This window comes from Homarus americanus, unplaced genomic scaffold (assembly GCF_018991925.1).
Source record: "Homarus americanus isolate GMGI-L3 unplaced genomic scaffold, GMGI_Hamer_2.0 scaffold36361, whole genome shotgun sequence".
In the NCBI taxonomy this organism is placed as follows: Eukaryota; Metazoa; Arthropoda; class Malacostraca; order Decapoda; family Nephropidae; genus Homarus; species Homarus americanus.
Window position 1 is genome coordinate 1 of NW_024726182.1, and position 58,547 is coordinate 58,547.

The 58,547-nt window shown below is 40.3% G+C and overlaps 1 protein-coding gene across 1 annotated transcript; it reads left to right on the forward strand.

The window, feature by feature from the left end:
• The first annotated feature begins 5,283 nt into the window (after window positions 1-5,283).
• Window positions 5,284-52,229, forward strand: LOC121865366 (26S proteasome regulatory subunit 7). Its single transcript, XM_042364702.1, has 6 exons — window positions 5,284-5,450; window positions 24,298-24,466; window positions 32,823-32,987; window positions 33,433-33,624; window positions 45,880-46,075; window positions 51,993-52,229. The coding sequence occupies exons 1-6, from the start codon at window positions 5,440-5,442 to the stop codon at window positions 52,148-52,150; spliced, it is 891 nt and encodes a 296-aa protein (XP_042220636.1). The 5' UTR covers window positions 5,284-5,439; the 3' UTR covers window positions 52,151-52,229.
• Window positions 52,230-58,547: the final 6,318 nt, after the last annotated feature.

Genomic DNA, 58,547 nt, shown 5'->3' on the forward strand with positions numbered 1-58,547 from the left:
AGTAATGAATTAAAATGGGGTTTTAAGAATGACAATGATAGTGCAGACACAAGAATCTATCACAAATTCACACACAACTCAAAAATTAGGCATAGCTAGCATATTGCCTCCTTTTTATTCTCTTTCTTAAATGCTTCCACTTATTTTCTCTAACTCTGACCTTGAAAGGCATTAAGAGCACAAATCAAGAGACTGAACAACATATGTTAATCTACCAGGTATTACTGCAGTGTCTGTGTTATGTTTTCAAAGCATTTTTTTCACTGGCTCAGTCAAGTGAGACAAGAACATATCCACACTGAAAACTACGCCCCTTCCTCCCAGTCCACCTGGCCTCTTACTCCAAATGTGTTCTAACCACAGCCTAACTCCTTCTTCGTCCATCCAACCATTCTCATGCGTGCACATACCCCCCGCTGGGAACTTAACACTGGCATTGTTTTCGGCAAAAGATAATCATGGGTTTCAACTTTGTTCCATCCTGCCATACAACTCAACCACTATGACGTGCTTTTCATGTCAGTCGCCTTCACAAAATAGTTTTCGAGCGTTTGCTTCCACGTTCGATTGCGATCCTATCAAAGTTCATAGGAGTTTCAGTCATATTCGATACAGGTTAGAAATTGTGGATTTGCCGTCAATTTGAATAATGTACCGTTGAAAACATGTGATTTTGCTCTCCAGGTCAGGGGTGGCTTCTGTACGATTTTAGTTTTCTGTCTTAATAATCCTTTTCCAATTCAATAAACGACTACACGGCCTCTTTTTTGCCTTGAAGTCTACTAATTATCTGGTTGGACTTGCCAGCTTCATTCGTAAACATATGGTTCGGTGATCACATCATCCACTCTCTCGGTTCATTGACCCACTGAATAATTTCTCCTCAGTTCTGGCCACTGTTATTTACCTCTTCTCAGGGCACATTTTGTTCTGGGGATGTCTATTAACTATTCTTCAGCCTTCTTTCACTCTGAACCTGCTTCTCGTTAGCTTGAATTCTCTTGCAGCTGCAAGGTTGTTTGATTCCTTTACAGTCTTACAACTTTTAACGAACGATGCGTTGTATTTCATTCGTTTTAGGGTGGGGCCATTTTACCATACTATAACAAGGGTTTAAAGACAACCACCTCATAGATATGAAAAACTGAAGTGCCAGAGAATGTGGTAAACAGATAAGAGGTCAATTATGAAAAAGTGAGTCGGTCCAGTATCGAATGTCAAACCTCGTAACGGTAATGCTAATAATGAGACAAGAGGTCGACTATGAGAGGTGATTCAGTACAGTATTGAATGTCAAACCGCTCGTAACGGTAATGCTAATAATGAGACAAAGGTAGACTCTGAGGAGGTGATTCAGTACAGTATTGAATGTCAAACCTTCAGTAACGGTAATGCTAATAATGAGACAAGAGTTAGACTATGAAGGTGATTCAGTACAGTATTGAATATCAAAACCGCCGAACGGTAATGCTTAAGAGAAGCACTGAAGGATCAGTACGACAAACCGTAACGCATAATGAGTCGTTTGGGGTCGGCTTATACACATCTAGAACTGATATTTCTGCAAAATATTCAGCTACTTATACCCCAGTATCGTATTACTGATGATGATACTACTTATAAATAAATCATTGAAAACTATTTTTGCATTATTCATAAAAGTGCCGGCGACAGTTTGTCGCCAGCTGTCTTTAGGTTCTGTGTTTGGTAGAGCAAGTAATGCCTAAAATAATAATAATTCCACAAATAAATACATTTATTGCTAAATCATAGCATTATTTTCAGCACACAACAACTTGAAGGTTTTGATACAACATCAAAACAACGAACAAACAAAAATTGTAACAGGCAATTACATTCAGGAAGCTTCGTGTCGAGGTGCTTGATGGTGCAAAATAGTTACACTGGAACCTGAGAAACCCGCCAGTAGGCAAACAGTGGCGGTAAATGGCACCATTCTGAACATCACCCAAATTTGTAACCAAACCATTAAGTCAATACACAGTGTAAGCAGATAAATATAACTTGACTACCAACACAGCTATAACACCTTATATACGTACTGTTGTCATGTAACTTCAAGTTTTAATTCAGAGTTGAAACAGTAATACCAAAGTAATTAATATAAAACAAAGTGAAACTCAGCACAGAGTAAGTGAACAATTATCTCCCGGATAGGCCCCTTAGTTATGGAAACTGAGCACTCAAGGAGGCAAAAGTCTTAAGTTACTTTACTAACTTTCCTTTTATTTTAATCTCAAAATTTAAATTATTTCTTTGCCAGTCTTGGGGCTTTTTGGTTGAAATGATTTAGTTATAGGTTGACAATCTCTTTTCCGAAATTCAAACCAAAACCTCTGAAACAAAGTTTTCAATGTTGTGCAAAAGTAGTTCCATATACCCCGTTTTTATTTTATATTTTTTTTTTATACAGGAATTAGCCCACCCGGGCACAGGTCACTGACCTACATCAGGGTGTGGGGGTAAAAATGTATAATATTAATAATAATAATTCATAGTAAATATAAAAATAAAATAATAATGATAAAATAATACAACACACATTAATGATACAGGTTGATACTCTTATCTGAAACCTCAAATAGAGTTCGATTGAATTTTTCGGTTTTCAGAATTTTTTATTTATTTATTTATTTATTTATTTTTTTTTTATAGTCCACCTGGGCACAAGTCACTGACCCACATTGGGGCCTGGGGGGACGAAAATATAATAATAATAATAATAATAATAATAATAATAATAATAATAATAATAATACATAATTATAATAATAATAATAATAATAATAATTCATAGGTCTAGGTCGTGTTTCTCACTTTTTATCTTTTTTTCATTCTTGTATTTCTTTATTATTATTATTTTATTAATACAGTATTATTGTTATTATTATTATTATTATTAATTTTGTTATTATATTTTATTATTTTTATTATTATTGTTATTATTTTATTTTGGTGTATTTTTTATTAAAATTTTTATTTACTATGAATAATAATTATTATTATTATAATTATTATTACTATTACTATTACTATTACTATTACTATTACATTTTCGCCCCCCAGGCTCCGATGTGGGTCAGTGATCTATGCCTGGGTGGGCTAATCCCTGTTAAAAAAAAAACAAAAAAAAACATTATCTGAAATCCGAATTACATCTGGCCCCAAGGATTTTGGATAAGGGATTGTTAATCTGTAATACCTTGTAAAATGTAACAAGTGACCATCTGTTTGTATTGTAAACTTTGCTAGTTACGTTTTACTGTAGGTTTAGTTATTACAGCATTACTTGGCTTAATTGAATAGGTGATTCCACACTCATGGTTGACATGGCAGTACCCAACACAGTACTGTATGAGTAATAGGATGTGAAAAATATGCAAGTGATTTTTAAATACTATACTTAACCTAAATAAACACAAAAACATATATACAAGGGTGAAAAATAATGTACTCGGCTGTACTAATACATGTTACAACTAGATGGCCAGTAGATTCCTTGTGTCCAGGTTAGTGCCGGAACAGTGGATCATTCCACAACAGAGTAACAGGGCCGGTCAAGAGCCGATGGTGGTGAGAGCTGAACTGCTAGGGTCTGGGTGCTCAGAAGAGTCATCACCTGCCCCTCAAAAGCCAGCAAGGTTTTCCACCAATCAGGAACCAACTCCTGTCTCTGTTTTTCTTGTTAGCCTGTTGGTAACTAGTGGCTTGGTGGTCGTGGTGTATATGTAGGGAAGTGCGACCCTTCTATGTTACAGTGTGTATGGGTGTCTACACACACACACACACACACACACACACACACACACACACATGTTGTGGAAAGCCGATCAGCTGTTTGCCCGTTTACTCTTTGTAAACAAATTACACCCGCCTCTCATTTTACACGGGGGTTACGTTCTTGAAAATCACCGCTTAATTAAAAAACGCGTAAATTAAACATAATTTTCTCACAAGAATATATGTAAATGGTACAGGTTAGGGGAACCATCATATACCATACAGGGTATGAACAGTGCTCTCACTTAAACCAAGCACGCGGCCAACCTCCGACACACGCTCTCCTCTCTGAAGGCGGGTGATCACATTTAATTTCACGTCCATTGTGATTGTTTTTCGTGCCTTTTTAGCTTTAGGTTCCCCAGAGCAGGCGATGGACGTTTTCCAGACATGGTCAATGGGGAAAACAGTGTTTAACGCTAAAAAGGTACGTGATAAACACACAATGCAAATGAGAGCACAGAGAAAAAGTAGTGCTGGTGTGAACTGAGAAAGAGATACTCGGGAAGCTTGCTGGACGTCTTCACAGTTGTTGTACAGAATACTTCATTATCATCATTATCTTCATCATTAGTAATAATAATCTTTATTAAAACATTATTATAATTATTATTATTATTATTAATAATATTAAAATCGTTCATGTTGATATGACTGAGACTTTATAGTAATAACTTACAAGCACTTCACCAGGCATCACATGCGACTCCACTGCCAGGCGACCAGGCAAATACGTGTGGCAAATTTAAACTGTGTTGACCGCGTTATTTCAAAAATAGGTGCACGTAAATTAGCTTTTGGCATTAATTGAACAATCGTGTTATTCCCAAAACGTTTAAATCAAACGCTCGTAAAGTGCGAGTTACCTATACTCATGATGTTCAGTGTGGGATTCTTTATTCAGGAAAGTTGATTCTATTAGGATAATATTTTATCAACCTGGCACCAAATGATCCTAAATTATATGAGAATTATGGTGAAAATGCATAAAGAAGTGTTAAAGGAATCTTGTGGGAGTGAGCCACCCACCCGCCCTCTCCTCCATCCCCTCCCCTCCGCTCTGACAGCTGCTCCCAGGTCATCTCACAGGCAACCTCATCCCTATTTTTGGTCCTTTCCCGTGAGTCAAGCTATTGCTAAACCAAATATTTGCTTAACGTTATGTCAAAAAGGGAGTCAAATTTAATTTATTGCTAAAATAATTTAATGGTAAACAAAGGATACCTATATACTGTACTGACAACTGATGTTTAAATACCAATTGACTTACAGTGTATGGCAGTGCCACTTCAGAAATTTTGGCTCAAATTCGGCTAGGTTCAAATCAGGAAGATAACTTTCGAACTTGGACAAGTGGTTTGAAATTGAGATTACCTGTACCTGTTCATACTTGAAATTAGCTTGAATTAAGCGAAGTACTTAATAGCCAAGTTTGAAATAGCGAGATTCTACTCTAATTGAATGTATTTATTTTTAAATCTTTATTTAGGAATTTATTTGTCATTTCAGGTTGCAAGGTGTACCAAGATCATTAATGCTGATTCTGATGATCCCAAGTATATCATAAATGTCAAACAGTTTGCAAAATTTGTCGTAGATCTGGCCGATTCAGTTGCACCTACAGATATTGAGGAAGGCATGCGTGTTGGGTAAGTTATATTGCTATTTCTATTTTGTTGCAGCAAGTGTTTCTGGAAGTTCTTAAAAATTTATTTTAATGTTTAATTATATGTAATATTTTGAACTGTAACAGTATTTCAACGTTTGATTTTTCCACTACTCGGAAAGTGGAAAGCTGGAAAGTGGTAACATAGATACAGTAAACCCTCGATAGCTTGGCACATATGGGACTCTGGCTTTGCCGAGTTATCCCAAACTCCGACTTATCGATGCACTTCCCCTTCCTCCAAAAATACGACAATAAAATTTTATCGCCCCATATATGTGTGCATGTACAGTAATTACTAAATGTAAAAAAGAAACACTTACCAGCACTGCAGGTGAATAATGAAGCATCATAGTAGGTGACACAGATGAATGGTAGGTGACACAGGCATGGTAGGTGACACAGAGGCATGGTAGGTGACACAAAGGCATGGTAGGTGACACAGAGGCATGGTAGGTGACACAGAGGCATGGTAGGTGACACTGAGGCATGGTAGGTGGGTGGCACCTGGGCATGGTGACACGGGCATGGTGGGTGACACAAAGGCATGGTGGGTGACGCAGGCATGGTGGGTGGGACAGGTGTGGTGGGTGACACCAGGGCATGGTGGGTGGGACAGGGCATGGTGGGTGGCCTGGGCATGGTGGGTGAGCACAGGGCATGGTGGGTGACCTGGGGCATGGTGGGTGACACAAAGGCATGTTGGGTGACACAAAGGCATGGTGGGTGACACAGAGGCATGGTGGGTGGGACAGGGCATGGTGGGTGAGACAGGGCATGGTGGGTGACACAGAGGCCATGGTGGGTGGGACAGAGGCATGGTGGGTGACACAGGCATGGTGGGTGACCTGGGCATGTGCAGGTGACCTCAAAGACGTGGTGAGGCACAAAGGCATGGTGGGTGACACGCAGGCATGGTGGGTGACACAGGCATGGGTGGTGAGCACGGGCATGGTGGGTGAGCCTGGGAGGCATGGTGGGTGAGCACGGGCATGGTGGGTGAGCCTGGGGCATGGTGGGTGGGACAGGAGCATGGTGGGTGGGACAGGGCATGGTGGGTGAGGTCAGGGCATGGTGGGTGACACAAGGCATGGTGGGTGACACAGGCAGTGGGTGACCTACAAGGGCATGGTGGGTGAGACAGAGGGCATGGTGGGTGGCCTGGGCATGGTGGGTGAGCACAGGGCATGAGTGGGTGACCTGGGGCATGGTGGATTGACACAGGGGCGTGGTAGGTGACACAGGGGCATGAGTGGGTGAGCACAGGCATGGTGGGTGAGCACAAAGGCATGGTGGGTGGGACAGGGCATGGTGGGTGGGACAGAGGCATGGTGAGTCACTGGGGCATGGTGGAGTGTGAGACAGAGGCATGGTGGGTGAGACAGGGGGCATGGTGGGTGAGCCTGTGAGGCATGGTGGGTGACACAGGCATGGTGGGTCACCTGGGGGCATGGTGGGTGAGGACAGAGGCATGGTGCTGGGTGGAGACAGAGGCATGGTGCAGGTCACACAGAGCATGGTGGGTGAGACAGGCATGGTGGGTGACACAGAGGCATGTTGGGTGGCCTTGGGGCATGTTGAAAAAAGATTGAGCACAGGGCATGGTGGGTGAGCACAGGCATGGTGGGGTGACACAGGCATGGTGGGTCACCTGGGGGCATGGTGGAGTGAGCCTGGGGAGGGCATGGTGGGTCAGGACAGGAGGCATGGTGGGTGAGGCGTGGGTGAGCACAGGCATGGTGGGTGAGCACGGGCATGGTGGGTGACACAGGGCATGGTGGGTGACACAGAGGCATGGTGGAGCACACAGGCGTGGTACTTGGGTGGGCACACTGGGCATGGTGGGTGGAGACGGGCATGGTGGGTGGGACAGGGCATGGTGGGTGGGACAGGGCATGGTGGGTGGGACAGGGCATGGTGGGTGACCTGGGAAGGCATGGTGGGGTGGGGACAGGGCATGGTGGGTGACCTGGGCATGGTGGGTGACCTGCAAAAGGCATGGTGGGTGTGCGACACAAGGCATGGTGGGTGACACAAGGCATGGTGGGTGACACAGGCATGGTGGGTGACACCAAAGGCATGGTGGGTGGGCGACTTTGGGGCAGTGAGCCTGGGGCATGGTGGGTGAGCACAGGCATGGTGGGTGACTCAAGGCATGTGGGTGACACAGGCATGGTGGGTGACCTGGGGCATGGTGGGTGAGCCTGGGAGGCATGGTGGGTGAGCCTGGGGCATGGTGGGTGACCTGGGGCATGGTGGGTGGCCTGGGGGGCATGGTGGGTGAGACAGGGCATGGTGGGTGGGACAGGGGCATGGTGGGTGGCACAGGCATGGTGGGTGACACAGGGCATGTGGGTCCACTGGAGGGGCATGGTGGGTGAGCCTGGAGGCATGGTGGGTGACACAGGCATGGTGCAGGTGGGGACAGGGGGCATGGTGGGTGGGCACAAAGGCATGGTGGGTGGGGACAGGAGGGCATGAGGTGGGTGACACGGGCATGGTGGGTGGGCCTAGGGCATGGTGGGTGGGCCTGCAAAGGCATGGTGGGTGACCTGAGACATGGTGGGTGAGCCTGGGCATGGTGGGTGACACAAAGGCATGTGTGGGTGAGCCTGGGGCATGGTGGGTGACCTGGGGCATGGTGGGTGACCTGGGGCATGGTGGGTGACCTGGGGGCATGGTGGGTGACACAGAGGCATGGTGGGTGGGACAGGGCATGGTGGGTGACACAGGGGGCATGGTGGGTGAGACAGGGCATGGTGCAGGTGAGACAGGGCATGGTAGATTGAGGACAGGGCATGAGGAGGTAGGTGACGCACAGGCATGGTGGGTGAGACAGAGGGCATGTGGGTGACACAGGGCATGGTGGGTGACCTGGAGGCATGGTGGGTGAGACAGAGTCATGGTGGGTGGGACAGGCATGTTAAGATTGAAGTTCAGGGCATGGTGGGTGAGACAGGAGGCATGGTGGGTGACCTGGGGCATGGTGGGTCACACAGGGGCATGGTTGGTGACACAGGGGGCATGGTGGGTGACCTGGGGCATGGTGGGTGACACAGGGGCATGGTGGGTCCACACAGGCATGGTGGGTGTTACCAGAGGGCATGGTACTTGGGTCAGACAGAGGCATGGTGGGTCACACCTGGAGGCATGTTAGGTGAGACAGGGCATGTTGGGTGAGCACAGGCATGAGGTGGGTGACTTACAGGGCATGGTAAGGTGACCTGCAGAGGGCATGGTGGTGGGTGAGACAGGAGGGCATGGTGGAATTGAGACAGAGGCATGGGTGGGACAGAACCTGGTGGGTGAGACCTTGGGGGCATGGTGGGTGAGACAGGGCATGGTGGGTGAGACAGAGGCATGGTGGGTGACACAGGGCATGAAGTGGGTCACACAGGGCATGGTGGGTGGCACAGGCATGGTGGGTGAGCACAGGCATGGTGGGTGACTGGGGGCATGGTGGGTGACACCCAGAGGGCATGGTAGGTGAGACAGAGGCATGGTGGGTGGGACAGAGGCATGGTGGGTGAGACAGGGCATGGTGGGTGAGACAGGGCATGGTGGGTGAGACAGGGCATGGTGGGTGAGCACGCAGGCATGGTGGGTCACCTGGGGCATGGTGGGTGAGCCTGGGGCATGGTGGGTGGCCTGGGGCATGGTGGGTGACCTGGGGGGCATGGTGGGTGAGCACAGGCATGGTGGGTGAGCCTGGAGGCATGTGGGTGACCTGGGGCATGTGTGTGGGTGAGCCTGGGGGCATGGGTGACACAGGGGCATGGTGGGTGGGCCTGGGGCATGGTGGGTGACTGGGGGCATGGTGGGTGGGACAGAGGGCATGGTGGGTGGGACAGAATGGTGGGTGGGGACAGGGCATGGTGGGTGACTCAGGGCATGGTAGGTGACTCAGGCATAATTAGCAGGTGACTCAGGGCATGTTAGGTGACACAGGGCATGGTGGGTGACTGGGAGGCATGGTGGGTGAGACAGAGGCATGGTGGGTGAGACAGGGCATGGTGGGTGGACAGGGGGGCATGGTGGGTGGGACAGGAGGCATGGTGGGTGAGACAGGGCATGGTGGGTGACACAGGGGGCATGGTAGGTCACACAGGCATGGTAGGTGACACAGGCATGGTAGGTGACACAGGCATGGTAGGTGACACAGGCATGGTAGGTGACACAGAGGCATGGTAGGTGACACAGAGGCATGGTAGGTGACACACAGGCATGGTAGGTGATGCAGGTGGCCAGATATGCTCAGATTTTCCCAGATAATTTTATATATCTCGGCATTTCCCGAGTTATACTAATACATTCCGAGACCATATCCCTGCCAAGTCGTATGAAATTCCGAGTTATCAAATGCAGAGTTATTGAGTGCTTACTGTACTGTATTATGTTAGGCCATAGTTGTTAGCATAACTCTATTCTTTTTCTGTGTTTGCTAATGTAAGATTAGTGTTTATTTAATTAGAGAAAAAAATCTGAATTTATCATTTGTTGGGTTCTTCTTAATGCAGATTTAGCCAATACAGGTACTCCCCGACTTACGAACTAATCGACTTACGTCCACCTGCACTTACGACCTGCCTCAATCGTACTAAAATTTGGTCAAATTATGTATTTTCGAGTCCCAAAGTCAGTACACAGACAAAATTTTCATCTGTAATTCACTTTAAAATGGCTGGCAAGCTTAAAAGTGAGTGTTTTATGGTGCTGAGAAGAAAAAGAGACCCCCATTTTCGATTTTCTGTGTTATTTAAGCATTTTTGACTTACGACCATTTCGACTTAACGACCTGGATTTGGGAGTACCTGTAATATGTTGTACTGTACTAGAGTGGTGATAACTGTAGAAGTGTGATACTAACTTTACCCAAAATACAGTACTTTATAGTACAATAGTCATCTAGTGATGTACAGGTACACCTCCGATTATCAGGGAACTGATGGTCCGGCACCTCCTTTAGTCCAGACAAAATTATGAGGGGGCACTTAACCTCCTTCCCTCCCATCCTGGGTGAAGCTAGTTTTAGGCTTGAAGTTTTTATCTTATAAATTGTAGCTGACTAGACTTAGTAGAATATAACTTGCATTTCTGGAATCCTTGTAAGATAGTGATTAATTTTAGTATAAACATCACATAGTTTGCACAAGAGATAACAATTTTATTCTAGTGTAGTACAGTACATTGAGTACAAAGTGTGTACAGTAATGTTGCCCAAAATTAGGTTTTTTCACATTTAATTTATTTTTAATATTTGTTTAATTTAAGTTTCCAGCAGTCCATGGTGCTTTAGAGACATGTGAGGTGGATCATTAGTGGGTCAACGTGTTAGCACCATCCTTGTTGATATGTTATTATCAAGTTGTCGTTGTTATTATCATTACTTGTTTTACTAACATGTCCATATTATGGTAAGCACTGCAAAAAACACGAAGTGGTAACTAAATACTATTCTGTTGCACGCTGATAGATGGCATTATGTGCTAGTGAGACTATGAACTGTGATGGCGGTCGGTGGTATTCACCATTATGATAGTTTAAAGTTTTTAAAAAAAACTTAGGGATACTGTACAGTATTTCCAAATAAAAATAATAAGATAAATGTGACAGGTATGACATTAATAGATAGTAATGCTTGTAAGAGTTCAGAAATGGTGACTGATTAGCCCTGAAGAATTGGGTGCTGTACAGACAGTAATCATCCTGGGTTATCCAGCTTTAATATTTACAATAATTCCCTTTTTTTTATTAATTAAAAGTAATAATGATATAATAATAATAATATGTTTAAGTAAACAATAACATTTTTACTCTGAGTTGGACAATATAAATTGAGCCTACTGGAGACAGCATCAGGGGGAGTCATAGCCTGTGGGATACCCTCAACTTTACATATTGGATGCAGGGTGATTTTTGTTAGCCTTTTTTATGGAAAAGTGAATGTTATATGTCCTCAAATTTGTTCGATAGTAATGTCTTTAATTGCTATTTTCAATACAGTACTAACGACGATCTGCTGTAAATTGTTGCAAATCATTACTAATTGGTTTCTTAAGATATATATATACACAGGGGATCCCTGGGTTCATAAGTCGGAACACATGGTACGTGCATACCGTACTTACAAAACAATGTTTATAATCCCACTATATCATGGCCTAAGTCCTTATATACTGTCATGCGCCGGTTAACGTCCTAGGTATGTTCTTGGAAACATGACGTTAACCGAAATGGACGTTGTATTTATACTTACGTGTATGTGGAATACTATATACGTACAGTGAACCCTCGCTTTACGAGGTTTCACTTTATGCGTTTCTACATTTACGCGGTACCCTGCCAGAACCGGAATTCCCACTTTACGCGGTGCATCTACTCATATACGCGGGTGAAGTATAATTTTTTTATTTAGCTCATAAAATTCATACAAATTATCCGGCCAGAATATAATTTACATTGCTGGAATTCTTACAATTTGATGATCATTTTGAATATAAGCATCATAGATTTTGCATTAGACATACAAATTTTAGATCTAATGCAAGTATTTTGTTTACTCAGAGCAAATATGTTATCTTTTGTGCAAAATATATGAAATGTATATTCAAAATATTCCTGGCCTTGCAAGGAATCCAGCAATGTCAATTATATTATCCTAACTTTAGTCTGAGGTATTATTTATTACTAAAAATGTAAATATACTGTTATAATCCAAACATTTTTCTGGTAGGGAGGGAAGGTGGGGGTGAGGGGCAGGGAGGGAGGGAGGGACCCAGGGAGCAGGTGGGAAGAGGGGGGGAGGTGGGGTATTTTGATTGACAGATAGTATTTTGGTAAGTATATTTTGTTTATTTATTGAAAATATTTGTTTTAGCTCATAAAATTCATACAAATTACCGGGCCAGAATATAATTTACATTGCTGGAATTCTTACAATTTGATGATCATTTTGAATATAAACATCATAGATTTTGCATTAGACATACAAATTTTAGATCTACTTTAAGTATTTTGATTACTCTGAGTAAATATGTTATCTTTTGTGCAAAATATATGACATTTATATTCAAAATATTCCTGGTCTTACAAGGAATCCAGCAATGTCAATTATATTATCCTAACTTTAGTCTGAGGTATTATTTATTACTAAAAAGGTAAATATTCTGGTTTCTCCCACACATTTCTCTGGTAGGGAGGGTTGGTGGGGGGGAGGGAGGGACCTACCAACCGACCATCTGGCGAGGTTGGAAGAGGGGGGGAGGCAAGGTGGGGTACTTTAATTGACAGATAGTGTCTTGGAGAATATTTTTTTTTTATTAACTGAAGATATTTGTTTTAGCTCATAAAATTCATACAAATTACCCGGCCAGAATATAATTTACATTGCTGGAATTCTTACAATTTGATGATCATTTTGAATATAAACATCATAGATTTTGCATTAGACATACAAATTTTAGATCTACTTTAAGTATTTTGTTCACTCTTAGTAAATTTGTTATCTTTTGTGCAAAATATATGACATTTATATTCAAAATATTCCTGGTCTTACAAGGAATCCAGCAATGTCGATTATATTATCCCAACTTTAGTTTGAGGTATTATTTATTACTATACCTTAAAATCTAGTGGCTTTCCCCCAAACATTTCTCAGTGAGGGAAGAGCCAGCAGTGTAGTGTGAGAAGAGGGGGAGGGAGTTGTGTCCATTATTTGAATGGACATTAACTTGGCGACTGTATTTCTCTATTTCTCTTAAGTATTAATTGTGTGCATGTACCATCATAAAAGTAAGATGTTATTTTTACTAGATCATAGGTATTGTGTCGGAAAAAGTGGAGTTTGGGGGTCAGCCGGTCTCTTTTTCAATTAATCCCATATGTTATGTTGTTCACTTTACGCGTTTCTCACTTTCTGCGGTACCCTGTGGGTTGAATTAACCTCGTAAAGTGAGGGTTGACTGTATTCTTATCAATTTTCAAAATCGCACTTCTACATAACGTTTCGCTAAATTACGTTGAAATTCATATGATATATAGGTACAGTAAAAGTCCAAAAATCCGGATGCCAGGAATCCGGACCACCCGAGAATCCGGACTTTTCGAAAACTCAAACTTTTTAAATTTAGCGGGGGCTTTTGTGGGTTATGTGAATGAATGGAGTTGCTTTAAAAAATTAATTTACATAATTCTAATAATAAAAGTAATTGTAAATTATAGGTAGCTAATTTTGTTAGTTTTGTAATTAGCTTGAACTGAAATGTAAAATTTGAGGCACTATAAATCTTTTGTGTGTATGTGTACATGCGTGAATGCCACAGCTGCACAGCGACAACAAACGACCACACGATCGACACTTTAAAACAAGCAATCAAACTGTGACAACGTATGTAATTTTGAGTCCTACTCTTTCCATTTACAGAGTACTGTACAAGCCCATAATAATGGCTCCTAAAGTAGATAAACTTCGTTGTGTGAAGAGAAAGAAGAACACATTGAAATTGAGTGACAAACTTGAAATAATTAAGAAACTAGAATGTAATGTGAGCAATGCTGTTCTAATGGAAACATACAACATTGGAAAGTCTACAATTTATGATATAAAAAAGGCAAAGAATAAAATTCTAGAATTCACAGCTTCTTCTGAGCTTTACATTAAAATTGCTGAAAGAAAAAGTTTACATTGGTCCAAATTAGAAAATCTTGATAAAGTGTTGCACGAATGGTTTTTGTTAAAACGATCAGAAGGTATGGCAATTTCTGGGCCGATACTTATTGCCAAAGCAAAGTCTTTTAAGGAGCAAATGAACATTGAATCAGAGTGCGCATTTAGTGATGGATGGCTTAGGAATTTCAAGACTCGTCATGGTATTAGACAGTTTGTTTACATTTTTGTAAAGTGTTGACTTAATATTTCTTTAAAACTGCTCGTTTTGATAAATGAAGCATGCTTTATTTGCGAATGAATAAACTATCAAAATGTACCAGTTCATCTCTTCTTTATTCCTCCTTAAATTTTAATTTTAAAAGTACTGCCTGAGAATCCGGAAAATCCGAAAATCCGGACCGACCCAATCCCCAAGCAGTCCGGATTTTTGGACTTCTACTGTAATTTACTTTTCTTAAACGTAACATATAGATATTTCTGATTATCGCTTTTGTGTTGGGTGCATTAATTTTTTTCCTAACTTCCCATTTTTTCCTCCATATATTTATAAAGGTAAATCAGCAAATAATAAACCAAGCCAAATATGAAGAAAATTTATATGTTACACCATGCACAATATGTTATTCTCACACTTTTAGACCACTCGGATCCAGATTTCGGTTGGTTTGGACCGACATCTCGATGTGGCATATTCCTATCTGGTCTCTTTCTCTCAGTCCGTATGCTGTGTTTATTCCCCCGCTGCTAAAATGGACTCAGTCCTCGTCCTTTGCTGGGCCAACCTGTGATGGTTGTTTTTCAACTCATATTTTTGGGTCAATACACATACAGTGGGGTATGCTATAACGAATCTAATTGGTTCTAGAACCTTGTTCGTTATAGCATTCGTTCGTTATAGGATTAATCCGTTCCAGGCCCCCAAATACAACCACTTAACACTGAAAAATATAATATACAATTGTAAAAATTGTAAAAAGTGCATAAATATGCATCTAAACCCCTGAAATAAAGAATATCATTAATACTTGTAATAAAAAAAAACAATAAATTAGTAAAAAAAAAAATTTTTTTTTTTAAATAATGTTCGTTGTAGGAGTTGCGTTCGTTATAGCATTCTCAATTTTATAGGCGTTCGTTATAGCATTCTCAATTTTATAGGTAAAACCGTTCGTTATAGGAATATTCGTAGTAGGATCCGTTCGTTATAGCATACCCCCACTGTAACTGTCTTCATTTATTTTTACTCGGTTATATGTACTCAATATCCTACATACAGTCAGCCAAAGATGCACTGACCCCACCCTGGGTCTCATACTCACAATTTTACCTGGCAATACTTGGTAAAGTAAGGCTGTATGTAAAGGTGATTGTGATTGGTGGATCTATTTTCAGCTGTGACACTGTCAGGATAAATATTAAACAAACCAAAGGTAACATTTTTATAATACAGGTACACCTCTGATGGTCCGGCACCTCCTTTAGTCCAGACAAAATTATGAGGGGGCACTTAACCTCCTTCCATCCCATCCTGGGTGAAGCTAGTTTTAGGCTTAAAGTTATCTTATAAAATCTAGCTGACTAGACTTAGCAGAATATAACTTGCATTTCTGGAATTCCTGTAAGATAGTGATTAATTTGAGTAAAAACATTATATAGTTTGCAGAAGAGATAAAATTTTTATTCTAGTGTAGTACAGTACATTGAGTATAAAGTGTGTACAGTAATGTTGCTAAAAATTATGTTTTTTCACATTTAATTTACATTAAATATTTGTTTAATTTAAGTTTCCAGCAGTCCAAGGTGCTTTAGAGACACGTGAGGTGTATCATTAGTGGGTCAGGGGTGTATTGTTTATTTATTATACCTGACCTCGGTTGGTCCGTCAAACCGGATAATCCGGCAAGGCTTTGGAACCAAGGGTGCCAGAAAATCGGTGGTGGACCTGTACTGATCTATTCTTTGGGGCCTGAATCCCACTCAGGATTTTTAGAATTATTGCATGATTTCAAGTAATGCTCTACAGTAAAACCTCAATAAATCAGACTTCAGTATATCGGAATTCTCTTTTTTTGGACTCTCTGAGGTGCTCTGGTCACACACACACACAAAAAAAAAAAAAAATAAATAAATTAAAAAGGGGGAACATTAAAGAAAGATTAAATGAATAACACTTTTGAATACTGTGCAGTGGTCTAATTAGATTTGCCATAGGCTTGCCGAGAACTAAGACACTGAGTACAGTATATAAGCAGTTTGGGGCTGATCAGGCGTTGCCACATTCGTCAGGTTTATTTATTTATTGATTCAGTATTATATTCTCATATGATTGGCCTGTTATAGTTTATGGTTCATCAGTAATAGAGAAAAAATACAATACTCTATGTATGTGTAATTTGTAATATGACTTGAAAATAAAAGGATAGGCTATATCAGGTTATTTACTCATTATGCATTCTGTGAGAGCTTTCAGCAGACCAGCTTACAACAGGGTCACTATAACACACTGTATAGTATTATATATGAAGATACCTTCCTAACAGCATTATTTATTACCCCTGAGTGATACATGATGGCTCTATTTGGCTACTTGTAGACTTAGACAAATTATTAATGAATGAACCAGGGTATATGCAGATACATAATACTGTACTCTACAATGCACTACAATAGTACAGTAGGCCCTCCAAATTCGTGGGGGTTAGGTCCTTAAATTGGCCGCAAATCACCAAATCCGTGAATAACATTTGCTGACCAAGAAGTACATTTTACTTGTGTACAAGAAATGTACACATTGCCTTTATGTTGCATTTTTGCCTTTAGGACAATTATTTCTTTTACACTGTATTGTATATATATATATATATACAGTGGTACCCCACTTAACCAGTCAATTGAACCCAGAGGGTCCCGCGTTAAGTGAAAACCGTGTTAAGTGAATAACAGAACATATGGGATTAATTCCAATAGAACCCAGCCCGACCCCCAAACTCCACTTTTTGACGACAAATAACTATGTTGTAGTAAAAATAACATCTTAATTTTATGATGGTACATGCACACAATTAATACTTAAGAGAAATACAGTCGCCAAGTTAATGTCCATTCAAATAATGGACTCAACTCCCTCCCCCTCTCACACTACAGTACACAGCCAGCTAACAGATGGTCGGTCGGTCCCTCCCCCCCCCACCAACCGTCCCAAGGAATGTTGGGATAACCACTAAATTTTAATAAATAATACCTCAAACTAAAGTTAGGATAATATAATTGACATTGCTGGATTCCTGTAAGACCAGGAATATTTTGAATATAAATGTCATATATTTTGGACAAAAGATAACATACTTACTCAGATTAAACATTTTATCTAAAATTGTATGTTTAATAAAAATATGTGTTTATATTCAAAATGATCACCAAATTATAAGAATTCCAGCAATGTAAACTATATTCTGGCTGGGTAATTTGTATGAATTTATGAGCTAAAACAGGCAGTCAGGCAGGGTGGCGGGTGGTGCGAATCTAAAAATAGCCGAGCGGACCTCCTGCGTTGCTGTGGAAAAATCCGCGTTAAGTGAAAGTTCAGCTTTGGCAAGGCACGGCGTATATGCAGCGTTAGAAGTGAAAGCGCGTTAAGCTGAGAGTAATACTGTGTATATATATATATATATATATATATATATATATATATATATATATATATATATATATATATATATATATATATATATATATATATATATTTCATGTAAATCCACAATGAAAACGTGGATAAGATAAATCTTGATAAAATCACACGGGAAAATGGAAACAACGGAGCACCTTAGCTTTCGTCTTTATTCAAGACATCTTCAGAGGCAACTGGATTACATGGACAGAGAGAGGCTTAAATATACAGGGTGACCTTAAAAACATGAGGTCAGGTCATAATGATGTCATCCACTAATCCCCACATCAACACACACGTAGAGGAGCTTAAGAGAAGGGGGGTGACGTGACTAGTCAGGTCAGGTCAAAAATAAGGGACCCACAAAATAACTATCATACACCTAGATCTAAGGTTTTCAAAGCATTTTAACCTTGGACCACTGACAAATAAATTTATGTAACATATTATCAGTTTTGAACTGACCATCACTAAGGTTTATTAATTTTAATTCCTTAATCAAACTAGCTTCAACCAGAAGTCTTTCTGTGACACAAGATGATTTAAATATTTCTAAGCTTTTTTCCCAAGCAATGGGGTGATTATTATTCCTAACATGAACGAACAAGGCACTGCTTTCAGATGCTGTTCTGATATTATACTTATGTTGTTTGATTTTGAGCTGCAGTGTTTTTCCTGTCTGTCCTACATAATTACAATTACATTTGCTACATGGAATACAATAAACACTTCCATTTACATTCAAACTTGGGCTATTCCTTATTAACATATTGGTAATGGTTGAGTCATACTTGAAAACAACATTAATATTTAGAAGCTTGAGGAACCGAACTAACGGGACAAATTCATTACGATAGGGCAGTCAAAATATTCTTAAGTGTAGGAACTTGTCTGGTTTGAGAGGAATGAAAGGATTTTTTAGCCCTTTTAAAACAACGATCAACAAACACAGAAGGGTACCCGAGTTTCTGTGCAATATATATATATATATATATATATATATATATATATATATATATATATATATATATATATATATATATATATATATATATATATATATATATATATATATATATATATATATATATATATATATATATATATATATATATATATATATATATACAGTTGTGCCCACTTAGCGTCAATTGAACCCAGAGGGTCCGCGTTAAGTGAAATCATGATTAAGTGAACAACAGAACATATGGGATTAATTCCAATAGAAACGGCCCGACCCCAAACTCCACTTTTGAAGGCACATACCTATGTTGTAGTAAAATAACATCTTAATTTTATGATGGTACATGCACACAATTAATACTTAAGAGAAATGAGAAATACAGTGCGCCAAGTTAATGTCCATTCAAATAATGGACTCAACTCTCCCTCCTCTCACACTACACTGCGCTGGCTCTTCCTCTCAGAGAAATTTTGGGAAAACCACTAAATTTTTAATAAATAATACCTCAAACTAAAGTTAGGATAATACAATTGACATTGCTGGATTCCTTGTAAGACCAGGAATATTTTGAATATAAATGTCATATATTTTGCACAAAAGATAACATAGTTACCTAGAGAAAATTTTTTATCTAAAATTTGTATGTCTAATGCAAAAATATGATGTTTATATTCAAAATGATCTAAATTATAAATTCAGCAATGTAAATTATATTCTGGCTGAGTAATTTGTATGAATTTTATGAGCTAAAACAGGCAGTCAGGCAGGGTTGGCGGGTGGGGCAAATCTAAAAATAGCGTCTCAGGCAGGACACTCACAGCGTATAGTGGAAAAAATCCGTGTTAAGTGAAAGTTCAGATCTGCGAGCACGTATATGATAAGCGTTAAGTGAAACGCGTTAGGCGGGGAGTATACTGTGTATATATATATGTATATATATATATATATATATATATATATATATATATATATGTGTGTGTGTGTGTGTGTGTGTGTGTGTGTGTGTGTGTGTGTGTGTGTGTGTGTGTGTGTGTGTGTGTGTGTGTGTGTGTGTGTGTGTGTGTGTGTGTGTGTGTGTGTGTGTGTGTGTGTGTGTGTGTGTGTGTGTGTGTGTGTGTGTGTGTGTGTGTGTGTGTGTGTGTGTGTGTGTGTGTGTGTGTGTGTGTGTGTGTGTGTGTGTGTGTGTGTGTGTGTGTGTGTGTGTGTGTGTGTGTGTGTGTGTGTGTGTGTGTGTGTGTGTGTGTGTGTGTGTGTGTGTGTGTGTGTGTGTGTGTGTGTGTGTGTGTGTGTGTGTGTGTGTGTGTGTGTGTGTGTGTGTGTGTGTGTGTGTGTGTGTGTGTGTGTGTGTGTGTGTGTGTGTGTGTGTGTGTGTGTGTGTGTGTGTGTGTGTGTGTGTGTGTGTGTGTGTGTGTGTGTGTGTGTGTGTGTGTGTGTGTGTGTGTGTGTGTGTGTGTGTGTGTGTGTGTGTGTGTGTGTGTGTGTGTGTGTGTGTGTGTGTGTGTGTGTGTGTGTGTGTGTGTGTGTGTGTGTGTGTGTGTGTGTGTGTGTGTGTGTGTGTGTGTGTGTGTGTGTGTGTGTGTGTGTGTGTGTGTGTGTGTGTGTGTGTGTGTGTGTGTGTGTGTGTGTGTGTGTGTGTGTGTGTGTGTGTGTGTGTGTGTGTGTGTGTGTGTGTGTGTGTGTGTGTGTGTGTGTGTGTGTGTGTGTGTGTGTGTGTGTGTGTGTGTGTGTGTGTGTGTGTGTGTGTGTGTGTGTGTGTGTGTGTGTGTGTGTGTGTGTGTGTGTGTGTGTGTGTGTGTGTGTGTGTGTGTGTGTGTGTGTGTGTGTGTGTGTGTGTGTGTGTGTGTGTGTGTGTGTGTGTGTGTGTGTGTGTGTGTGTGTGTGTGTGTGTGTGTGTGTGTGTGTGTGTGTGTGTGTGTGTGTGTGTGTGTGTGTGTGTGTGTGTGTGTGTGTGTGTGTGTGTGTGTGTGTGTGTGTGTGTGTGTGTGTGTGTGTGTGTGTGTGTGTGTGTGTGTGTGTGTGTGTGTGTGTGTGTGTGTGTGTGTGTGTGTGTGTGTGTGTGTGTGTGTGTGTGTGTGTGTGTGTGTGTGTGTGTGTGTGTGTGTGTGTGTGTGTGTGTGTGTGTGTGTGTGTGTGTGTGTGTGTGTGTGTGTGTGTGTGTGTGTGTGTGTGTGTGTGTGTGTGTGTGTGTGTGTGTGTGTGTGTGTGTGTGTGTGTGTGTGTGTGTGTGTGTGTGTGTGTGTGTGTGTGTGTGTGTGTGTGTGTGTGTGTGTGTGTGTGTGTGTGTGTGTGTGTGTGTGTGTGTGTGTGTGTGTGTGTGTGTGTGTGTGTGTGTGTGTGTGTGTGTGTGTGTGTGTGTGTGTTTAGAGAACACTGAAATAAAATCCGCAATTTTTTTTGGGTATTTATTAAGTGGTGATAAATACTCAACTGTACTGTTCTAATTTATTAAGTGTTGTAGACAGACGTTGGGGTAAGCATGAGTGGTGAAGGAGCTAAGCCTATCATGGTGTTGAGTGTGGGATTCCTTTTTCAGGAAAGTTGATTCTTTTAGGATACTATTTTATCATCCTGGCACCAAATGAACCAAAATGATATGAGAATTATGGTGAAATTGCATAAAGACATGTTAAAGGGATCCTGGGGGAGAGAGAGGGAGGGCACCACCCACAGCCTCCCCACCCCTCCCTCCCTCAGCCTGCTGCTCCCAGATATACACTGTTCGCCGACTCTTAATTTACTTTATTATCAGGTTCGTAACAAACAAAAAAGGTGAAGTAAATGAAAAGGGAATAAAAATAAATAAAGTAAACCTTTGAGAATTTAATTAAATTAAATACTAACACAATAAAAGAGCACAGATGAGCTATCACAACAAATTGATTCACTATCAGAAACTTTTAAGACACAAATGATACTAAACATCGAAACATCAAAGGAACTTCTTAAACATATAGAATAAAAATAATGCTGGATTCACGTTAACACTGCATAAACATACAAAATAACTAACACTGAAATTAACTATCGTGAAAACAACACTGAATTACTTAAATGTAACTAAGCAAGCACTGATGGACACATAAGAGACATGAATAGGTACTCACATAGATAAACCACATTGGTGGCGACAGGAACAACACAGAAATAAAATAAAGTATAAGGGAACAGGTGTGGTGTCACTCAAAAACGTGAACTGTGAATGACAGAGGACTGGACTGAACTCTGCTGCTGGTGGGGACTATATATGGAGTGGCTCCGCCAGTCGACACGCCCGGTGAAACATGGATTGTTTAACGATGCAGATGGTTAGTTTAGAGAAACAAAGAATGCTTGTTACAATACTAAATGAAGAAAATAAGATGGAGCGAACAAATAATAACAGTTAAAACCAACAGCACAGGGTAAGGTGACTAGAATATATAATAGTAAATATAACACATCATTACAGGAATAATATGGAACAACATGGCAGCATGTTATATAAAAATAATAGAAAAATACGACAAATTCGTAACAACACTCGTCTTCCACCTACAATATACTCCTACACTTATTTGTTCTTATTTTTATCTTTATAGTACAGTAAAGCCTCAAATAATGACGGTAATGTGTCCTCCAATATTGCAGTGTAAGGTGAATCATCATATCATGAATCATTAATTACTATTAAAATAAAGCAATAATAATGAGATGTATTCCCAAGTGTGACCTTTTCATATATTTTGTGTGGCTTTTTACCCTCTTTTCCCCCCAAAACAATACAATTAATGTAAATTGCAAACTATATTCTCTAAATAATGTTTCTGAATGCACCTTATACAATATAAATGAATAATTATATGGTCACACAAGAGGAGATGGGATGCCATTGTTTTGTTTGTGTTTACAGCTGTCTGGGATGATAGTTCTACACTAGAAAATGAAGAAAATAAGACCCTGGTTTTAGCTGTAGTGAAATTAATGTAAAAAAATGAATATATATGTTTTAAGTAATGTTAATAAATGGAACAATAGAAGTTGCTAACCACTAATGGTAAAGAAAAAAAGTGAGATGGATTGTACAGTCTCCTTCGACTTACGACATATTCGACTTACGACAACCCGGACATCTGAAGGCCATGGTCGTATAAAATATTTTTCACATTAGTTATTTTCGAGTTCCGACGTTAGTGATCGCTGTGTACTGAAAATTTTTTGGGTTTGTAATTCCCTTTAAATAGTTGTAAGCATAAAAATGAAGTTCTCATGGTGCTGAGAAGAAAAAGAGACTCATTTTAGAATTTCTATGTATTATTTTTGCCTTTTTGACACGACCAATTAGACTTAGGACCTGGTCGCGGAAGGAACCTCGTAGTAAGTCGAGGTGAGACTGTAGTATATCTTTTAATAATAAATAAAATAATATATTTATATCCAGTAAGTTCTTTCTTAATGAACTGTACTATAATGCATATACAGTCAGTTCTGCTGTAACGCGATAGTTGTGTTCTTGTAAAACATCGTGTTATAGAAATTCGCGTAATAGAAATAACAGGGCTTATGGAGAAAATAGGGTTAGGTGCAGATTACTACTCGAAATCGAAAAAAAAATTAGTAGTTAGCCTAACACAAAGGTTAGCACAGTCTAAATAAATGTTACATTCATATCTAATAATGAAATCATACAGTAAATGTAACACTTTACCTTGAAAAAATATGAATATAACTTGATGGGGGAGAAGGGTGATTTTGAGGTTGATAACATCGAGCTTCTCTTCAAGGGTTATAGCCTTTCTTTTACGATCATCACAGGGAATGCGATCACCAGAGCGCTTCTTGGAGATATTCTTCTTTACCATATTCACAGTTAATGCCACAAAATTGGAGAAATGGTAAGCAAAAATCGCATTACAGCAAACAAGCGTTCACGTTATACAAATATTGTTCCTCTATTCATAAATCGCGTTAAGAGCCAATTCGCATTGTCAAAACACGCGTTATAGCAGAACTCACTTTAAAGGAAAAATGTAAAACGATATACACACGACATTATTGCACATTGGAACTAACGAGTGGTTGCTTAGTTGAAGCAAAACACTCACTTGGTAAAAGCCTGGGCAATTGGCAAGTCCGGACTCCCTTTTCCCCAAATAGTCTGGAATTTTGAGGGTTTACTGTATAATGCTTTAAAAACTTTTTTTGCAATATTTTTCTTGTATGTTTATTATATCATAGAAAACATGAATTTAAATTACTGAAATGTGTAGAATGTCATGAGACAGATCATAAATTGTTTTATATCACATTTCTATGTTACTAATGATTACATTCTTTTTCAGGGATTTTTAGTAACACTTCTGGTAAAAATAAATGATTTTAGGGATTAAGTAAATTTTAGCTTTTAATTCTTTGGGACTCATGATTTTAACCCCATTTTCACCATAAGCCCAATCAATTTACATTCTACTGAATTCGTAGAAACATAACCTTGAAAATTGTGAGAGATTTATTGTAGGGTTATAATTGTTTTTATTTTTTTATTTATTTTACAGCGTGGATCGCAACAAGTATCAAATACATATTCCTCTCCCACCAAAAATTGATCCCTCAGTAACAATGATGCAGGTGGAAGAGAAACCCGATGTTACATACTCTGACGTGGGAGGCTGCAAGGAACAAATTGAAAAACTCCGTGAAGTGGTTGAGACGCCTCTCTTACATGTGAGTTGTAGCATACAGTACAATACTAATGATGTAGTTCACCCAATAAAATAGGTAAGACGAGCTTTCAAGATACAAGGGGCCCCCAAATTCAAGGAATTTATATTTCGCAGTCCTCTATTATGCGCGGATGACACTGGATGTACCCAAGAATGTCTGTGGGTAGTTTTAAAGTTGCTGCCATTTTTGTGTATGGGACAGGGAGCCATTCATTCTAGGCACAGTAATTTCCTTTACCTGTGTATGTATATATATATACGCAGAATGTTAGATCGTGTGCTGGAAAAATATGCATATTTACGGTAATGTTATATAAATAAAGTCAAGTAACACTTACCACTTCAATTAATACTTTGCAGTGTTCCCTCTGTGCTTCAGGCAGTCCTTTAGCCTTTGGGGAACACGTCAGCAAGGTTTTGCAAGAGGTCAGGTGGCAAGTTAGCCTAGGGATCCTTGATGGCTGCCTCTAGCTTCGGGATTGATGATAATAATAATAATAATTAACGGTTTATTGAAAGAGCTTGGCAGCCAGAAGGCTGAAAATATACAGTTACATATTTGGGGAATGGGTTACGAATTACAAATAATATACAAGTAACATAAGTGACACAAATAAGACATGTAATAACTAGATGGGGAAAAGCTCAAACTACAGTTCATTTCAACATAGTGACAGTGCAAGGAGTAGTGTTTACTGGGAGTGAATACACTGGTTTATTACAAGTTATTGATAATTTTTACAATGGTTGGGACTGGGCTGTTCTTATAGCGATCAGTTCGTGCACGTATGGGCTGGATGCGGTTGTGGTGTCGAACAGCAATTCTCGGACCAGGGATCTCAGGTGGTAGTACAGTGAGTTCTGCTATAACGCGTGTTTTGATAACGCGAATTTGCTCTAACGCGATTTATGAATTCGGAACAATATTTGTATAACGCGATCGCTTGTTTGCTATAACGCGATTTTTGCTTACTATTTCTCCAATTTTGTGGTATTAACTGTGAATATGGTAAAGAAGAATATCTCCAAAAAGCATTCTGATGATAGAATTCCCGGTGATTATCGTAAAAGAAAGGATATAACACTTGAAGAGAAGCTTGATGTTATCAACCTCAAAATCACCCTTCTCCCCCATCAAGTTACATTCATATTTTTTCAAGGTAAAGTGTTAAATTTACTGTATGATTTCATTATTAGATATGAATGTAACATTTATTTAGACTGTGCTATCCTTTGTGTTAGGCTAACTACTAAATTTTTTCGATTTCGAGTAATCTGCACCTAACCCTATTTTCTCCATAAGCCCTGTTATTTCTATTACGCGATTTTCTATAACACGATATTTTACAAGAACACAATTGGTTATAGCAGAACTACCTGTAGGAGCCGTGTCGAGGATGGTGTAGAAGCTTCTTACCAAATTTGCAGATGAGGTCGTGGTGATGGTCAGTGAGAGTCGAAAGGGTCAGTGTGTTGAGCGCTTCTTGATATGTGGAGTAGGAAGGGGAGAGAATAATCTTGCATGCCCTCTTTTGCACTTTTTCTAGGTGTTTACGTTGTGTGGCATTTAGGGAGGAAGACCAGGTAGGGGAGGCATAGGTGAGCTTGGGAAGTATGAATGTTGTGTAAACACTGAGGAGCTCGGGTGCAGGAACTCCGAGGGACTTGAGTCGGCGGAGGAGGTGGAGATGGAAACTGGAGGATTTGACAACTTCACTGACGTGTGGTTTCCAATTTAGTTTGTTGTCTATGGTGACGCCGAGGAGCTTCGTGGAATCTACAACCTGGAGTGTGTTCGGACCTAAAGTAATGGAAGGAGGTGGGACAATGTCGGAGGAGAGGTTGATGTGCATAACCATGGTCTTGGTATGGTTGATGGTGACATGGTTGTTGGTGGCCCAGTTTTGGAGACTGTTCAATAAATCCTGAAGGGCGGTATAGTTGGGAGCAGAATTGTTGACGCTGATTCCAATGGTGGAGTCGTCGACATATTTCCAGCGAGCAGGGGTTTCTCTTAGGGCATCATTGATGAGCATAAGGAAGCAGAGTGGTCCCATCTTGGTGCCTTGGGGGACGCCACAGGTGAGTGACTGAAAGGTGGAGACAGCCCCTCGGAAGCGTACAGCTTGGCGTCGGTCACTGAGGAAGTCTGTAAGCCATGGTATAAGACTTCTCCGAAGCCCGAGGTCAATAGCTTTGTTGATGATTATATTGTGGTCGACTAGGTCGAATGCTTTAGTGAAATCAATGAAGGCGACAGCTACAGACGTTTTTCGTTTCTCGAGATGGCGGTATATGTAATCGAGAAAGCCGACAAGACAGTGAGTGGTGGAGGAAGTTTTCATGTTGCCAAATTGCTGAGGGTCTACGACTCCTGCAATATCAGCATAAGCCCAGTCGAACACAAAACTTTCACAGATTAGGCTGGGTATTGGGGTGATTGCAATAGGTTGTAGCTGATTTAAGGATTGTGGGCTGGTTGACTTGGGCACTGGTGATGTGTCAATGTCGCGCAGACGACGCTTAACAGTGGACCACAAATTTTCTATTGGGTTGAGATCTGGGCTACTGCCAGGCCATTCATTAAAGAAAGGTACCTCACAGTCTTTGAGCCACTGTATGACACTTTTAGCAGTGTGGCATGGGGCACCGTCCTGCATGAAAAGGCTTGCCTTAGCTTTATCAAATGATTCAGTTAAGAAATCACTAAGCAGTTCAAGATAGTTGTACTGATTCATCATCTGGTTCTTAGGGAGGATTACTAGTTCACCAACACCATAATACGTAAAGGAAGCCCAAACCATAATAATAAAAATAATAATTAACGGTTTATTGAAAGAGCATAGCAGCCAGAAGGCTGAAAATATACAGTTACATAATTGGGGAATGGGTTTCGATTTACAAATAATATACAAATAACATAAGTGATACAAATAAGATATATAATAACTAGATGGGGAAAAGCTCAAACTACAGGGCATTTCAACATAGTGACAGTGCATAAGCGAGGCAGGGTGCTTAACAGTCTTTACAGTGTACTGTGGGAGATGTGCATCCGAGTGAGGCAGGCGGTACACCCTCCTCGACTACTGCCAGTCACAGAAAACGTAGCCTCGTCGGACCACAATACACTCCTCCATGACTCTTAATCCCACACTTCATATTTCTTGCAAAATTTCACTCTATTTTCCTTCTGTCTCTTCGTCAACAGAGGTTTACGACGGGCACGGAAGCTCTTAAATCCAAGGTCATCGTGGAGGGCTTGTTGAACACAACGTAAGGAGACGTGGCAGAGAAGACGGGGTTTTTTCTCTTTAACTTCACGTGCTGTGAGGGCGGGATTGGACCTAACTTGGCGTGAAATAACCTTAAGTGTCCATGGAGACCATAATTTAGGCCTACCAGATTTGGGTAGGGGAGCTGGCAACACGTCCTCTCCAAGCTCACGGAAACGCTTCACAAGTTTTTGGACAACACGCAACCTCACACCAGTCTGAGCAGAAATATCTCTCAGTACATAGTTTGCTTTGTACAATGCAATCACTGCTGCAATGTTGTCCTTTGTAGTAACCCTCCTGGACATCTCTGATGGTATTTGGTTCCAGCTCACAGAAAAGTAAATACAAAGTAAAAAAAAAAATGCAGTAAAGTACACTTACTTTGAGGTGTGTATGTAGAAGGTTCCTGGTTGATGATGCTGATGGGAATTAGAAGTGGGGGGTGGGAGGAGGAGAAGGGAGAAGAGAAGGAAGAGGGGATGGAGGAGAAGCATTTTACTGGTTTTTGGAAGGCGAGTCACCTTCCATTATAATGTGAGGAACCTCTGGACTGACAGATTCTCTAACAGGAAAATCCTCTCTCCTTTTTGAAGCGGAAGGCTGAGGGGTAGCACCTTTCTCCTGCTGCCTTTTAGAGAAGAAACTGTCAATTTTTGGTTGTGGGGTATTTCTCCTCCTGATCATTAACTGGTTCTTGAAGATGGAGACCACTTTGTCCTCAACAGTACACAAAATAGGTTCTGTTGTTTCCACATCAGGGTGCCTTGAAGGCAGTTTCATGAACATCTCCCAGTAGTGAACAACATCTTTTAAATCGAAAGAATACGTATGGTCATCACTTTCCCTTTCCTCCTCACCACTGTCTGTTTCTAACATCTCACCCAGTTGCTTCAAGTCTTCAGGAGTAAGTTCCTGCTCATGAGACATCACAAGCTCTTCAACATCATCCTCCTCCACTTCAAGGCCCATTGACTGACTAATGGACACACTCTCCTTGTCCAACTCTGTTTCTTCCTCAAATCCCTCAAAATCATGGACTGCTGTTGGCCACAGTGCTTCCCATGCAGAATTCAGGGATCGAATGGAGACTTCTTGCTATGATGACAATCAATTTTACAGCCTCCAGGATGTTGTACTGTGTCTTCCAGAACTGTGACAGTGTTAGATCAGGATCAGTGGAAGTTGCCTGATGACACCTTCTGAACATTTTCTTCGTGTACAGCTTCTTGAAGTTGCTGATTACATTTTGGTCCATTGGCTGTATAATTGATGTAGTGTTGGGAGGCAAAAACAACACTGACAAAGTCAAATCGAGCCTCCAAAGTGCTGGCAAGTTCAGGGTCATGACCAGAGGCATTATGCAGAAGGAGAAGAGCCTTTAAAGGAAGTTTATTGGTGGTTAGGTAACTTCACAGAAGGGCAAAACACCTCAACAGCCCATTCATTAAAGAGCTGTCTTGTTACCTATGCCGTACGGTTGGATTTACAATAAACTCCAAGTTGTCCTCTTACCATCTTTTGTTGCTTGAACACCCTGGGGTTCTCAGAGTGGTAGCCAAGCATAGGCTTCAGTCGGAAATCCCCTGAAGCATTGGCACCAAGCAATGGGTTTATGTCCCGGTAAAGAAGCTTCATCTCTGGTGATGAATGTCCTTTTGAGCATTTTCTTCCAGAACAGCCTGGTTTCATCCACATTGCACACTTGCTGTGGAAGATAATTCTCTTCATCCATCAGTTCCTTGAACTCCACTACAAGTTTTGCTGCTCCTTCCCTATCTGCACTGGCAGCTTCACCATGCCTAGCAACACTAAAAATGTCACTTCTTTTCTTAAATTTATCGTACCAGCCCTTGCTGGCCCTAAACTATTCAAAGTCAGTTTCAGAAGAACTAGGTTGCTCTTCCTTCAAATGTTCGGATATTTCCCTGGCTCTTTCACAAATAAATTCAGTAGAAATTGAATCTCCTTTCATTTATTTTTCCTTACTCCAAATAAGAAGTAACCTTTCTGTTTCTGCAATTAATGATCTACCTTTAAACACTCTGGTAGATTTATCTCTCACTTTCACTTCTTTAAATTTGTCTTTCTGCGCAAGAATTGTCGACACAGTTGATGCCGACATGCCATATTCTCTACTTAGCACATTTGTTCTAATGCCTTCTTCATGTTTCTTAATGATTTCCTGTTTCACTTGAATTGAAATTGCCTTTCTAGATTTCTTTGGACCCATGCTGGATTCAATACAGTAATTTCACCACTGAAATTTTAAGTTCACTAGCTGTAATTAAAGATTATTTTATTTAAATCAACACTGCACTGCGCTATATATTATCAATATGTTAATTAAATTTCAGAATGACCAAAAATTGTACTAATGTAAAAACGTAAAAATACTCTGTGTTCAAGAGACCCACAAGCAAGATGTTTCCTCCACTGTACAGAGAGTTAAACAGACGCCTTGGTGGGTGAGTGAAGTGGCTGATGGGCGCACCAAAAAATAGTTCCCTGTACTGCATATATTATCAATTATATTAAATAAGTGTTAAAATGACTAATAATTTTAATATAAAACTTGCAAAAATATTAAAGAGCACAGCCTTCTTGACATTTACTCCAATGGAAACGAATGTAAGCCTAGAACCAATTACTGTATTGGCGGACTAGCCTACCAGCCGATGAGCAAGCCAAAACATGTTGACATGTCTTCGTAAGGATTTCGTTAATCAAATTTTTGTTCATTAACCGGATTGAAGATTCTTATGGAAGGTAATTCGTTAACCGAAATTTCATTAACCGAACCATTCGTTAAGCAAGGGACCACTGTATATGTTTTAAGTAACGTTATTTAATGTTAAGAAATGGAATAAATGGAACAATTGAAATAGTTAATCACTAATGGCAAAGAAAAAAAAATAGAGATGGATTGGGAACGCCAACATACACTGTACGTGTGCATTTAAGGATACCGCTTCATTTATCTTAAGAATATGTACAAAAGACTCATTAATGTTTATTACTAAATATGTATTTGATTGAATTAATCTTTATATATGCGAAATGAACAATACAATTCATTAATACGTAGAATATTAAAACACACAAGAGGATAAAAGACTACATTGTTGTCAATGTTTACACCCAATGTATACGTGCACACTCAAGGAAACAGTCATTTATCTTAAGAATATGTACAAAAGATTCATTATTGTTATTATTGAATATGTATTTGATTGAATTTAAGTTTATATATTTGAAATGAACAATGCAATTCATTAATAGTACGTAGAATTTTAAAACACACAAGAGGAGACGATGTTTTAAATAATGCTATTTAAAGTTAATAAAGAAATAAGGCGAGACGATCGGGAACGCCAATGTATGAACAGTAAGTGCGTACATGTGAAAACATATCGTCATTTCTCTACATTTGAATATGAAAGCAACACGTATTTACTGTTCATATATGTTTTAAATAATATTTACGAATGTAAAACTAAAATTTTATTCACCAATGGTGGTAAAGTCTAAAACATAAGGACAGCCAATGAATATTGTGCGAGTGTTTACTCAGATGACGAAGTCATCAGGCTCAACTCTAGCTGAAGCTGTTGGTTCAACTCTGGCTGAAGCTGTAGCTTTCCATAAAGCTGTTGCTGAAACTGTTCCTGAACCTGAAGTTGATGTTGAAGTTGCTTATGATGCTGAATTTGATTGTATAGCTGAAGTTGATGGTTTAGGCCTGTCGAAAGAACCCTGCACAGCTGCTTTGTTTTCTCATTATACATCTTTATGTAGAGGTCATTTGCATTTATTTAAATTTTAATGCTTTGTTCTGTTAATGGATCCACTTCAGAAAATATGTTCATTGCTTGCTCCATATAATATCCACACACCTCTTACCTTTTTCATATCGTTTAACACATCTTGTTTCTTGGCTAAGCTTAGACACTTTCTATTAGCTTTTGAAACAACACCACCATCACTTGCTCTCTTGCTCATGTTGAATAGGAATGCAAAAATGCTGTAAGAAACCTGAGAAACTTTTTCTCCAGTTCCTGTTCCAGATGCGTGAAAACAAAAGGCCCGCCAAGCTCCGACTGTTGTTTACTACTCATTAGCCAGGCAGCTTCTTTGTGCAAGGCGCTCTTCATTTTTTTTACAGTAATTTTTTTTTGGATAATACATATTGGAATTTAGTTATTATTTATATAAAAATGTAATTTTATTCTATTTTTATTATATTTTGGTCGTAAATACGAATGAAATAAGGACGTAAATTTAATTGGGTCCTAAATTAACTAGGATTTTAAATATGAAAAGTTATTGGTCGAACCGTTGTTATCGGAGGCTTTACTGTACAGGTACAAGTAGTATCTCCGTTAGCCGGAATCCCTCAAACCCGGAACTCTCCGATAGCTGGAATTGAAATTTTCCGAGCGGCACATTATCCGGAAAATTCGGAGACAGTTTCCCCGATACCCGGCAAATTCCGGGGATGGGGGAATCTATCCGGGTTTGAGAGATGAAAATCAGGCTCATTTTCCATAAAATTTCGGGGATGAGGGATATTTTTCCGGGTTTGAGAGAAGATGTAATGGACAATTTCTGGAACTATTGAGAAAAATTTTTCCGTTACCCTGAAAATTCTGGGGATGAGCAATATTTTTCCGGCTTTGAGAGAGTCGTCTCGTTACTCGGAAATCTCTCTTTTCCGGAAGTACTCTGCACCAATTGTTCCGGCTAACGGAGATATCGCTGCTACTAGGCACAGGTAATTGCTTTTTTCGGACTTTCGTATTTTTCGGACTTGGGTATTTCCCAATTAGTTTGAATTATTGTGCTTCTACTCTGTGTGTGTGCGTGTAATAGAAAAAAATATAGTTCTAAGAGTTTTTAAGGCATAGCTGATAGACTATGATATTAAGCCATTGAATTAATGATGACATTACCAACTAAACTGAATCTAACTTAATTCATTGTGGTTAGATTGGTTAGGTAGGGTTTTACACGTTTGTTATAAGTTTATTCATTACGCTTGTACTTTTTTTTCTTTTTATCTTGTGCTAATTTTCATTTCAGCCTGAACGGTTTGTTAATCTTGGCATTGAACCTCCTAAAGGTGTCCTCCTGTTTGGACCACCTGGAACAGGAAAGACCTTGTGTGCACGAGCAGTTGCTAACCGTACAGATGCCTGTTTCATCAGAGTTATTGGTTCTGAATTAGTTCAGAAATATGTCGGAGAGGTAAGTGATCTTGTGATTCTATCTGATGTACCATTTTCACATCTACATCGAGTTTTTATTTTTTTTGTGTCAAAAGAATACATGGATTGTCATCAAATGCTTCACTTTTGCTCACTTGTATCTTACTTTTACAGCACATTCATAATTGTAGTTTGCCTATCACCTTTAGTTTTCCTTGAATCTTGACTTCTTGAGCTTTTTCTTTATTATTTACCTGATACAGATTCCATATTTTTATTATTTTGTACATTACTTGTCACCTTTATTATCAATAATATTGTTATCAAAAGTTTAAGTTGTATTCATCTTTGAGGCCTTGTTCTTTATGGTGGTTCCTCCTCCTCCGAACATTATTCATAATGGTGTTGGTTATTTTATTGCCTGGTTGGAACTTGATATATTTCTCAATATTGCTAATGCATGCAATTTTCCTTATTTAATGAAGGGTGCTCGAATGGTACGTGAACTCTTTGAGATGGCCCGCACTAAGAAAGCGTGCCTGATCTTTTTTGATGAAATTGATGCCATTGGAGGTGCTCGATTTGATGATGGTGCTGGAGGTGACAATGAAGTGCAGAGAACTATGCTGGAGCTCATCAATCAACTCGATGGTTTCGATGCTCGTGGTAATATTAAGGTAAGCTAATTAAAGACTAATTTAAAAGATTGTTCTTTTTCCTCTTCAATTACTGTACAGTACTTTCATCTTTTTATTACAAATTGTAGCAAGATGAGAAAACAAATTACAGGTTGTACCTCTCTAGTCCGGCAACCTTGGGACCTGACCAGTGCCGGACCATGAAAATTCACCCTTTTCCTGGATATAATGACTTGTGCTTATGCTTGGAAGCACTAGCACCACTTTCTCTGCATCATGGTCTCTTTGAAGACATATTGAAGGGTTAAATGTCATATAGTAGCTTCTCAAATTTCGTGAGTTTTTAATTCAATGTATTTTATTGGAACACAAAAAAATAAATACCGGTAAATAAAAATTTTGACGGCGGAAACTTGAATTTCGACGGGTTTGAACGGCCCGCCAACGTTCAGACGACGTGCATAATCGTGTAAACAGCTTCATTTGTCTTATGTACAAAAGATTCATTATTGTTTATTACTGAATGTCTTTTTTATTGAATTAATGTTTATGTGTGCAAAATGAGCAATACAATTCATTAATAATACGTAGAATATTAAAACACACGAGGAAATGACACAGCATTGTTTTCGTTGATTACAAAACCAGTGACTGACTGGTTCTACATATAAAACTGAAGAAAATAAGACCTTGGTTGTAGCTGTAATAAAATTAATATGGTTGTTTTAAGTAATGTTATTTAATGTTAATAAATGGGACAATGGAAGTAGCTAACGATAATGGTAAAGAAAAAAGAGAGATCGCGTATGTAAGTGCGCATGCGCACACGTGAAAACATATCGTCATTACTTTACATAAGAATATGAAAGCAACACTTATTTACTGTTCATATATATTTTAATTAATGTTTCTGAATTTGTTTTTATTGAATTAATGTTTGTGTGTGCAAAATTAACAATACAATTTATTAATAATACGTGGAATATTAAAACACACGATGAGACGAGACGGCTGCCGGCATTGTTTATGTTAAAGCTTACAAAACCAGTGACTGATTGGTTCTACATATAAAACTGAAGAAAATAAGACCGTGATTGTAGCTGTAGTAAAATTAATGTAAAAAAAATAATATGGTTGTTTGAAGTACCTGTAATGTTGTTTAATGTTAATAAATGGAACAATTGAAGTAGCTTACCATTAATGGTAAAAAAAAACGTGTGACTGCGCATATGTAAGTGCGCACATGTGAAAACATATCGTCATTGCTCTACATAAGAATATGAAAGCAACACTTATTTACCGCTCATATATATTGAAGGGTTAAATGTTGTACTCTGTATAGACAAGCAGAGAGAGAGAGAGAGAGAGCAGCCGAACTGCCGGATGTAAACAAACCTTAATTTCCCGCGGCTTTGTTGTTGTTTTGTTTTACGGGGATTAGCCCACCCGGGCATAGGTCACTGACCCACATTGGGGCCTGAGGGGCAAAAATTTAATGCTCCTGTAATAATAATAATAATTATTCAGAAAAAAAAAAAGCTTCCTATTGGACAAACTAAAATCGTTCCGGACCACGGGAGTTTCCGTACCACAGAATGCCGGACTAGAGAGGTACAACCTGTACTTAACATTCAATAATAATTTATAGTCTGCACCTGCTGGGAGTCAATAGTACATGTGATTGTCTGAACTCCCTGAATAACCATTCCTGTTCATTAACTTATGAGTATGATAAGGAGGAAAATCTGAATATTCCCTTTAATTAAACATGTGGCTTTACTTGTTTATTGTAGTGTCTACTAGTATCATGTCTCACAAAGTATATACTGTATGATGTAAGTATTCACTAAAATATACTACTGTACATACTGTATGTATATTTCAATGTATACATCAGATGGTAAATAGTTGATTGTTGTCGGCACAGTGTGGAGAGTTGTTACTGTGCTTCCATTAATGTTTGATTATTTTATATTAATGGATGGTGAGCATTAAAGGACAAAGAACATCTCTAGTAATAGTTTCTTTGTCAAAAGTGAAGTCCTACATTGAGAGAAATTTCCATACATTTGGTTGAGGTTGTTAGCATCAATACAACATGACTAAACTGTTTTATGAATATTTGTTTTTTAATTACAGTACAAGAAAGCCTCGAGTTATGACGATAACATGTCTTTATGCAATTCCACCACAATTCTTATATAATTTAGGATCATTTGGTGCCAGGTTGATAAAATAATATCCTAAAAGAATTATGTTTCCTGAAAAAAGAATCCCACACAACACCATGAATCATTTGTTTACAAAGGGCTAACAGCTGATAGGCATAGCTGCTTTCCTCAATGTCTGTGTACAACACTTAATAAATTAGTACAGTACAGTATTGTATTTATGACCACTTAATAAACACTATTGTGTATTTATCATCAATTAATAAATACTGTTGAAGGGTATTTATTGTCACTTAATAAATACTATTGTAGTGTACAATATTATGTATCTGCATATACCCTGGGTATCTGCATATACCCTGGGTATCTGCATATACCCTGGGTATCTCCATATACCCTGGGTATCTGCATATACCCTGTTATATTTCACACAAAGCCTGTTCAATGAGCTTATGGCGCCGTGAACCTCTAATGGGGACTATCCATAAGCTCGTTGAACAGGCTTTGTGTGAAATATAACAGAGTCTAGGACTGCTTTTAGTATCCTGGTGGTCCAGCGGTTAGCGTTCCCCGGTCATAGTCATACGCTCGTGGGCCGTGGGTTCGAATCCAGGCGGGTTGAGGTGTTGAATATATATATATATATATATATATATATATATATATATATATATATATATATATATATATATATATATATATATATATATATATATATATATATATATATATACATACATACATACATACATACACATACATACATACATACATACATACATACATACATACATACATACATACATACACATACATACATACATACATACATACACATACATACATACATACATGCATACATACACACATACATACATACATACATACATACATACATACATACATACATACATACATACATACATACACATACATACATACACATACATACATACATATATATATATATATATATATATATATATGTGATAACCACAAGGAAAGAAAACCACAGAGTTCCCCAGCGCTTCGTGTAATTCACCTCTTCAGGGGTGAGTACAGACTGGTCTGTACTCACCCCTGTGATCACTACAGTATTTGCATATATATATATATATATATATATATATATATATATATATATATATATATATATATATATATATATATATATATATATATATATATATATATATATATATATATATATATATATATATATATACATACATACATACATACATACATACATACATACATACATACATACATACACACATACATACATACATACATACATACATACATACATACATACACATACATACATACATACATACATACATACATATATATATATATATATATATATATATATACATACATATACAGTGACCCCTCCGTTAACGAACTCAATCCGTTCCAGAAGGTCGTTCGTTAACCGAAAAGTTCGTTAAGTGAAACCATTGTTTCAATGGGTTGTTGGGTAATTGGTTCCAGCTCACCGAAAATTTCCTAAATTAAAAAAAAATGGTAGAAAAGTTCACTTACTTTGAGGTGTGTATGTAGAAGGCTCCTGGATGATGATGATGATGGGATTTAGAATGGGGGTGGAGGAGAAGGAAGAAGAGAAGGCATTGGGGTGGAAGAGAAGTCACCCCATGGCGCCATTTCACCCATAAAATTTTAGCTCTCTTGGTGTAATTCAAGATTATTTTCTTTAAATCAACACTGCACTGCATTATATATTGTCAATATGTAGAATATATTTCAAAATGACCAATAATTTGCTTGGAAACACAGAAAAAAGCATTTAGTTGAAGAGAGTCTGAAGCAAGATGTTACCTCCAGTGAAAACAGAGAGAGACAGTAACTCCTGTTTGCTGTGTTAAGAGGCTGGATGCCGCGCATTAAACTAGTCACTTTACCTTCAATTATGTTCAATAATTGTTAAAATGACTAAAAATTGAATATTAAACTTTAAAATTATTGAATAGTATAAACTTCTTGATATTTACTAAAATAGTAAGGAATTTAAGCCCTAGATCCGATTAATGTATTGGCGGACTGATACTAAAGCTGGTTGCCTGGTCAGTGCAAGCGAAAACATGTTGAGGTCGGTTACGTAAGAACTTCGTTAATCGAATTTTTTTCGTTAACGGAATTGAAGATCCTTATGGAAGGCAGTTCGTTAATCGAAATTACGTTAACCGAGGTGTTCGTTAAACGAGGGGTCACTGTATTTATATATATATATATATATATATATATATATATATATATATATATATATATATATATATATATATATATATATATATATATATATATATATATATATATATATATATATATATATATATATATTTATATATACATACATACACACACACACACACACACACACACACACACACACATACATACATACATACATACATACAGTGAACCCTCACTTTACGCGGTCAATTGAACCTACGGAGGCCCGCGTAAAGCGAGAAACGCGTAAAGTGAACAACATAACATATGGGATTAAATGAAATAGAGACCGGCTGACTCCCAAACTCCACTTTTTCCGACACAATACCTATGTTCTAGTAAAAATAACATCTTAATTTTATGATGGTACATGCACACAATTAATACTTAAGAGAAATAGAGAAATACAGTCGCCAAGTTAATGTCCATTCAAATAATGGACTCGACTCCCTCCCCCTCTTCTCACACTACACTCGCTGGCTCTTCCCTCTCTGAGAAATGTTTGGGGGAAAACCACTAAATTTTAAGGTATAGTAATAAATAATACCTCAAACTAAAGTTAGGATAATATAATTGACATTGCTGGATTCCTTGTAAGACCAGGAATATTTTGAATATAAATGTCATATATTTTGCACAAAAGATAACATACAGTATTTACTAAGAGTAAACAAAATACTTAAAGTAGATCTAAAATTTGTATGTCTAATGCAAAATCTATGATGTTTATATTCAAAATGATCATCAAATTGTAAGAATTCCAGCAATGTAAATTATATTCTGGCCGGGTAATTTGTATGAATTTTATGAGCTAAAACAAATATCTTCAGTTAATAAAAAAAAAAAATATTCTCCAAGACACTATCTGTCAATCAAAGTACCCCACCTTGCCTCCCCCCCTCTTCCAACCTCGCCAGATGGTCGGTCGGTCCCTCCCTCCCCCCCCACCCCCCACCAACCCTCCCTACCAGAGAAATGTGTGGGAGAAACCAGAATATTTACCTTTTTAGTAATGAATAATACCTCAGACTAAAGTTACGATAATATAATTGACATTGCTGGATTCCTTGTAAGACCAGGAATATTTTGAATATAAATGTCATATATTTTGCACAAAAGATAACATATTTACTCAGAGTAAACAAAATACTTAAAGTAGATCTAAAATTTGTATGTCTAATGCAAAATCTATGATGTTTATATTCAAAATGATCATCAAATTGTAAGAATTCCAGCAATGTAAATTATATTCTGGCCCGGTAATTTGTATGAATTTTATGAGCTAAAACAAATATCTTCAATAAATAAACAAAATATACTTACCGAAATACTATCTGTCAATCAAAATACCCCACCTCCCCCCTCTTCCCACCTGCTCCCTGGGTCCCTCCCTCCCTCCCTACCCCTCACCCCCACCTTCCCTCCCTACCAGAGAAATGATTGGGTTATAACAGTATATTTACATTTTTAGTAATAAATAATACCTCAGACTAAAGTTAGGATAATATAATTGATATTGCTGGATTCCTTGCAAGACCAGGAATATTTTGAATATAAACTTCATATATTTTGCACAAAAGATAACATATTTGCTCTGAGTAAACAAAATACTTGCATTAGATCTAAAATTTGTATGTCTAATGCAAAATCTATGATGCTTATTGTATGTATATTATGTATGCTGGATTATATATTATGTATGTATATTATGTATGTGCTCCATTCATGTATTATTTATTCAGCCTAGCTAGCAGCGTGTGGCAATGTTATTACCATATCCCACATGCTTAATTAATGTGCCTGGCGACGTATGGAAGCTGCTAATGTATCACTTGCCATACGTCGTCTATAACAGTTGACAAGCAGCCAAGCTGAGGAGCACTACTCTCCTTGTGTACATATCTCTCATCCAGTAAATCGAACCTACAAAATCTATACAGGTGTTTATGTTCTCTCCTGTATATTGAACTTATTATCCAGAACCTAACATGGCGCAGTGCGTAATCTTACTGGATAATTACGAGTGATAGTGCAAAGTTTGTGGAAAGCCAGCTTATGGACTCCCGCCCTGTGTCAACCGCCGCGCCACCCGTCCTCGAAGAATTTAGCAACTTTGAGCAGTGTCAGTGACAGTGATTTTCTGTGAAGTGTTTAGTGCATTGTGTGTTTCGTGCCATTCATGTGTGACCTTGTTTTAAAGGATTCCCAAGGTATACGGCATGTTCTGGGCATTTGTGGGGAGTAGAGTTCAGTGCACCCTTCTCTGACCGCGTCCAGAGGGTGACTGACGCTCCTCGCCGTCTCCACCCTCCCTCACAGCCGAGGAGGCGAGACGCTCTCCCTGCCCGGGACACACACACACATACATGTACTAACATTCTCTGACCGCGCGGCTCCTTATATATATTTTATATATATAACCTACTTATCTGTGTATTTAATTAATTTTTTTGTCTGAAATCTTGTTGATACGACGGGCTGACCGGTCAACACTGATTTAAGACACAGTACACAGATGAAGTAGTTATGTCTCATGCCTTACGTAGCCGTGGACCCAGCGTCTGGATGAGTCAAGCGGATGATAGTCCCGCAGAGATGGATGACCAGGCCGGCCACGACGCTCCAGCTCCCACAACATCGCGCAGCCCTTCACCTCAATATTCAGCGTTGTCTCCAGAGATAATTGCTTTAATGAAGTTTATGAGAGATGAAAGGCGCGAGGATGAAGCTACAGACGTGTGGCGGATGAACACAGAAGGCAAGCAGAGGCAGAGAGAGACCACCAACGGAGATTGGAAGACAGTGCACGGTTTGAAGCTTTGATATCTCGCCTCACTGTTAACCAAGCCCCTGGCTCTAACACTGCCTCGGTACTGACTGGTTCAGATACCTCATCAATGCTTCCTTCACGCCCCCCAGCCCCACCTAAAGCAGCAGCTCAAACACCGCCCATCTTGAAGCCTGATGTGAATTTCCAGACTTTTCGTGAATGGCGGCGACGGTGGACTGATTATTCTACAATGGTGGATCTCCAGAGTTTGTCACAGCCTAAACAACTCATCCAGCTGCGTATGTGCCTGTCCTTGGAAATTCAGCGTGTCTTAGAACATACGTTGCAGGTACCTCCGACCTCTTCGCTGTCTGTAGAGGAGGTACTGGACATTCTACAACGGCACATCAAAGGACAGCAGAATGAAGCTCTGCGCAGGAGGGAATTGTTTAGCTGCAGACAGATGGTGGGTGAGTCTTTTGACGCCTTTTATGTACGACTTAAGAGAGCCTCGGAAGAGGTAGATATATGTCTAGGCCACCACCAGCAGTGCGAGGAGACCCAGTTGAAGCAGGTGATCTTGATGGGTGTTAAGGACGAGGAACTTGTCCAACGCCTCACCTCCCTCGACTCTTCCTCTTCTCTCAAGGATGTGTTGACGATATGTCGCTCCTATGAGGCTGCCAGGTGTGCCACCTCTGCCATCCGAGCTCCCCATACAGCTGTACGCGCTGTGTCCCGGTACAAGAAGGACAAGAAGTCTGCTCCTACGCCTTCGCCCACCACGTCCACGCCCGGTTCATTTTGTAACAACTGTGGTAAGCAGCACGGAACACAGGTGTGTCCAGCTGCTGAGTCTACATGCAACAGTTGTGACCGTAAGGGCCACTGGTCACTCACAGTACGGTGCCCAGCCAAACGCGTCCAGTGCAATGTGTGCGGTCGTCTGGGCCACTATGACAAGTGTTGCCCTTCCAACAAACCCAAGGGACAGCGTCGGCGGAAGCTTCAGCTCCCTTCCACCAGAGAGGGCCGCCCACAGTCTTCCAATCAGAAGCACGACGACCCTGGACAACGCTCGAGCCATATTAGGAATGTGTGCTCCCCCCCGCGTCCCAGGACCAAAGTTCCCCAGTACATCAGTGTCATTGTGACCTACCGCAGTGTGTCATCCCGTCTCCAGATGTTGCCCGACACCGGCGCTGATGCTACAGTCATCGGTCCCCAGCATTTGCAATGCTTGGGGCTCTCTCCAAGTGATCTAGGACCGCCCCCCAAGGATCTCCGCTTTATGGCAGATGGTTCACAGATGACCCCGGCCCTGGGTTCACTCCAAGCACAAGTCACCTTTGGCAACAGGTCGTGTCAAGCCTGGATTGATGTGCATAACGGTGTCCCGACTCCTTTGCTGTCCTACAGACATTGTCAAGAGTTGGCCATCATCTCCCAGGACTTCCCCAAACCTATTCTTGAGGTAAAACACGCCAACAGGGTGCAAAAAGGGAGCAGCAACGACCCTGCTGCCGCCCTACCCCTGCCTCTTGCCAGTGACACCTCTCCTTCGGATGCTCGGAAGTACTTCCTGAAGGAATTCAGCGACGTTCTGGTGACCAAGTCCGCTCTGGAATCCAAGCCTCTCAAGAAGATGGCAGGTCCCCCCATGAGGATCCACCTGAGGGACGACGCGAAGCCCTTCGCTATTTACACCCCACGACTGGTTCCCCTGGCCTTCCGCGAGGCGGTCAAAAATGAGCTGGACTCCATGGTCACCCAAGAAATTATTGCACCAACCGGCGATGACCCGTCTCCATGGTGTCACCCTATGGTTGTCGTCGCAAAACCTAAAGGTGGTGTTCGGATCACCACTGACCTCTCCAAGCTCAACAGCCAGGTGTCTCGTCCTGCGCACCCTTCTCCCACGCCCTTTACAGCTATACGCAGTGTGAACCCGAAGGCGCGCTTCTTCACGACGATGGACGCCCTGTGTGGATACTGGCAGATAGAGCTTGCCGAAGAAGACCGACCACTCACAACTTTCATCACCCCGCATGGACGTTACAGTTATTGCCGTGGCCCCATGGGATTCGCCGCTACAGGAGACGCTTTCTGTCTTCGAGGTGATATGGCTCTACAAGGTCTGGCAAACTGCGTGAAAGTGGTCGACGACATACTCGTGTACGACGAGGATTACATGGATCACCTCTGCCGTATCTACGAGGTACTCAACAGGTGCCGGAAGCACGGCATTACCCTAAATGCCGACAAGTTTGTTCTGGCTAGCTCTTCAGTTGACTTTTGTGGGTACACCCTCTCAGGGAATGGTATCGCAGCTGACCCGGAAAAGGTCCGCGCCATCACTGATTTTCCCACCCCTGCTAACCTTACCGACTTGAGGTCCTTCATCGGTCTCGTCAACCAGTTAGCAGAGTTTTCGTCGGACATCTCCGCAGCTGCTCAACCACTTCGCCCCCTGATGAGCCCCAAGAGGACATTCCTGTGGACCCCCGACCACGACAAGGCCTTCCAGCAAGTGAAACAGGCCCTGTCTCGTCCACCTGTCCTCGCCACGTTTGACCCAGCCTTGCCGACAGTTCTGCAGACAGATGCCTCACGCTTGTATGGCGTGGGATACGCCCTACTGCAGGATCATGGTGGAGGGCAGTTCCGGCTCGTCCAGTGTGGCTCGCGTTTCCTTTCTGACACCGAGACGCGCTACGCCACTATTGAGTTGGAGCTGTTGGCTGTGGTTTGGGCGATGTCCAAGGGCAGGTTTTACCTCATAGGCCTGCAACACTTTCACCTAGTGACCGACCATCGCCAGCTTGTTCCGATCCTCAACCACTACATGCTGGACGCCGTTGAGAACCCTCGCCTCCAGCGTCTGAAAGAGAAGCTCTCGGCGTACATCTTCACAGCAGTGTGGCGTGCTGGTAAGGAGCTCTGCATCCCTGATGCCTTATCCCGCTCTCCTGTCAGCCGCCCTACTCCAGAAGACCATGTGCTCGACGCCGACCTCGCTCTTTCCGTCAGGACTGTGGTCACTCTCCATGCCGTCCAATCCCTTCGTTCGGACCTGTCACCAGATGACGACAAGGCAATGGAGGACCTTCGAACAGCGGCCCGAGATGACCCTTCCTACGTCCGACTTGTCGAGTGTGTGAGGAATGGATTTCCTAGCAACCGCTACGATCTTCACAACACCCTGCTCCCGTATTGGAAACTCCGCGATGAACTCTACTGCGACGGAGACCTTGTTCTGTACGGAGCACGTGTAGTTGTCCCTGCTGCATCACGTCCCCACGCCTTGGCTCGCCTTCACGACAGTCACCGTGGAGCTGAGGCCACCAAACGACGTGCACGACAGACTGTGTTCTGGCCCGGCATCAACTCCGACATCTCCAATGTTGTCCGTGCGTGTGAGCCCTGCCAAGTATTACAACCCAGCCAGCAGCAGGAACCCTTCATGAGTGACGACAACCCCACCCGCCCCTTTGAGTCTGTGTCGGCCGACTTTTTCTGTGTGTCAGGAAAGTCCTTCCTTGTTATCGTCGACCGTCTCTCTGGTTGGCCGGTTGTCATCAAGTGCGGTAATGACACGACGTCTGCCGCCACCATCAGCAAGTTCCGCCACTACTTCCGTGACGTGGGCGTTCCTGTACGCCTGCGAACCGACGGAGGGCCTCAGTTCACAAGCCGGGACTTTGCTGTGTTCCTTGACCGATGGGGAGTCCGGCATGTGTTGTCATCGCCCCATTACCCGCAGTCCAACGGCCACGCTGAGGCTGCTGTCAAATCCCTGAAGCACCTCATCCTTAAGGTGGCCCCTTCTGGGAACATTGACTGCGAGGCCTTCGACCGGGGTCTTCTTGAACTCCGCAACACACCTAACTACACCGGACGCTCCCCTGCCCAGGTTTTGTATGGACGCCCCCTTCGTTCTTGTGTCCCTGCTCACCCTCAATCCTTCTCCAAGGAGTGGCAGGCCAAGACAGAGGATTGTGATCGCCGAGCCGCCGAACGTGTTCAGGACGTCGTCGCCCGCTACAACGACCACGCCCGTTCCCTCCCCAGGTTGAGTGTCGGCACCCAAGTCCGTGTTCAGGACCCGACCTCCCTACGTTGGGACAAAGTAGGCGTAGTCATGGGTCTCGGTAGGTCACGGGACTACCAGGTGCGGTTACCCAGTGGTCGTGTGTGGTGGAGGAACCGCCGTTTTCTCCGCCCCGTAACAATGCCTTCTGCTGGCCCCGCCACCAGTGTTGAGTCCCATACCCTTCCCAGTGATCTAGTCCCTCGACGCTCAGAACGGATCCAAAAGAAAAGGTCCGCTCAAGACTTTGCTATGAGCGTATAGGGGGGAGGGAGGTGTATGTATATTATGTATGCTGGATTATATATTATGTATGTATATTATGTATGTGCTCCATTCATGTATTATTTATTCAGCCTAGCTAGCAGCGTGTGGCAATGTTATTACCATATCCCACATGCTTAATTAATGTGCCTGGCGACGTATGGAAGCTGCTAATGTATCACTTGCCATACGTCGTCTATAACAGTTGACAAGCAGCCAAGCTGAGGAGCACTACTCTCCTTGTGTACATATCTCTCATCCAGTAAATCGAACCTACAAAATCTATACAGGTGTTTATGTTCTCTCCTGTATATTGAACTTATTATCCAGAACCTAACACTTATATTCAAAATGATCATCAAATTGTAAGAATTCCAGCAATGTAAATTATATTCTGGCCGGATAATTTGTATGAATTTTATGAGCTAAATAAAAAAATTATACTTCACCCGCGTATATGAGTAGATGCACCGCGTAAAGTGGGAATTCCGGTTCTGGCAGGGTACCGCGTAAATGTAGAAACTGTAGAAGTGAAACCGCGTAAAGCGAGGGTTCACTCTGTGTGTGTGTGTGCGTGCGTGCGTGTTTTTTTTTTCTCCTTTCTTTCTTTCTTTCTTTTTCGCTCCACTAAAAAAACTTTCGGTTTTCAGAGGTTTTCGGAATTTCGGATAAGGGATTGTCAACCTGTAGTACCTTGTGTATATTAAGAAGACACTAAGTTTCTGATTTGTTATCAACAGGTTCTGATGGCAACCAATCGTCCAGATACTCTTGACCCTGCACTCATGCGACCTGGTCGTTTGGATCGCAAAGTAGAATTTGGTCTTCCTGACTTGGAAGGAAGGTCACACATATTCAAAATTCATGCCAAGTCCATGTCAGTTGAACGTGACATTCGTTTTGATCTACTTGCACGGCTGTGCCCTAACAGTACAGGTAAAAAATTTTCATTGTCTTGGATATATGTTGTGTTTAAACATAAACATGGGCTCTTTTGTACTTGTGTGAGGTAAAACAAATATTTATAACATTATTAACAGACTAGGAAGAGGCAGTTCACTGAAATTAGTCTTCAGTTAGCACGGTGTTTTAAGTTTTGGGTTGTGCTTGGGAATGATGGGAAAAATGTGTTTCTTGGGAGCAATTTGTGTACAAGAGTGGCACGGAAAATGCAATGGGGAATTTTTGCTGACAACTTGTTTAATCATGAAATATAAACAGATGTAGAACCTCCAGGTGAATATCGATATCTTGAAGCACCCTTTTATATATACTGATCTTAATTTAAGGATATACCTGTATATTGGTGATTTTTTTGCATTATTAGCTTATTAATTTGTGTGATAATGTGTGACTGTATCAAGGTAAGGATATGTATGAGTTTGTGTAATGTTGTCAAATTCAGGATAGCTCTGTATCATTTGGCATTAACAAGGCTATGTGCAGTAGCTATTAATCAGAGAAGATAAGGTTGTGCTCCTAGGTGACTTCAATGCCAGAGTTGGAAGAGATGCTGACATATGACAGGGAACCATAGGGAGAAACGGAGTAGGCAAGTGTAATCCCAATGGCCTACTCCTCCTCAGCAAGTGTGCTGCACACAAACTCACTCACCAATACATTGTTTAGGCAGGCTGACAAGGTCAAGGGTTTGTGGTTACACCCACGATTCAAATACTGGCATCTCATTGACTAAATCATTGTCAGAAAAAGAGATTGGCGAGATGTTTTCATCACTCATAACAACGAAGGAAACAAACCTCCAGGGGAGGTTCTAGCACTAAGCATCTGGAGGATCCAGCAGTAACATCTGCTTTCAGAGAATAGCTTGAACATGGGTTGATAAACAACCCGACAACAAACGACTCAAAACCCAGTGCTGAATGGGATATTCTCAGCATTGTCATGACAAAAACCTGCTGAGAGACCCTCGGCCAGTTGAAAAGAATACACCAGGACTAGTTTGATGAAAATTATCCGGAACTGGACATACTCATCAATGATAAACGTGTTGCTTTAACTGACTGGCAGAGCAACCCTTAGTGTCGGATCAAAGCTGATACCATCCACAAGAAGAAAGCGGCTGCCCAGTGTGAACTTTGCAATCTAAAGAACAAATGGTTAAAAATATAAAGCATGTGAAGTGCAAAAACTTGCAGATCAACACAAGTTGTGAGAATTTTTCAATTCTACAAAAATATTTTATGGGCCAATCGCTCGTGGCACAGCCCCCCCTCTGCTCATCCGACGGTAACTCCATATTTAAAGACGAATAAGGCGTCCTTCAGCGCTGTAAAGAGCACTACCATTCGCTACTCAGCCAAAGCACCGATGTGGATGTCCTGACTACTCAGCAGGTCCCTCAGCACCACAAGCTGATGCACCTCAGCTATCCTCCATCCCTGGTTGAGTTAGCTACTACCATCAAGCAGATGAAAAATAACAAAGCCTGACGGAATCCCAGTCGAGGTGTATAAATCAGGAGGACCTCTGCTAACCAGCTGTTCTCTACTCCCCTGGAGAATATATGGGAAAAGGAAAAAAATCCCCATGTTCTTAAAGACGCTTCCATCGTCAATATTTATAAGAACAAGGGAGACCGGTCAGACTGTGGCAACTACCGTGGGATTTTGCTGCTGCCCCTATAGCTGGCATGATTATTGCCCGAGTCCTCCTAAACAGACTTCTTCCTGAGGCGGAAAACTTTCTCTCAAAATCTCAATGCGTCTTTAGACATCACGTTGCATCACTGACACGATCTTTATTGCCGGCCGGATACAGGAAAAGTGCAGAGAACAGCGTCGTGACTTGTACATGGCCTTCGTCGACTTAACCAAGGCCTTCTACTCGGTCAACAGGGAAGCCCTCTGGCAGACCCTCAGCTGTTTTGGCTGCCCACCAAAATTCATTGCCATTGTGAGGCAACTCCACGATGACATGAACAGCAATGCCCTGTTCAATGGCACCTAGTCCGAGTTCTTCCCCATCCAATCAGGAGTAAAACAAGAATGTGTACTGGTACCAACTTTTTCATTTTCTTGGCTACCTTCTTTACTCGTGCCAGTGCCAATTTAGCTGGCGGAGTGGACATCCAGTACCGGATGAAGGGACTTTCAACATAAGACGACTCCAGGTGGGAACAAAGGTGTCGGCAGCTTCCATTGCTGAACTTCAGTATGCAGACGACCTCACCCTCATCGCTTACACTGAACATGACCTACAGTAGATCCTGAACACCTACACATATGCGTATGCACACTTCGGCCTTTAGGTGAATGTATGTAAGACTCGGATTCTCTTTCAGCCTACCCCTGGTTCAACCACACCTCCACCATCCATTCAGCTGCATGATACTACCCTCTCCAATATCTTGGCACCCACCTGTCCACCATCGCGGACATTTATGAAGAAATTCAACATCGGATCAGATGTGCATCTCAAACCTTTGGCAGAATCCATATCCATGTCTTCAGCTGTAGGGAGTTGAAATTATCTACAAAGTTACACGTATATCAAGCGGTGGTCCTCCTCACCTTGTTATATGGCAGCAAGACATGGGTCACATACAGGAGGCACCTCAAGGCAGTTGAAAACTTTCACCAACATAGTCTACGTTCCATCCTCCGAGTTCACTGGGAAGACAAGGGAACAAATGCCCATGTTCTTGCTTGACACCAACTGTAGGAGCACCGAGGCCACCATTATCCATGAACAACTAATTTGGACTGGTCATGTTACCCTCATTGATGACAGTAAACTGCCAAAGCAGCTACTTTACAGTCACCTAACGTATAGTAAACGTAACGCTGGCGGGCAACGGAACAGGTATAAGGATAGTCTTAAGACAAACCTGAAAGAGTGCCAAATCGACCCCCTCACCTGGGAGACGATTACTCCACACCATAATGCATGAAGAAGCACCACACGAGAAGGTGTCAATAGTGTCGGAAAGATGCTTCCGCCACCTCCCACACTAGATGTAGCCCTCCTCATGTGCATCATCTGTGGACGACCCTGCTGGTCCCGTATCATCCTCTCAGATCACCTCAGAGCTCACCAATGAAGGGGACATCCTTAACCCCTACACCACAGGCTAAGGTGCCGCTGGCCGTATCTGCCTCGCGGGGTAAAGAGAGAAAAATCAACTTTAACAAAAATAATTTTTAACCTTTTTAAATTATAAAACAATAAAAAAGAAGTAAGAAAACTATATATTAACCCTCTAGAAACTTCCCTGGGGCAGCAGTAGCGAGGGAGATAAGGGGACAGTGTTGTTTTGACGGCTAGCACTCGTCACTACGCACTTAGCGGCCATTTTCTGCTTGCCTTTGTGTCCGGGATGACCAGTAATGCTTATATTTACTGATCATAATACTTATTTTCAATAAATAATTCATTTAGAACATTTTATTTGCATTATATTTCATAACCCAGTGACACTTGCAGTCTGTCACCAGGCTGTCTGGCTGTCTTTGTGTTTCGTAGAGCAAGTAATGCATATAAATAATTATTGGAATAATAATTCCACAAATAAATACATTTATAACATATTCATAGATTATTTTCCAGTAATACTACACTGCAACTACACTACTCTTAACAATACAACATGATGAAATGGACAAACAATGAAAATGAAACAAACAAAAGTAGGTACTTACATTCAGGAAGCTTCCCTGTAGCTGAGAGTGTGGTGTGACATGCCTTCACCTTTCTCTCATGAAGGCTTTTGTTAAACCACCAATGTATGTAATAAGTCATTTATATCCAATGTATATTTTCAGCCTTCGGGCTGCAAACTTTTTCAATAAACCGTTTATTATTATTATTATTATTATTATTATTATTATTATTATTATTATTATTATTATTATTATTATTATTATTATTATTATCATTATCATTATTATTATCAAATAGTCACACTGGAACCTGATAACCCACACTGGGCATTGAAACAATGCCTCGAAAAGGCGCTCGTTCCGGAATGTCAACCGAGGTGCCCTTGATGGACGTTCCGGAACATTAACAGTTTTTTTAGCCTACCCGGGCACAGGTTACTGACCCACATCAGGGCCTTGGGGGCAAAGATGTAATAATAATAATACAGTAACAATAACAATAATAAAAATAATAATACCGGTCCACCACCGATTTTCTGGCACCTTTGGTTCCTGAGCCTTGCCGGACCATCCATTTTGCCGGATTAACAGAGGTCATATATAATAATTAAGCAACACCTCTGATCCACTAGCTATACACCTCCCGGTATCTTTAAAGCACCATGGCTGCTAGAAACTTAAATTAAACAAATATTAAATGTTGATTAAATGAAATTCAGGCTATATAAAAGATGCAGGTTTATTAATTACAGTCTCTCCTCGACTTACGACGGGGTTCCATCCCGACGACCAGGTCGTAAGTCGAATTGGTTGTAAGTCGAAAAGGCGAAAATAATACATAGAAATTCTAAAATGGGTGTGTCTTTTTCTTCTCAGCATCACGAGAACTCTCACTTTTAAGCTTGCCAGCCATTTTAAATGGGATTACAAATGAAAATTTTGTCAGTACACAGCGCGGTCACTAACGTCAGGACTCGAGAATACGTAATGTGAAAAATATTTTATACGACCATGGCTGTCGTATGTCCGGGATGTCATAAGTCGAGGAGAGACTGTACTGTACTTACAAAGAATGTTGCAGTATTGCCGCTCCCAGAGTGACAAATTGTAGAGTTTTTCTTTCATTGTTTTTCTAATGCACATTTGCTTCTTGGAATCACTTTCTGCATAGAATCTCATTACTTTTTCTCTGCTTCTTTATATCATACACAGTTGACGAACCAATACCATACTGATCACACAGCTTTCGCATCGAAACACCATGGTCAAGTTTTCTCAAGAGTTCCACCTTATCGTATATCGATATGGTCTGGTGTTTACGCTTTACACCATCACTGACACTTGTACTTTCCTTTGAAGCCATAGGTGGGGTTAATTATTTGCATAATAAGCTAAGAATCACACAAAATCAAGGGGCTACCACCAGCAACTGCAGAGTAAACAAACTAAGTGAGCGTAGTTAACACGTAACGCCATCTGTGGCAACCCAATAAACTAATCTGGAGGTTGTGGGAATTTCAAGTGCCCTTTCGTAATTTTGTTCGGACTAAAACAGGTGCCGGACCATCCGTTCCCGGAAAATCGGTGGTGTACCTGTAATAATAATTATTCATATTAATGAAATTTTTGATAAAAAATACACAATTAAAATTAACATAATAAAATATTAATGATAACAATAATAATAGCAACACTCTAATAATAATAATAATAATAATAATAATAATAATAATAATAATAAAAATAATAAAGAACCACAAAGAAAAAAATAAAGAAAAAATAAAAAGTAAGAAACAATACTATATATGTATGTTGTGTTGTCAATAGTAAGAGAAACAATTGAGACCCTGCAATTGTGTGTAAATGAGGCAGAAAGTGAGATCAGCAACCTGGGACTTCATCTCAACTTTTGTGATGCCATATGGCAGCAGGGTCTACCATTAGATATCTCATTATGCTTCCAATATCTTCCGAGGCGGCAGTACCTTCCTGTTTGATAGCTGCCTACCACCTACTACCTCGTATCATTGTATCATAGCTGGTTTATTGTCATACTCGATTCTGAGTGACAGCAAAGTAGTAGTAGTGGTGTGGTGTGGATATGTATGAGATTGTATAGCAAGAAAAGTTAGTATGTAGAATAAAAAAGATATTATGTTGAGTGAATTAAGAAGAGGGATGGATAACATTTAATTTTGAATAATACCTAAACCCAATTTCTTTCCCTGCAGGTGCAGAAATTCGATCAGTGTGTACAGAAGCAGGTATGTATGCCATCCGTGCTCGCAGGAAGGTAGCTACTGAAAAGGACTTCTTGGATGCTGTCAACAAAGTCATCAAGGCATATGCCAAATTCTCAGCAACACCAAGATATATGACATATAACTAGAACTTTTTCCTGAAATTTTCTGAGGAATTATAAGAAAAGAGAACTATCTTAACCCACAACCAGTATGATTCTTATGAAACATATTTATAGAGGTTTTTATTAATTTTAGTTTTTACTGCAAAGGAGACATTTTATTTGTCATTCTACAGTGATTAAAGGTAAAAAAGAAAAAAAATTGTTTCAGTATCATTTTACCACTGTTTCATATACTAATACCAGTACAACATACAGTATATTCCTATGGGAAGGGAGAGAAAAGTTTAGCATTTGTTCACTGCTAAAAAATGAGGAAACAATCACAGTATTGTATACGGTAATAGCTTGAAATATGGCCAGGCTGGTGGGTAAGTTAAATTTTCCTCCTAGACTTGTTAAAAAAAATTTTATGTGCTCTCTGGCCCTCATAATATCTAACAAGCTTATTCCATTCCCAACTTTAATGAACTAAACAGGTGTGCATGTCTAACATAATTTAAATTTTCAGGGCCTTGCTAAAGGATTTTGTTATAACATAAGTTGTTGGTCTACCTACACTATTCAGCCGGGGCAGCACTGGAGTCAATTAAAGGTGGGTCACTTGACTCTATATTATGGTAACCATCCATCTGTTACTGGGGGGACCCCCTTTATTTATATTAATGTATTAGTTAGGAAGGGAAATGGAAAGAGATATCTTCCAAGTTAAATTTATTCAGCAAAGGCATGATATGAAGTCATATGCATTCATCCTATTTCTAACTCGATACTTTTGGGGAAAAAAGGAACTCGCTATATACCCACACGGCTACAGAAAAACATTAAAATACACTTTACTATGCCTCGGTACGATGCTCGCAGGGCCACCCACAATAACCTCCTCACTCTATCACTTCGACAGCTAAACTGTCTGTCTTTCTAACACTGTATACTCGCTGCCGAACAGACATTTTCAGTGTCAAATCAGAGCAGGGTTTATTTCAAATATCTTTTATGTTCTGTACACTGACTGGTTAGTCCACAGTATGGGTGGAGCTATCCTCATGGCACCTCATATAGGCCTACATCTGTTTTTCCTTGAGGCTGTAACTATTTGCGTCCATTCTGGTCTGACAAGTGCTATAAACAGTCTAATGGTCGCTTACGTGGGTGTATGGACGGAGGCATGTGTGGGTGTTCCTGTTTATTACATTGTTGTGGCAAGATCTTTCTTACACTCTATTTATTTCATATAACACATAAGGGATAAAGAGGGATCCAAGAGCCTTGACAGCACGTCTCTAGCACATTGTTTTCTTCACCTTGAGCCACTTGATAAGAGAACCAAGAGTCTCCCATGTAATGATCATACTAAAATACAGTAAAACCTCGATAAATTGGACTTGAATATATTGGAATTCGCTTTTTTTGGACTGGGGTGCTCAGATCACCAGAAATACAAAAAAGAAAAGAAAATGCATATTTTAAGAAATGGGGATCACTATAACACACTGTATAATATTTGATAAGAAAATGCCTTCCTAACAATGTTATTTATTACCTTTGAGTGATACACGATGGCTGAATTTGGCGACTTTTTACAGTCAGCCAAAGATGCAACGACCCATCCCTGGCTCTCGTACTCGCAATTTTACCTGGCAATACTGGTAAAGTAAGGCTGTATGTAATGATGATTCTGATTGGTGGATCTATTTTTGGCTGTATCACTGTCAGGGTAAATATTAAACAATGCAAAAGTAGCATTTTTATAATAATAAACTATTTACTGTTATTTAAGATAATGAGAAGTTTCCAAATATTTGCTTAAATGAAGAAATCATATTAATGAATTGGCAACTCAACTACAATGAGGGCTGCCACAAGATGAGACACAGCCTGAGGGCAGACTATTGCCTTCTCCTGTGGAGGCAACATCTTGATTCTTGCCAGCCAACATTTCTCCTGTAGGACATCTATAACAGCACCGTTTGCATTATAGTGGTACCCCACTTAAGCGGTCCAATTGAACTCAGAGGGTCCCATTAAGTGAAAACCGCGTTAAGTGAATAACAGAACATATGGGATTAATTCCAATAGAACCCAGCCCGACCCCCAAACTCCACTTTTTGACGACAAATAACTATGTTGTAGTAAAAATAACATCTTAATTTTATGATGGTACATGCACACAATTAATACTTAAGAGAAATACAGTCGCCAAGTTAATGTCCATTCAAATAATGGACTCAACTCCCTCCCCCTCTCACACTACAGTACACAGCCAGCTAACAGATGGTCGGTCGGTCCCTCCCTCCCCCCCCCCACCCCCCACCAACCGTCCCAAGGAGATGTGTGGGATAACCTCAAACTAAAGTTAGGAAAATATAATTGACATTGCTGGATTCCTTGTAAGACCAGGAATATTTTGAATATAAATGTCATATATTTTTCACAAAAGATAACATACTTACTCAGATTAAACATTTTATCTAAAAATTGTATGTTTAATGCAAAAAATATGTTGTTTATATTCAAAATGATCACCAAATTATAAGAATTCCAGCAATGTAAATTATATTCTGGCCGGATAATTTGTATGAATTTTATGAGCTAAAACAAATATCTACAGTTAATAAAAAAATAAATATATTCTTCAACACTATCTGTCAATCAAAGTACCCCACCTTGCCTCCCCCCCTCTTCCAACCACGCGGTCAGTCCCAACCCTCCCCCCACCCCCCACCAATCCTCCATTCAAGAGTTTTTAACATTTAGTAATAAATAATACCTCAGATTAAAGTTAGGATAATATAATTGACATTGCTGGATTCCTTGTAAGACCAGGAATATTTTGAATATAAATGTCATATATTTTGCACAAAAGATAACATACTTACTCAGATTAAACATTTTATCTATAATTTGTATGTCTAATGCAAAATATATGATGTTTATATTCAAAATGATCATCAAATTATAAGAATTCCAGCAATGTAAATTATATTCTGACCAGGTAATTTGTATGAATTTTATGAGCCAAAACAAATGTCTTCAGTTAATAAAAAAAATATATATTCTTCACAGGGTAACAGATGGTCGGTCGGTCCCTCCCTCCCCCCCACCCCTCACCAACCGTCCCAAGGAGATGTGTGGGAAAACCAGAATACTTAACTTTTTTTTAATAAATAATACCTCAAACTAAAGTTAGGATAATATAATTGACATTGCTGGATTCCTTGTAAGACCAGGAATATTTTGAATATAAATGTCATATATTTTTGACAAAAGATAACATACTTACTCAGATTAAACATTTTATCTAAAAATTGTATGTTTAATGCAAAAAATATGTTGTTTATATTCAAAATGATCACCAAATTATAAGAATTCCAGCAATGTAAACTATATTCTGGCTGGGTAATTTGTATGAATTTTATGAGCTAAAACAGGCAGTCAGGCAGGGTGGAGGGTGGGGGGTGGTGCGAATCTAAAAATAGCTCTCGAGCTGGACACTCACCGCGTTGCTGTGGAAAAATCCGCGTTAAGTGAAAGTTCAGCTTTGGCAAGGCACCGCGTATATGCGAAAACGCGTTAAGTGAAAGCGCGTTAAGCGGGGTAATACTGTATATAAATATTCACCCAAATGTATAATACCAAATTATTCACCAAGTTGTTCAACTGTGCCTCAGCTGTTGACATTATACATGGCTGAGGTTGTAGATCCTTCAGGGAGTGAGCGAGGTCTGGGCGAGGTCAGCTCATGTTAGCACAACAGTATATCTGACGTGTTTCCTTTCCCACACTCTGGAGGGCAGACGAGGTCAACCAAATTATAACACCTGGTCTGCTCCTCATCTCTCTCTTGTCATAGAGACAGGAGAGAGATCAGACTCTTACCACTCACTAAGGTGTGAACACCTCACTTTAGTAAAAAAAATTACATATAAGTGACTAAAGACACTGGTAGAGAAAGCATAATATACAGTGGTCTCTGTTAATCTAACACAATTCGCTCCACACAGTCGTTTGTTAACCAAAATTTCGTTAATCAACCATTATTTAATGTGATATTGGATAATTGGTTCCAGCTCACAGAAAAGTACATATGTTAGGTTTTAAATGCAAGAAAGTGGTTTTCTTACCGTAGAACTCAGATACCTTCACACTGATTACTCACCCAGGAGATTATGGTGTATCACTACGTGGAATTTCACTCTGCTTCCGGCATTCAATGCGTTGTGTACTTGATAAATGATGATTTAATGAATTCCATTAACTTCCAACATCCATCTAAGTTATTGGTTATACTTTGTCATAACCAATCAGTCATTACCCTTGGTAATAATAATAAGAGAGGGGTCACAGATACGGGCAGATAATTGCACTTACGTTTATTTGGCACAATTCCATACACTGGACTTATAATTTGCATGGACAGGTCAGTCACTCACATTCGCGCAACAGTACCGTAAGTTATAAGGGAGAGTTTGTCAACCTGGAGATATAATCGTTAGATCTATTAGGCCGGCCTGGAGTGCTCTTGTTGCAAACAGGCCCTCACCAGTGATCACTTCCTTTACAGGATGCGTTAACTTTCCATGGACTTAACAACAATCTCGGGATTTTGAACACACGGACTCGTAGAACTGGTAGGACTGTATGGCCCCTCTTCTATTGTAAGTTCGCGGAGCAGGAGGTCTTCTCTCAATCAAGGTCTAAAGCCCACTGACTAAACTGTGGTTTTGAGGCGTGAAATGACCCCTATCGGCTGGCCAGGTACCTTATCTCTACCTAAACAAACATTTGGGATGGGTTGTGCGGGAGGCCCAGCGCAACCCATGACCCTACTAAGAAAAAACATTTTCTTTGGAGAATAAATTTTTAGCACATGTATGCAATCAAGAGAATGCCTCTTCCAGACACACAATTCAACATTCACACTGTGGTGTGTGTGTAACACTAACACTGCAGCGGAATGTAGTTGCTAGTCACCACTGAGGGAAAACCTCAACATTTACTTTAGTTTTTCTGCCTGGAGGAAAACTCCGCGGCGGGTGAAAATTCGAGCAATCGTTCATGCTAAGCGTAAGCAGCTAACTGGTCGACTAACATAGCGGGGGTTACGTAACAGGGCCGAGGATGTTAAAATCAGCGCGTATATGTGCTCCCAAAAAAAACTGGCCCATGTCCTTATTTACCGTATATACCTGTGTGTGTGTTCGGTTTTAAGACCAAATTATTTGGCAAAAAATTGGGGTGACCTCTAAAAGTTAATAGTTTCGTGGGTTGAAAAATATTTACCAGTAACTACCAGTAAACAATGGACTGATACTTAACGCACCACCAGCTGTGAGTGTCGTTGCAGTTGCCAGGGCAGATCTCTTGCGTCATCATATGGCCAAAGTAGCAAATCCATGGTATGGTAGCACAGGGCGATGTAAAACAAAGTATTCATTTATTAAGTTTATTATAGATACTGGACATAAATTTTTGTTCATTACATTTGAAACATCAATCTTTGTTAATTAAATTTGAAACAAAAGGAAACTACGATACCGTATTTCATTAAAATAGGACATCACAAGTATATTTTACCTTAACTGTGACTGAATGAATATCAGTATTCTCAGAAATAAATATAGAAATGTAATATTTTTGCTGGAATGATGACGATTACAGTGGAAAGTGAGATAAAATTATGTGAAAACAATGACTTTCGCTTTCTTCGTTATTCAAAAGATTTTACGTAATCGCTTTTCGAATGGTTTTCAGTTAAAAACTGTTGTACTCATACTGTATTACAATAATATTCTATCTATCATTAGCCTTATAATCCCACACTGAAAACCATTAAGCGATTACGCAAGCATCTTTTGAGCGAAGAAAGTGAGTCATTGCCTTCTTCACTTTCCACTGTATCGTGCATCATTTCAGCAAAATATTACATTTCCATGTTCTCAGAAATAAATGGTAGTTTTGTTTGAAACATAATGCAGTATTTAATATTAAAATGCAAAAATAGCTATAAAACAATTAATACACCCGTAATGTACTGGCTGGCATCTCGTCCCTGCTCCCGCGTCCAAGGTCACACTCCTCAACTCGCTCCCTCCTTCGCCTCCTCACCTCCACCATCACTACTGCCGACAACAAACACAAATGTTTTCAGAATAACTGCACCTCCGTTTCTATGTACAGTACTGGACTGTACTTGCTGTGCATTTTTACAAACAATAAACATGACAAGAAAAGCTATTAAAAAAAAGAGATAAAAACTTCACTTTACTGTACAGTACCTATCCTCGGCGACAGGACGGGGTCATCGGAGCTCATCGTCACTCAATTCCATAACGGGTGGTGAAGTGGGGGCGACAGTGATTCAACAAGCAGAGGCTGTATGTGTGGGGGGTAAAAATAATATTATTTATAGTTTTTCGTCAAC

Coding starts and splice junctions, on each gene's coding strand:
- LOC121865366 (XM_042364702.1), top strand. Junction 24,467..32,822: donor TTGAGACGCCTCTCTTACAT/GTGAGTTGTAGC, acceptor TTTTCATTTCAG/CCTGAACGGTTTGTTAATCT. Junction 33,625..45,879: donor ATGCTCGTGGTAATATTAAG/GTAAGCTAATTA, acceptor TGTTATCAACAG/GTTCTGATGGCAACCAATCG.